At 44.9% G+C, this 72,089-nt stretch overlaps 3 protein-coding genes across 5 annotated transcripts in view; all 3 read right to left on the bottom strand.

The window, feature by feature from the left end:
• LOC142765491 (lysosomal aspartic protease-like) overlaps window positions 1-4,835 on the bottom strand; it is an 11,480-nt gene extending 6,645 nt beyond the window's left edge. Inside the window, exons 1-5 of the mRNA XM_075866544.1 lie at window positions 4,678-4,835; window positions 3,505-3,598; window positions 1,941-2,058; window positions 677-858; window positions 1-136 (exon numbers count right to left, since the gene is read on the bottom strand). The exon at window positions 1-136 is cut by the window's left edge and continues 121 nt beyond it. Of these exons, the coding sequence (XP_075722659.1) occupies window positions 1-136; window positions 677-858; window positions 1,941-2,058; window positions 3,505-3,598; window positions 4,678-4,736 (589 nt within the window). The 5' untranslated portion in view covers window positions 4,737-4,835. The remainder of the gene's footprint in view (window positions 137-676; window positions 859-1,940; window positions 2,059-3,504; window positions 3,599-4,677) is intronic.
• Window positions 4,836-17,456: 12,621 nt separating this feature from the next.
• LOC119167382 (sulfotransferase 1C2A-like) lies at window positions 17,457-46,586 on the bottom strand. 2 transcript variants are annotated; one of them, XM_075866551.1, is made up of 2 exons: window positions 46,434-46,586; window positions 17,457-18,646 (listed from the first exon to the last, which is right to left on the bottom strand). In XM_075866551.1, exons 1-2 carry the CDS (start codon window positions 46,502-46,504, stop codon window positions 17,647-17,649), a joined length of 1,071 nt encoding a protein of 356 aa, XP_075722666.1. In that variant the 5' UTR covers window positions 46,505-46,586; the 3' UTR covers window positions 17,457-17,646. The 2 variants fall into 2 exon arrangements, with proteins under 2 accessions (XP_075722666.1, XP_075722667.1); XM_075866552.1 differs by lacking the exon at window positions 46,434-46,586 and adding an exon at window positions 23,386-23,528.
• A 2,957-nt stretch (window positions 46,587-49,543) lies between these two features.
• LOC142765490 (sulfotransferase ssu-1-like) lies at window positions 49,544-52,907 on the bottom strand. 2 transcript variants are annotated; one of them, XM_075866542.1, is made up of 2 exons: window positions 52,754-52,907; window positions 49,544-50,729 (listed from the first exon to the last, which is right to left on the bottom strand). In XM_075866542.1, the coding sequence occupies exon 2, from the start codon at window positions 50,713-50,715 to the stop codon at window positions 49,750-49,752; it is 966 nt and encodes a 321-aa protein (XP_075722657.1). In that variant the 5' UTR covers window positions 50,716-50,729; window positions 52,754-52,907; the 3' UTR covers window positions 49,544-49,749. The 2 variants fall into 2 exon arrangements, with proteins under 2 accessions (XP_075722657.1, XP_075722658.1); XM_075866543.1 differs by having other exon boundaries at window positions 52,740-52,892.
• Window positions 52,908-72,089: the final 19,182 nt, after the last annotated feature.

Raw genomic sequence — 72,089 nt, 5'->3', positions numbered from 1 at the left:
GGAAGTAGAAGGCGAACACGGGCTCTGGGAGCAGGTGGTTGATGAACATGTTGTCGAAGATGGACCAGTGCTGGGACAGGTAGAGTGACTCGATGCTCAGACCGATGGAACCGTCAAACTGCACTCCGTTGTAGATCTGGGCAACGGCGAAGGCGGGATTATTAGGAAACCCATAATTTTTTTTAGAATTCCCCAATGAAAAAAAAAAGCCACTCTAAATCTTCTGCTCCTATTTCACTGCAAGCTTGCTTGATTGTGGAGGCATTGCTCGGTGAAAATATTATGATACGAAAGGCTGAGCAATCATGAGGACTCACATGGCTACTTTTGAAGGTGTAGGAATTTAGCAAAACACGTGGTCTGAAACTGCACCTATGTGACACCCAATAAGATTAGTGCTCTGTAGAAGTAGGGCTACGTAATATTAGGGCTATAGGCAATTTGAGCTAAGCTTTTCCAAAGTTCTCTTTTTTTGTGTTACAAGCGGGTAGGCGAGGATAAGCTTGACCTCGGCATGGTTGAGAGCTTCAGGTTGCTCGAATGGCTTTATTAAAAGACAAAGTTATAACGGGACTGAGTGAGAACTAAGCCGCGCCTAGTGTAAATATTGCAACCTTCAGCGCTACTGTTATGGTGATTATCCATTATCCCCTTGTTATGGGGATATTCAGCGCACCTTGGGGTCAATGACGGTAGCCTCCACAAAGAGCTGGTTGGTGACGTTGATGCCAGCAATGGTGATGGTCTCGTAGGCAGCCGTTCCCGTGATGGCGCCACCACCGATGTAGGGGGCGGTCACCCAGATGCCGTAAGCTCCGTACGTCGAGGAGTGGCGGTTGTCGTACAGGGGACGGTCCTCTGTGAATTTTGGCCACAAAGGTCATGCATGTGTGAACGCGCTTTAAAGCAATAATCTTGAGGTGCTCCTTTTTGTCGATGTGCTACAACAAGGAGTATGTGCGGTCATGTCGTGTTCATTTTAAGGCTGCGGAGAGATACTTGGAAACGTATCCACGAATACAGATATCGAAATACATTGGTGGAAAGCCTGAAACACAGATACTGAAATACAATGCCTGTTGACGTAATGGGATATTTTCGGAATACTTTTGAGAGAAGTCGCGAAAAGTGTTCCGGAATACAGATACAGTAATACAGATACAGGAATACTTTTTTTCTTCTGAAGCTAATATGCCACAAAAACATTAATTAGTGCAACATAATGTTTCAATGAAACTTGCAGTGGGCTTTTTGTTTATTACTGCACATAGAGAGGGGGGGGGACTTACAAAGTACATTACGAACAATCAGCTAATCGCAGGTTGAATTGCAATTACAAAACGCCTTGCTCATCCCTTGGTTTGATGCGATTATGTCTAATGAAAACAAGTGCTCCCACCATTTGCGCTTTTTTTTTAAGGAATGATGAATATGAAAATTTTTACGCCATAGACGCTCTCGAAGAGCATTGCCATAATGTAGGACTAAGTATTATACATATACTTTCGTTTTCAGCGCCTACTGTTTCTATTATTCGACCATAATTTTGTTTCAAACACTGACGCCTAAGTAAAAACTAAATTTAACGACTAGATTTGTAGCGATATAAGGTTGCCATTTAAAATAATTGCTCAAATCAGTCCCTAGATTAGAGATAACGAGTGTCGCGTTCTGATACGTGATAGCTGTGCCCTCCTGAACAGCATAATGTGACGTGGTATTATTGCCTAAGCTAACGTCTCTCACCTAGCAGGTTCAAATGAAAATTATCACTTCTACATGTTCACCAAATGTACGTGTAAAGCTGGAAAGCATCCTGAAAACTGGCACCCGTAGGTACTGTTGTACATATCATGCAACAGTACCCGTAGGTACTGTTGCATGATGTGTACGGGCATTTTTCGTTTCGTGCCTATTATAGTTCGTATGCTTGAACTTACGACACTGTTCCACGCTGCAGCCAACTGAGGGCACCCAGGTAAGGTTAGAGGCAGTGTCGAAGATGACCCTGAAGGTTTGGGGAGGAGTTCCGATGGTGATGTTGCCGAAGTATTGCAGCTGCGAGAGGAAGAATATCAAGATGGCTTTGCTAATCAACACTAGCGTTTAGTCATATCACAATTACCAAATAGCCAACAGAAATATGTTAGTTGACGTTAAAGAGAAACGCGTGATACAATTAAGAGAACTTATTTCAAGCAAAATCCTAAATTACCAATTTTCGCACTCAGGGTAGCCTACGCGATCCTCAATTTATCAATTAACCTTCACACACAACGTTTCTAGTATGCCAGTGCGGTGTCATTAGCTGCGAAGTGTTGTAAGCTCGAGAGTATTGATTTCTGTTCGATACGTCCTTTAGTGGGGTGAGGCATGGCTTCAAAACTACAATCTCGCCCTACCTCACTTTAGTCTGTATATCTATCTGCACCTGATACACGTGGTTAAAGATGAGCTTAGGTAGATTCTCCTCAAACTTTGGTGACATCGACTGAGCAAGTGTTCCTACAAGTTTGAATGGTAATTTTGTAGCTGCCTTTAGCACAGTGTAATATATTCTTAGCGATAAAAAACTATATAGGATTCAAGATACACAGTTAACTGCATTAAAGCGTCATGATCACTCTAGGGGGCCTTAATTGGATGCCGCCAGTCATATATCAATTTTGAAACCTTTCTTTTTATTTTGAGAAGGATGATCTCGGGAATAAAGTGGTGATCATTAAAAAGCGCAGCGAGTATGTGAAGATAAACAAATTATTTGCGCGCGTTGTTTGTGTTCACTAACGAAGAATAATCATTGCACATTGCGCGAAAGTTCGAATGTCAAGTTCAGTGTTCAGTATTTAATACTTGAACATCTGCAGCTGTATTTCTTCTGTGCAGAGTAAGAATCAAGAAATGGTGATCATGAAAGCACTCGAATATTTAATATGAACATACAAGAAGTTTTGAAGTGACTACGTTCTCCAAGTGGCATCGGAGTTAGAATAGTGTCTCTACATTAGTGCGGTATTTCCAGCTTTTGTCGAACTTCTCGCGCCGCCTATTCTGTGCATATTGTAATGCGGGCAGTTGCTCCCTCAACAGCAGTTTCTTTGTATTTAAAACACTGCAGAATATGTATTATTGCATAATAGTAGTTTAACGAGCTGCTAAGTCTACATTGTTTACCATCCATCTACAATGAGGCGAAATTTTACCAGAAAGTTCTATGAGAAAATGAAATGGTCCAGTTGATATGAGTGCTGCTTCCTTTCTGTGCAAGAATATGTTCTCACTGTACGGGAGTGTAAAACTTTCTATGGGATAAGCAATGCTGGCAAAGCCCTTGTCTATACATAGCTGCCATAATATTACGCAGCTTTCATTGCACGCCGTTGAATTAATTCTACACATATGACGTGAAAAAAATGTAAAAAAAGACAACAATACGAGCACCACATGATAGACAACCATATTAGGACCATATTGTAAATACACGGTGCACTTAATGTTTCTCACCTGAGTGTAGTTCAGCGGAATGGTTTGGCCCACCTCTTCTGAACTGCTGTGGAACAAGTTCGACATGATGATCCTGTCCTTCCTCAGCGGAATCCTGCAGACAGAACCACACATATTGTCGCCGAAAAGCACGCGTTTCAAGACTCTTTCATGCTGCAGCACAGCGAACACGCATGGGATATTTTTGCCATGCGTAATGCCCATTTTCACAGCCTGTGCACTAATTTCAGTAACTCTGATTCATGACTTGGGTTTACAAGCATTGTAATAAGAATAAGAGGCAAATATTTGACCTGGAACATATTCCCATGTAACAGTTGCAGAAACTTGAATATAAATTGCTGTAAACTACAAAATGCTGTAGTCTGGCGAGTCCTTGACATCTGTCTCTTTTGTTTTACATGAAAATGGCCTCTAATGTTCCTATTGGGTTGCTACTTTGTATCTTTAGTTTACATTATTATGCGAATCGAGAGAACTCAATGGCCTCAGCAAAACAACGCTTTTACGTTGTCTGAAAACCTAACCGTAGCAAGCACCATTTCGCAACTATGATTTAGAATATCTTCTTTTTTTATTTATATGGTACATGAAGAGATGTTAGTGCACAAGTATGGTGCCCGCTACTCCTTAGCATTTGAGTGAAAGTTGACGTGCCGTAAAGCTTACACTTAATCCGCAAGATTAGCTGCATGAAGCTGAACTAGCCTTTGCGAAAACCTGTCGTAGCTGAGCAACTTAGGTTGTAGACGTTGTAGAAAAGTGATAAGACATCAAAGAGTAATGATCTCTCCACAGACATTGAGCCTGCCATGCAATTATTTTCTTTCCGCTAATACCTGGTACCATTATCATGTTCTATAGGACACTTAGATCCTTAAAATACGACTCAACATTCTCTAAAAACAAAATGACCTTCCAGTAAAAATTTTTCCAAGAGAATATTTTAGCCGATGGCATTGCGTGGTGTTCTGTTAGCGAAGCCCGATGGTCATCCGAAAACTGCAATTACAAATGAGAGATTCCAACGATTTAGCCCCAGGTGCGTTTTTTTTTCTCATTACCTCGGCATCGAATCTTGATGAAACCTCTACCACTAATAATGAAAACTTTAGTTATGGTACTTTCTTTCGTTAGGCAACTGCAACGAACTCAGAGAAGCGTCAGTCATACCTGATCTTAGCGGCGGCCACACCGGCCAGCGCGATCAGCGCTATGCACACGATTCGCATGTTGGCGTCTGGGAACCCTTTGGCTGAAAAAAACGTTGGTGTGTCTCGGTGGACTGCGTTGAAGCGTGGGACTTACTGCTCTGGCTGAACATGCCCTTTTAAAGGGTGGCGCCACGCGTACGTGGCGTACTATCGCTGCCGAGCTGACGTCGCCGCGATGTCAGGCGTTGTGAAGCCGTGCGTCGCCATGAAAACAACCGAAAGCGAAGACAGCGGTAGCACCTTGTGACGTGTGCTTACGCCGAGCTCGCCGATGGCGCCAGTGCTGACTACTGCACACATACTCTCAAACAGTTGGTCGAGTGGCGGATGCTTGTGTATTGTGTTGAACAGTTTGCGAGGAAGCGATTGGCCGAACGGAGCGTAATTCGACAGAGGCAAAGCTTAGGCAAGGGGCAGGTGAAATCGTTCACTCCACCGCGTTGAAGGTGGTGGTACTTTCTGAAAAAGAAATGTTGCTGCATTGACCTGATTGAGTGACAAATAACTGGAGCTCTCAAGTTGCCGTAATCTCGGTTTCGTCTGCCACAATGGCCGTCTCTGTGTTTTGAGAATCAAGGAGGATAAAACTTTGTGGGGTTCACTCTTGGCGGCGCTAGACCTATTCAGTGACCCGATTACACGCCACGTAAACTAACTGCAAGACTTCATTCATGACATGATACCTGTAACTATGGACATGAAGGTTTTTACTGAAGTGGTAGACCACATTGGAAAGGTTGCTGAAAATCGCTCCACCTGGAAAGTATTGGATTTTCTGCGCAGGGTATGAAATTCTCACGTTCGAATTCCATAGGTTCTATTTATTTAGGTTGCGAATGGATTGGTATTCCTGTTCTCGATGACAACATCACATACTCGTTTTTTCAAGCTTCCGAGAGCTATCGTAGAGAATTAGCATTGATACAGTCTTTGACAAATATATTGAACGTTACAATATTAACAGGTTGAGAACTAACGTTTTTGGTGTAACTACAGCAGCATTGACAATGTACGACCGTCATATCACGTGTTCCGTCATGACCTGAAAACAGTCAGTCAGTGAGGGCGGAGAAATGTGGTTTCGTCAACGTAATTTATCTTTTATAGATTGTGCCTCGTATGAAACGCTCTCATAAAAATGATTTGTTTTATACGCTGCTGATCACTCAATATTTAACAGAACGCCCATGCGACACGGAGGCACTTTGTATTCAAGGCTGTTTGAGGAAATGGCAGAGGCACCTAATGCCGGCCGTTGTAGGACCCCCTTCCTGTTTTGCGCTTCGTGTTCTATGAGTTCATGAGCTCTACTGGTGGAGTTAGCTTTACACAAGCGCCTACGAGAGCTGAAGCTACAGTTAATTAGCGACAATTCTTATTGTATAGTGCCTCCCTTGTAGTTTGCTGTCTGTTTTCAAGGGCGAAATTGCGAATAGCAATACGGAGGTCATAATTTCTGCTGAAACACACGCAAACCATTATCATTGTGTTAGGTGAATATGTAATGAACACACCATGAGAACCATACCGCCAAGTCTTTTTCTCATTTTCATCTTGGAAGGCATACTACTTGTCAATGGGAACTACTGCGCGTGTTGTTCTTTCGCGTAAAACTAACACCTGCATTCACTGACGGACAGGAAAGATTCAAGCACAGCATATAAGCTTTTATCAATTACAGCAAAGGGTGCAAAATCCCATGAACAATAATTACACCACAAAAAAACATTTCCAAACATTATCAGTGACAGGGTTGAGTAATTGCAATGGCAACAAAAATGCTAATAGCTTCATAATTGTACAATGTACAAACAGACGTTAACATGAGAGCTTTTCTTTCATGTAGTGGAGGTTAGTTTTTCGTAAAAACAGCTGTATTCAGCATGGCGGCTTTCCATTTAGCATAACAAGAACACTTCGCCTCAGTTCAAGAACGAGCTGACCATGACTCCTTATCATTGCAAGCAGCGACTTTCTACGCTGTCAAATTAGGAATTCACGTATTAGACTTTGGCAAAATTATATAGTACGTTAGTGCTTCGTGTTTCGACAAGCCAGAAAAGCGTTTCGCACACATACATGAATATTTTATTATTCTGAAAAAAGAAACACATTGAGAAGAAAAAAACCGGCGATGTCGTTTTTTTTTTGCCTCACGGAAGAGGTGTCGTATGACGGCTTGCGGGATAATGTTATCTGGACGGCGTGGTGTTTACGCTGTCGACCGAGCGGATCGACAGTTTTCCTTGAGAACGGTGTCAAGAACCTGGCCATAAGTATAGCCGCGTTCGCTGGACAGCATTTTTAACCAATCATAGCGCCCTGAGTTCACGTTTTTTCTATGATGCTTTTGCTCACTATCTAAATTTTGAAAACCTGAATTTCACTAAAGCATGTCAGAACAACACTGTCATAGGGACAAGACCTAAACCGAAATATTGAAGTAACCTTGAAGCAACTTCCCCTTAACCCTTGGTAGTAGTGCGTCGTGCCACGGTTCAGTATACGGACATAATTAATTCTAGCTCTTCTAAAAACTAGTTGTGGAGACCTTAAGACTGAGCCGCCCCTCACGCTCGTATTCAGAACAACACCGACACTGCAACTACTAAATTCCATGCAAAATAAGGCTTCTTCCCATTCGCTGCCTTTACATCATTCTTGAGCACATAATAAAGCTCTGTGGTATTATGTCATCACGCCAGCTGCCATCCATCCTGCACCAGGCGCTTTCTTCTACCCATGGTTGCCATTGGTGCGTACATCACGCCAAATTGGCTGCTTTGAACTGTTTTGCGACCAAAATTGCCGGTCGTTGCCATGGGTATTTTCTTGCTACTTTTAAAGTTCTGCTTTTAGCTATTGACAATGGCATTATTTGTTCATCTATAGTAAAACCTCTGCTCGTAATACTGCTCTAGTTTTATTTGGCTACAAATTTTGCGATAGCATGAAATTGCATGGCTATTTTGACGACTATGGGCTGGTATTTCAGTACCTTTTTTTTAAGTCCACCCAACGGCATCCCTGCATCTACCACACAAGCGGTACTAGCTATTGCAAGGCCTGTGCCAGTCGAGTTGAACTTGCGGCCAACCGTGACACTGCTAGAAGGGATCAAGTGAACATCAGCCTCAGTTCAACGAACTTTCATAATCATTGTGGCCATCATTGTAGCTTACACCACGCGTTACGCCATTACACAATCTCTTCAAACAACCTGTGGCATAAATGTCGCCGACATTATCCTACATGACGAGGTTTTGCAACATGGAGTTCCACACCAGCTGCTTACAGACCATGGCCGCACCTTGCTATCGAAGGTCTTAGCCGATATCTTGCAGTCATGTGAAACGACGCACAAGCTTGCTATGCCATATCTTCAGCACACAAAAGAACTCACAGCGTCTCAATCGAACTCTTACAGTAATGCTAGCTGAGTATTTTTCTTCAAGAAAAAGCAAGATCCCACTCCGACTGGGATCTTGCTCTGCCGTACGTGCCATTTGCATACAATTCTCAGTGCCATCACACAGTCGCTTGCTCTGCATCTTTTGTGTTGTTCGGCCGAGAACCAGCATTGCCTATAGACACAGTCATACCGTCTCCCACAGTACTGACCACTGAATATGCCCTTGATGTTGTCACTCAGGCTGCTCATGGACGTAAAATTTCCCGTAATCACCTTCTGACCTCTCAAAAGAACGAACGGCGTTTGTACTATGCATGACACCGCAAAGTGCACTTTTTGTGCAGTTCATTGGTCTTGCTGTGGTCTCTAACCCATCAAGTCGGCTTGTCCGAAAAACTGCGTTCCCGCTCTTTAGGTATATATCGAGTCCTTCGGGTAGTTACTCCTGTAACAATGGGAATGCCCATGTCGCCTCATAGCCTTCATCTGCCCCACAGGTTACCGACATCCTACATGTGTTGCGCTTGAAGTTATACCACTCTCCCGGTGACATTGACATGCCTAGATGCATTGAGATGGCACTTCCGCCAATGGGAATTATGCGATATGCGCGTACATTGATGTTCTCATTCACTATGCGCGTATGTACCTGACGAAGAAGATGAGGGGTTGTCTTCGCTCGGTCGCTGGTTAGCCTTGACTGATTTCAACTGTCGGAACACTGGATCATTAGCATTTTTACGGGGCCAGTTGCGATCAGTGCTAGATCTTACGTTTTCGGGACCAGGGCTTTTGGTGTTGTCCTGGTTGACATTGGTTCGATTAGCGACCACATTCCCGTGATATTTGAGATCCGCGGGTCACAGTATAATGCAAAGTGTCTCGTTCATTTGTTTATAGATCACATTAGGTTTAAAATAAATTTGCGGGCAATTTTTACATCTTTGGCTCAAAATCCAAGCAGGGCAGGTAATGTTTGCAATATTCTTGACTCTGCTCGTAAGAGGTCAGAGCTCAAGATACAAGGAAGAAAAGACCCTACAGCTAATGACCCTACAGCTAATATTTGGTGGAATGACGACTGCTCGAGGGACTAAGAACGCCGGAACACGGCGTGGAAGCAACTCATGTATAACCAGTCTCCTAGTAGCTGGAACAACTACAAGTTTATTACAGCGAGCTTCAAGCGTACTGTCGCGAAAGCAAAAGATGAATGTAACGTTCTGCATTTTGAGTTCCTTTCAAAATCAAACAATTAAAGCGCATGGTTTCGGCATCTCAGCTTTATCAAATTAATTCCACGTCTCTCAAATACACAATCAATAGTGCATACTACCCAAGAAATAGAAGATTCACTAGGTGCAATTGCCAAGGGTTTGGAGGCTAGATTTTCTGCCTGTATTTATTCACCTCTCGTGAGACAAGACACTCTCGAAAATACTGAAGATATATCATTGTCGGTTCTCTCATTAGTTGTAGCACGTTTACTAGCGGCGGCACCAGGCACTGATGGTATCACTAAGTAGAAGCCGAAAACCTTCTTGGATGTTGCTCTGCGAACGTGTTATTGGATACCATAAATTATTCTACAGAACCCTCCTGGATTCCTTTCGTGTGGAGTAGCTTAGGTGGTGCCCCAGCCTAAAGATACGAACAAGGGACTTACCCTAGACAACAATTGACCCATTTTGTTAACATCCAATTTTGTAATATTGATTGAGAGACTGCTCATGTAACTAAATCTGTTACTCTTAATGAATTATTAATGTCCTGTCAAATTGGTTTTAGAACAGGAATGTGTATCTGGTGTGCTCACGTTGATTTGGAGAGCAGAATCTAGCTATCACGGCGACAGAAACAGTGTGCAGCATTAGTTACGCTAGATATCTCTGAAGCCTACGATATTGTTGGAAACCCTATTTTACTAAGAAGGATGAGAGAGCTTGGCTTGCCTCACTTCTTTATTGCGTGGACGACTGAGTTCTTGCTGGACCGAGAAATTCACTGTGTACAGCGTGAAATATCAACAGAGAAGTCCAGACAGACACAAGGAGCGGTTTTGTCCCCGCTACTATTTAATATCTTGCATAGCTCTATTCCTCGCCATCAAAGAGTGAACACGTATGTTTACGCGAATTACAAAGCATTTTTTGCATCTGTGAAAGATATTCATTAACTTTATACCCTTTTGCAAAGAACCTATCTATTTTGGAAGATTGGCTAGGCAGCATTTGTTTGACTCCTAATGTACAGAAATGTTCAGTTCTAGCGTTCTCCTCGCAAAACAATATAAATAAATCACTCTCCTTGCACCAATCAGATATTCCCCAAGTGCAAACACTAAAGTACCTCGGAAACATCTATGAAGGAAAGCACCACTGGCGGATGCATATTGAACATACAGTGACCAAAGCGTCACGTATGTTAAGCCTACTGAGAATAATAATTAACAGTCAATGGGGCATGCAGACAGATGCCTTAATATTGGTTTACCTAATGTAAATACGCCCTATACTGAAGTTTGGGTGTGCCTAATTTTCTGGTGTAAAAGCATGGAAGATACGTTTGTTAGTTCTAATTGAGCGCCAATCACTTCGCTGGTGCCTGGGGTAACCGAAATTTATAGCAAACTCTATATAAACTATATAAGGAATCACGAATCCCTTCTTTACCTGTTAGATTCAAATATTAACAGTTCAAACACTCTTAAGAGTCTACGACTCGCCGATAATACGAGAAGATTGTATCTTTATCAGTGATCCAGCTCTGTTTTTGTAATGTAACATGGCCCTGCTTTCATTACCCAGAAGCTGTTGGCCCCATTACAGATAAGACTTAATGATATAGTGCCTATGAGTGGCAGGTTAAGTGAATTAGCCATATCCTGTGATGATATATTATGCGAAATTACTACCTAGTAATCTTCTGAATGGCATTTTTCAAGAGCACTTAAATCTAATTGATTCTATATGGTTGTGATAGCAACTGATGCTTCGCAGTGGGAAGAAAAAGCCAGGGTGGACTTTTGTCTACACAACTAGACTGGTCGTTTTCTGTTAGGCTTCCTGATTACACCCAAATATTTTGGCCTAGTTCTTAGCTTTTATATTAGCCCTGCGTATAATTTCTTTAACTATAACTTTTGTGACTATAGTCACAGATTCATTGTTGTTGCGTTTAGCACTAACTGCTTCAACAGATTGTGATATTCTAAGATTATTGCGACTACTTGTTCCACATCAATTGCGAAACTTGCGATTAATTTGGGTGCCGAAACACAAAGAAATTATACTCAGTGAAGTTGCGGACTTTCTTGGGAAAGCTTTTCTGACAGGTCCAGTTTTCTTTCTCCTTCCTGTTACGGTGTTTGTTGCTGTGGCAAGGTTCACAAAGTATGCATTATCCGTGTTTACTCCATGTCTCGGTTCATCAACGAACATTCTGCATCAACAGTTTCATTGGAGCAGGAAACGGTGTGCAGCAAGACGAGCTCAAGTTGTAATAACCAGAATGCGTAGTAGAATTCCAAATCTAAGTTTTTACCAGCACAGAGTGGGTTTGGCAATCTCCTCTTTTTGCTCATATTGCAACGAACTCGAAACAATCAAACACTTCTTAATGAGCTGCCTACGTTTTTTTTTCTTACACAGAAAACATAGTATCAAAATTATATTGCGGCATTGTCGTCTACCGGTTACGCCGGCCATTCTGTTATCATTTGGTGGTTTTCTCGTGGACACTCGAACAGGAATATTTTCAAAGTTGTCGAAAAGTTTATATGCGACTTGAATAAGTTTTGTAGGTGTATCAACTACAAAAAATTATTTATTCAGCCTTCACAGACAAAATATTTTCAGTCTCTAGGAGGTTACACAAAATATTGCAACTGAAAATTACAATTATTTAAAATTAACAATACATTAAATAAATTTGCAGATCCCACGCACAGTGGGAATCGTTGATATGCGAAGCACGAATAAGAAATGTTGATATGTCACTTTGAAGTCAGCGCTAAAGTAAACGATGCCGTACATGACTTCCGTGACTTGATTATCATGTTTGGATGTGTCGTTTACCATCGGCATCTATTCATATCACGTGATACCAAACTTAGTATATGTGAAGCTTGCTAAACGGCCGCGAGTACGCTATGAGCGTGGTATGTTATGCTCTTACATGGCACGCGTGTCAGGATTATCATGTTTGCACCAGTCATATATTTTGTCATCCATTGACGCCACGTAACACCAAATTTCGTATATGCGGAGCTAGCGAAACGACCGCGAGCGCATCATGAAGGGCCCAATATACTCCAATGTAGCGTTGACGTGCACGTTTGCTGGGCACAGAGACGCTACGTTAGCAAAACGCGTGCACTCCATAGTCTGACGCCAGGCCCGAGCAGCGTCCGTGGGCGTGGCGCGACGGCAACCGGTGCGAAATGTGACATGCTGCATTTCGCGCCGATTCGTTTCCCCGACAACACCGCGTGTCTCTCTTTTCGTGAAGGAGTGACGCCGCACACGCCGAAGCGCACATGCGTCAAAGCAACGCTGCGCGGCGCGCGCCTGCGAGTATGTGGCAAGACCGGTGCCTCGCATTGCAACGCCGGCGTGACGCGACCAAATGAACGCCGGCGAGCACGCGCACCACGTCACGACGAAATGTATTGGCGCCAACTGACTGTGGGGTGTAGTCATGTTCTCACATGACACGCATCTTATGATTATCATGTTGGCACCAGTCACTTACCTTCGTCATCCGTTGGCGTCACGTAATACCAAATATAGCTTATGTGAAGCTGGCGAAACGCCCGAGAGTGCACCAGGAGTGTGGCATGTATTCATGTTGGTACTTGACAGACATGTCGTGATTATCATGTTTGAATGTGTCATTTACCTATGTCATCCATTCGCGTTGTGTAATACCCAATTTGGTACATGTGAAGCTAGCGAAACGGCCGCGAGCGCATCATGAGCGTAGCATGTAGTCATATTGTTACATGACACGCATCTCATGTTTATCATGTTTGCACCAGTATCATACCTTCGTCATCCATTCACGTCCCGTAATACCAAATTTGGTATAAGCGAAGCTAGCGAAACGCCCACCGGTGCATCATGAGCGTGGCATTTAGTCATGTTACATGACGCGCAACTCATAACTATTATGTTTGCACCAGTCACATACCTTCGTCATCCATCCACGTACCATAGTACCAAAACTAGTATATATGACGCTAGCGAAACGGCCGCGAGCGCATCATAAGCCTGGCATGTAGTCAAGTTGTTACATGACACGCATGTCATGATTTTCATGTTAGGGTCTGTTGCTTGTCTTCTCCATACAATCATGTCATACAATACCAGTTTTGCAACATGCCAAGTGACCAACACCACCGCAGCAGTTGCAGCACCATGACATGTAAATCATGACATTCATGACATGCATATCATGATTTTCATGTTTTGACTAGTCAAATATGTTCTTCATGCAGTCATGTTACGCCATATCAAATCATAAAGTCATACCAAGTTTGGTATCGATAGCTTTATCGAAATGGCCAGGAGAGCTAAAGGTCGTAGGCGGCTAGATAGATAGATAGATAGATAGATAGATAGATAGATAGATAGATAGATAGATAGATAGATAGATAGATAGATAGATAGATAGATAGATAGATAGATAGATAGATGCGCTCAATGTCGCCAAAGTTCGCTAACAAATGCTTCGCATTGAAAATTTACCTCAAAATAATTTAGCTGTTACAAATATTATACATAAATCCAGTATGTATGATCCGCCCGACTCATGGCCGATCCTCCATAGTGGGTAGGTGCCAACGATCCATGAAGCTTCATCATCATAATCATCACTAGCGTGCCACGTCGTGACTGCTGGTTTGAAATGCATCCAATAGGTGACCGGTAATATGGGCATTCACAGGAAACTGTGGGATAAGACGGCTTTCGGTTCGACCCACCACGCTGGTTAGCAGCGACACGCGCACATTTTGTGCCGCTCCGTTGACAAAAAAAAAAAAAACACCTCTCCGTGCAATGTCAGTGCTTTAGAAGTTGTTTTTTTTTTTTGCTTGGCCTGATTGTGACAATGACAATCTACGAAAGCCATGAACAGTAGGGAAACTTTTTATAGCACTAAGATGATCTGCAATGCATTTATGCTGCTCGGGGTACTGTCAGTTTGGCTAGCAGATCAGTCGATACAGAAAACAGTTTACGTTGTATGATACGTTACTGCAGATAAAAAAATCACTGTTTTAAAGATCTCAGGGGATGGGAATGACTGTACCAGTGTGCTAAAAGTTCATTTCGAGATCACCGCTTGGGCCATCATCGTCGGTGGATCGGCATGAAGCGCAGCACTTATTGAGCGACTTGAGATACCTTTTTTTTCTCGCCTTCTGCGCGCTATAAGATGCATTTATTAGTCGAAGCGAGATGCTTATATAAACGCTGATCTTGATTAAGCTGCGCGGCATGGCGGCACATAAACAATACAGTCAGGCTTAGACGGGGCCGAATAATTTAAACCCATCGCTTATTAACGCACTTCTTCCTTTGGGTGCCGTCCTGACGCGCCGTTTGACCAAGATAAACGCAAATGCACTCGTCCAGCGCTTCGTGTAAACTTACTCTTGAGGGAAGTCTTTGACATTTTTGTCGTATATATGGGTGCAATGCCCGGCGCTCATCTCGTATGGCAGGTAGATTTCACCCGCGCGTTCCCATAATATATTTGCTATATAGGCGCGCCTGCTGACAGTTTATTTCTCAATTTAATATTCACAGCAAATTTATACGTAAGCTTTCTTTTAGTGTGGAATACACCTGTATCTGTGATAAAATTCTTTTCGCACACTCTGGATATAGTATTCCGTGTATACTCAAAGGCTAGTTGCCACCGTGGCTCTTTTCACAGCCGCGGCCCACCTCAATTTTCTTTCTTCGTTTTGTGGCAATCGATTCATGCATTTGCCTTTCACGCTCGAGTTGGACCAGCCAACGGCTCAACAACCGACCATGGTTTATCAGGACGAAGATAAACGGACAACCGCGCGCGCTAATCCCCGATAATCTGGGGCTTGCGGCGAAGCAGTTCACCGTCGTCTACTCTTCTCGAACCGGAAACCGGTAGCAGAAGGTGCATCCCACAATCCCTCGCTCTTTTACTGGTCACCTATTCCACGCATGCTTCAGAAAGATATTATTACCAAGGTCTGTGCAATTGTGTCTCAAGAATTCATATTGCTCAATTGTCGAAGCCCGCTGCGTAGCAAATGCGGTACAGTGCACTAAAAGACGCTTAAGTGTTTCGCATGAACCAGAAGCTGCGCACAATGGGCTGTCACCACGCCCTCTACGATGTAACGATTCGCGCAGCAGAACAGAGGCTACTTTGAGTTTATGTAACAGCATGGTCAGGAACACGGGCAGGGAGGGATGCGTTCGCCACGCACTGGTCTGGGTGCTGCTTCAGGAGGCGTCTGTGTATAAGCAGACGGGTGTTGTCAATCGTGCGTGAAATTTTAATAGTCACAATCATCCTGGTTACAGAAAGAGGTCAGGCGATCCACTTCTTCATTGCCCGCAATGCCCACGTGCGAAGGTGCCCATTGTGCAGCTAGGGATACCTCACGTGAGAGTATTGGTGGATTCTGTGATGCTCAAGTTCTCCTCTGTCAGTCTCTTCGTGGGTGAGTCTGCTAAAGACACCAACAGAGTGGGTAAGTTGAAAACCTTCGATGCTGGTAAGTCTTCCTACACGTTTTTGAGGGCGGCATCAAACACTGCTAAAGCTCTGTGGTCAGCGACGATCAAGGGTGCGGTATTTTAAACAATCATTGATACTGCCTGAAGAGCAAAAAAGCTCCATAAGCACTCAGGCCATCACGGGGTACAGATGCGTCCATAAGTACTTTTTGCGTGTTCTTTAAGAATTTCAAATAAGTGTAAGTAGGCAAATTTTTATAGTTTCGAAACGCGCTGGCCGCACATTTCGTCTATTCCTGGAATTCGGAGATGGGTAGGGAAGATGCAATGGCCATGCTTTTGGTGTTGTCAACACTATAGTTTCATTCCCTCCCTTGTGCTTTGCTTATATATACTTAATAAAAGGTTTGTCTCGTCGAAATTGCCAGTAATGTCAGTGAAAAAAGTCGTAGTTTTACCCTTCCGAGAAAGCTGGCGCCGGAACAGCCTGTTAACGATTGCCTTGCCATCTGGGGCTAGGTGCATGTATACGCTCAGCTATATGTTTTACACTCACGTGCCATGCACTGGGCCCGGGTTCAAGAGCCATTGAATCCTCGGCTTTTTTTTTCTGGAAATCTTTGTCTATCGGTTATTTTTTGAGGTCTGTGGGTTACGCCGCCGACGGCAATGGCGAAGATGCTCACTGCAGCTACGCGTGCCCAGGAGCGGTGCTCGAAAATTGTCGAGCGGCTCAATATTAATTTTTCATCCAAAATCTGGTTAACGTTGAATTAAAGTTTTTGAACAGGTTCTCACTTTTAACAATGATTCTATGAAAATTCATTGAAACATGACGGGGCAAATGAGCCCCAGCAGTGTCATTTTTGCTTTGGGAGAACAGACAAAACGTAAGTACAGGCACATGTGTACTGCAGGACTAGGCAGAGACCCTTGGTCCTGCAGTACAGCAATGTATATTTTTTCATTTGCGCATTCTTTCAAATCACAAATATTCTAACTTAGGCTACGTGGCTTAAGGTTCCCGCCAGTTGCAATAAAACTTTTACCAACGTAGTTCACTAATGCACACTTCACTGCTTTTATACGGCATGAGGTACCGCAAGATAGCTGATGTTTGAAGCTCAGTGAAATGTTTGTATTATCTCTTCAAGCCCATCACAGCCAACAGTATGCATTAGTCTCCACTTCAAACAACATGCATTTTAGCATTGAACATGCCTATCTATATCCATTCGCATAATCTACGGAGGTTGCATGCACCTATGAGTAAACGACACCTATTTTGGTTGTTTAAGTTAGCGACACCAATGCAAGTGCAAAATAGTAACACAGTACCATTACTAATAACTCAAGTTCTCCTCTACTTGAAAAAGGCCAAAATATTCACTGCAAATGTCTATTTTCAGCGAGCGATTGGCCAGCTGCATTTCGTAAAACTTTGTCTCTAATGCAATAACGAGAGTACTTACAAGAAAGTCCAAATGTACCCCGCTGTGGTACGGTGCTGTTGCTTTGCCCATACAGTTTTACTGATATCGTGAACTTAAAAGAACAACACTAAATCTCTGGATAGAGCTAAGAAACACGCAGTTTTGAAATTTTATAAACCAAAACCTTCAAGAACATACTTTATTACGGTGAAATTCTTTCATCGCTTGTACAGACTAACAGATTATCTGCATAGCGCTTCAAATGAGAGGTGAACAAAAGAACAAGCTGCATTAAAAATTAGAATGAAATGCTTTACACAATGATAAGACTAGCAATTTCTAGAAATTCTCTAGTGTATGAAAATGTCTTGATGCGGAATATCCACGTCTTTCCACAAGTCCATTACGTTAGAGCCTCGCGTCTTTTCTTCGATCTTTTTCTGCAGTCGCTTGACCTGGTCTTCCGAGAAGTGGTTTCGCCAATCACCTACAACGCCTTTGCGAACAAAATCACCACACATTGGCTTTTCAGTGGCGTCGACCCCGATCGCTACTTTCAACTGTTCGACCCACTTTGGTACTTCTCCACTGAACGCGGTCTGAAGCACATTGAATGACGTTTGCATGGATTCATTTACACATTCTCTCATACTTTTGATGCTTATGTTCGCCAGCACGTTCTCTAACCGACCAGTCTCATCCCGCAGCTTTCGGCCGTACTCTTCCCCGACAAAGTCGGCAATTTTCGAGATCCATGCCCTCACGTCTTTCTTCAGCTGCTCGTAAGTCACAAACAGGACGTTCGCATCGTCTCGGTGTTCATACCACGACAGCAGGTGGTCGAAGTAGTCACCGAAGTCGACCTTCCCTTCCAGGAACATCTCGAAGAACTGATCGAATGTGCCTTCTTGAAAGTTGTATTCGGGCATGTCCCTGGTGTGGTAGAAGAAGGACACGCAGCAGTCAAAGGGGTTTCTCGCCACGTAAATATACTTGGCATCTTTCGAGTAAGGTTGGAACAGAAAGGACATGTGAGTCTTCATCGGCCCGGGTTTCTTCATGTCGTTTATGGATTCTGCTCCTTGTGCTTCGAGGAAAGGCATTTCCATCCAGCTGAGCAGCTGGTTTTTGGGGGGAGAGTGATTGTTTATAATATTGTATACAATGTGTTGCATCCATGTTGTGCCACATTTTGGGTAGCTAACGATGAACAGGTCACCCGGCTGCGCTTTGTATCGGAGTGCCGAACGGACACAGTCTACAGGAAAACTCTTGCTAATGTAAAAACCATCGACTTCGTGATACTGCTGATAGAACCGCTTCTTCCATTCCATGCTTGAGAAGCTTGAGCTGCACACACAAAAAAAAAAAATCTTTTAAATGCGAAACATTTTTTCGCGGACCAAAATATATTTCACCATTTCTATCTATCTATCTATCTATCTATCTATCTATCTATCTATCTATCTATCTATCTATCTATCTATCTATCTATCTATCTATCTATCTATCTATCTATCTGTCTATCTGTCTATCTGTCTGTCTGTCTGTCTGTCTGTCTGTCTGTCTGTCTGTCTCCGTACTCATAATAGAAAATAACAATCACCTAATATGAGAACAAACGTTTTTCTCTTTTGTGTCACTTTACGATACTTCACGAAAATCCATCACGTTATGCTAATTTCAAAGCCAAGGTTTCATTCGCATTGTGCGGCTTCTTGCGCAGTTAATAGTAAATATCCTGTCGTTTAAACATGTGAGATTGAGAGCCTTTCACCATACGACTGCATCGTAGAAGGAGCCCTAAAACAAATTTTCAAAGTAACGATGGGATGAAGTAAAAAAAAAAGTTGTTGTTGGGATAGTTGAGATGATTTCAAAAATTAATTTGAATGCAAACACACGACACGTTTACGCACGCACATTCTAGTGCGTGCGTAAACGTGTCGGCATTAAACACGCACCCAGGCATGTGCGTGTTTAATGCCTGGGTGCGTGTGTGCGTGAAAGTGTTGTGTGTTTGCGCTCAAACAATTTTTTGAAACCACCGAATGAATTTACAAAAAAGATTATTGCCTCCCGAATTCAACGCTGCAAAAATTTTAAGAATCCATGCAGGGGGAGCGGACAAATATTTGTCGCACGCTGCAATCACATTCTCTCTTCTTTGTACACGACGAACGTGCTTGGCCCCGCCGCGGTGGTCTAGTGGCTAAGGTACTCGGCTGCTGACCCGCAAGTCGTGGGTTCAAATCCCAGCTGCGGCGGCTGCATTTCCGATGGAGGCGGAAATGTTGTAGGCCCATGTGCTCAGATTTGGGTGCACGTTAAAGAACCCCAGGTGGTCGAAATTTCTGGAGCCCTCCACTACGGCGTCTCTCATAATCAAATGGTGGTTTTGGGACGTTAAACTCCACAAATCAATCAATCAACGAACGCGCTTGAATCTAAACAGGGAAGGGGGGGGGGGGGGAGTGGCATAGGCAAAGTTAAACGTTACGCGCACCTCATGACCTTGAGCCTTTTCTCTTTTTTCGATTCTTCGAAAACGCGACTATTCAGTGTGATCATGCACGCATGCGTGGACAAATAGTGGCGTTCCACGGCGTTCCCTGTAACGACCGAGCACGCCATGTTCAGATCATCTAATGGCTGATAGATGGCCTTCTACGAGTGATTTTTGAGCTTCCTCCGTCATTACTCGGGAGAAGAGAAAGCACTTTTAAGCCAACTATGATAGCTTATTGTGAAGTCCACGTCAAGTGAAGCACTCTAATATTTGGCCCACGCGTTCTGGAGAGCTTCTACTACCAGTTGGCAGAGTTTTCTGACGATGCTCGAAAAGTGTTGCCAAGCCTCTCAAAAGCCAAGAAACGATGGTCGTATCTATCTGCTGCTCACAAGGTTGTCCAGATGTGGCTCACAAGTGGCTCGCAAACTCGTCTTGTGATTGGGTTTTAGTAACGCTTCTCCAAAACCCTGGTTGGAAAAGAAACAAGCGCTAGAAAATCTGAACTTAGCACAGTTTTAAATTCATTGCATCACAAGCTCAGCGGACGGTGTTAAACGCAATGAAACGCCTGAGCAGTTCTACATCGAAACGGCAAAAAGAGGTGAGAAAGGTACGTCATAACATTATTCAGTATTCCTATGAGCTGCAAGTGTTCAACAAAATACAACATTAGCACAAAGAAAGACTGGTGGCGCTTGATCTGCAAAGAGTTTCGGAGGAACCCAACGCCGCGTTCTGTCTATAGATTGAATGCGTCGAGTCCGAGGACTGGGCTTGTTAAGACTGCGTGAGAGCCCATAGAGTGAATTTAAAGTTTTTTACTGCATAAAATGAAGGAATAAATTTTTAACAGTGTCTTGTTTTGCCCTTGCAGCCTTTTGTTTTGCCCCACAGCTGGAGAAAAATGAGACATCTGGAGCATTTTTTATTTGTTTTTCAAACAATGTTCTGGACAGTGGCATCATGGCAATATTTATGTAGCTCTAACCTTGTACCCAACGGAAAGTTTCTGCACTGATGTTTAATTGTAAGGAGCGAAATAAGAAGATATATTCACCATTTTGAAGTTTTTGTCGCATTTTAACCCCACCCTACGCTAAATGTACATTGCTCGTCTCATGTTTGCAAGCCGCGATTTTACGAAGATGCTAGTGCACCAGCTGCACCACTTTCTTTATTCGAATTATTCACGTACAGCTTGCTGGTCACAACTGACGTGTCATGAGCCAACTTAGATGTTTTATATGCATAGGTCAGCAAATGTTGTCCAGCTCACTCAGACTCAATCATGCAATAGGTTTTTGCCAAAGTATATTACTGACCCTAGACTCCCTGAGACTCAGACTTGTGGCTTGATCTGAGTCTGCGTGTATCCGAGTGAGTCGACTCAGGAATGAGTTCACGCATCTATGGTTGTATGTGTGAAGCAGCGGACGCATACCGATAACTCAGCCTAGATGTATTTCGCATTCATTTATACATATAACGTTGTAACGCGTAAATTCAATAGTGTGTCTTTTGCAGCACCGCATGTTTTTTTTCGCTCATTGAAGGCATTGTGATCTTTATTTTGGGGTAAAAACCAGCTGCAAAGGGTGTGATAACCGAGTGATTGCACAAGTCAACAAAGAGCAGCTGGTTGGAACGGAATGAAAAAAACTTTATTTGAGTCCTGCAGGACGCGCTTAGCGCGTAGCGGGCGTCTCCCACGTAGGGAACGACAGGGAGTACCTGGCGGCCGCTTCGTGGGCCTGCTGGACGGCCCATTGCTGGTCGGTGAGAAGTGAGCTCCTGAAGCAGCTGGTTCTCAAGAATTTATTCACGACAGTTATAACATGTAGCAAAGAAAATTGCTGCCCAGTTTTATCACAATTATTACAAGCTATAATAAAAGATTCTTAGGACGCAGAAGCCACTGCAGTCGACGGCGTGTGGAAGTTGTCACTTGGGACACCGTTTTACAATTTTCACTCGCGCTATGACAGTTCGTCGCGCCACATTTTGTCGTGTAAAAAAGGAGCTGCCGGTGTGTTGTGTCACAATGGTTCGATTGGGGTGCATGTTAAAGCATACCAGATGATCGAAATCATCCGCAGTCGTCCACTAGGACGTGCTTTTTTTTAGCGGCTTCGAGACGCTGAAATGCAAAACCAACAATTGCTTCTACATTGCACCAAATAATACACACCATAGAAGACATGTATCTCGACAAGCAGGACGAAACAGCAGCGAGAATAATAAAAGTGCTGATGTGCGATGTTAACACACTTTGACGGCCGGAACATGAAGCCTGTTGGCATTGTCAGCAAAGCGTCTGCTTCTCCGCATCACAGAGGAGCCACTTTTGACCACGTGATGGCGCTCGGCGAATAGTGACGCTGAGATACCTGGAGGCGTAGTGAGCAGCGCCCGCAATACATTGGCGCAAATCTGCTTCCTGTAGACTGTGTGTGCTCCCCGAGTGTGCTCGTGATTGTGTGTACCTTCTCATCTCTCTGCAACCTCTTTTCTCCCCTTTATCCCTTCCCCAGTGCAGGGTAGCAAACCGGATGTGCGTCTGGTTAACCTCCCTGCCTTTCCTTGCATCTTCATCTTTCTCTCTCTCTCTGCTTCCTAGAGGTAGCACATAGAGTAATTCTTTATAATGTTATTTAGCAGCGTCATCTCTTCATCCAACACTCGAGTTTACCGCGCCACCACTCCACTGACTTGTGTTGCAACGCAATGTCCTCTACTCAGGCTGGCTGTAGGCGTGCGGTAATTTTATCGGCTGGCTTCAGTAGCGGAAACTTGTTTTCAACATCCGTTACGGCTGCCTGCGTTGCCATGAGATCCTGTTACAAACGCTCGAGTTGCTCAACTCTTTGCTTTCCGCGGTTGTGCTATCTGACTGCCCCGAATACACGTACATCCTGCTGCAAGCGTCAGGATTAGAACGCCGCACTTCGCACTCTCTTCACCAGCATTGCAGCTCAGGCTGCTTGCTTCGGTGAAATTGCTGTTGCGGTGGTATAACACTTAATATATATTCTTGTCGATGCTTTGTTTTCTAAGAACAGTTCAAATTTATTTGTGTAGAACTCAACATACCGATGCCTATGGTACTTCATAATTTTCCTAAAGACAGACACAGAATAATTCATAAGCACCCTTAAGCGTAACCCATCTTATCTTAAGGCAAATGAACTAGCGCTGCTAAAAGGATGTGAATGAACAACTTATCATGATAAACACGTCAATTATCAAATATGCTGCAGGTAAATGTAGGCAAAAGTAATTATTCAAATCGTAGTTACAAAAACGTGTCAATAAGGTGATCAGGAATTATGGTTTGCACCGAGAGTGCTCCAGTAAGCTCCACTTTATTTATTTGAGCTGGGCGACAGAATGTCTGCCACAAGGCATTCCTCACAATTCTGTTGTCTTCCTTCCTCTTTGCGATAAATAAAACGCCAGGCGCATGTGTGCGCTTCCTTCGAAGCGAACCCTCGGATCTCGCACAATTTCTAGACTATGCTGCACTGCTAAGCAGCCAACGTTAGGTCACGTGTGTCCCGGTCGAGACAAAATGACTCACAGTGCAACAGTCGCCGGCACCTACTGGCACGGTTTCCTGTGAAAAGCGGCCTTCAGGAACACCCGTTGCACTGCAAGTAACTGCGTCGTCACTTCCCTTGCTGGCGTCGCGCCACGCAGAGGGGACGTGTACGGAGAGTGTGGATAGAGATGTGGCGCCAAGGCCAAATCCACTACGCCGCATAGAGGGGAGGCTGCCTCTGATGCCGCGTTGCCTGACGCGTTGCCTATGAGCTGTTCGGCATACAAAATGCACCCGAGCGAAAGGCGTGTCGCAAGCCTTTTGTATGCAGAGAAGAATGGATCAAGCGAACAGCCGCCACGGCGCGCGCAGTATTCGAACCCTCTCCGGCATTCCAAGAGCCCTCTCGGCATTTTCGCGCTATTGGTAGGGAAACGCTGCCTTTAATATCTCACGCACTTCCTACAAAGTCACGAATTCGCCTGCAGATTGCCTGCACATACAGATTCAGTGAGTGGTACGTGCGCCTACGAGAACACCAAGTCCAAGTCTTCAATAATTACAACAAAAAATAACAAAATGTCTGTGTTCGACTTTCACTGACCTGAAGTTGAAAGGTTGGATTTATACGGCATCAGAATTTATTTCCATTATACTACAGTGCAATGAAGAAGAAGAGGGAGGTAATCAAGAAATGAAACACGAAGCTCTTATATAAAACTGAAAAACATAAACTCACAAGGGTTTTTTTTTATGCACACGCGTGACACGACTGAAAGACGACACCGATTCACCTTACACATTTTCTTTTCTTAGTTGATGCATTGGTCTCCCCAGAGTCTGCTCCAAAAGTGTTCCACGGGCAACTTTGTTTTCGTTGCTATCAAGTAGCGTTGTCATATGATGTGAAGCCACCGTCATGTGGGATCCCGTTGTGTTTATTATGCTCCATCCCGTTATGTTCCGTCACGTCTTCTGGAAGCTTTTATTAAAGTCACCTTAGTGACATTATGAAATGGCGGTGATTTCTAGCGTCACTCGAGCTGACACGGACCATCTCTCAGTTTTCCAGATACCCTCTCCCCAAAAGTTGCAGGCAATTTGAAACATATTTTACTAGCATTGATGCTAACGTTGTTGATCAGTGTCGCTCGTTGATATCTGCTCTCTCTTTACCAAGGCTCATTGGCCATGATTTAAACCTTGCAGCAATCACCACAGATGAGATCGAATCTGTCGTGGCTAGTATTCCAGTAAACAAAGCGACTAGAGTTGACGTAATACCAGCTAAAGTTATTAAAGATAACATCAGCCTTCTTTGCACTCCGCTATGTCACTTTCTTAACAATGCATTTGCCAGTCGTATATCTATTCATTTACTTGAATGCACTGCAGCAACACTACAGGGCTAAACAGAAGTGGATAATTAACACAAGACGAAACAACAAAACAACAACAAAATAAATCTGAAATATATTAAAGCAATATGCAAGAAAACATCACTTTGGATATTAAAAACAAGAGCTTAGATATGTTCGGAGTCGTTACTAGCGGCACCAATCAAATCATTTAATGATAGAGATCGAGCCCTTCGCCGTAGTCAGTTGCTTCGCAGCTGCTGGGGACAGAGGGCCGTGAGTTATTTGGCGTTTGAATGTGGGAGGTAGTGGCCAGATACTGCACCAGGGTGGTCAATCCTTCTCTGGTGAGGGAGTGCGTTCCCGGCGGTGGTTACCGGTGAGGCCACACCCCAGGCCCCTTACTGCAGTTCCATCACCACGCGGATTTTTTTTTATCCGGTTGGGAACTGCGCGGCACCAGGATTTGAACCACGGACCTTTTGCATGCGAGGCGGATGCTCTAACCAATACGCCATCACCGCATTCTTTTTCGCAACGTTTAACGCTAGAACCTTATCTAGTGAGGGAAGTCAAGCTGTACTATTCTCGAAGCTAGAGGGTGTTAAATGAGGTATAATAGGGCTCAGTGAGGTTAGGAGGACAGTTGAGGCCTATACGGTGCTACAGAATGGGCACGTCCTTTGCTATCAGGGCTTGGCTGACAGAAGATAACTAAAAGTGGGGTTCCTAATTCACAGAAACATAGCTGGCAACATAGAAGAATACTATAGCATTAATGAAAGGGTGGTAGGTATCGTAATTAAACTGAATAAGAGATACAAGATGAAGGTGGTACAGGCTTACGCGCCTCCATCCAGCCATGATGACGCTTCAGTTGAAAGCTTCTATGAAGACGTGGAATCGGCAATGAGTAATGTAAAAACACAGTATACTGTACTGATGGGAGACTTTAATGCAAAGGAAGGGAAGAAGCAGGCTGGAGACAAGGCAGTAGGAGATTATGGCATCGGTACTAGAAGCGCCAGAGGAGAGCTACTAGTAGAATTCGCAGAATGCAATTATTTACGATTTTTAATACCTTCTACCGAAAACGAAAAAACCGCAAGTGAACATGGAGGAGCCCTAATGGCGAAAATACGAACGAAATAGACTTTATAATGAGTGCACACCCAGGCATCGTGCTGGATGTTGAAGTGCTTGCCAAGTGACCATAGATTGGTATGGTCTATAATTCGCCTAGACTTGAAGAAGGAACGACAGAAACTGATACGCAAGAAGCCAATCAGTGAGCTAGCACTGAGAGGAAAAGTACAGGAATTCAGAGTCTCGCTTCAGAACAGGTACTCCGCTCTTAGTGAGGAAACCAACCTTAGTGTAGATACAATGAATAATAATCTGACGAGTATCATTACGAAGTGTGCAGTGGAAGTTGGAGGCAGGGTAGTTAGACAGTACACTGGCAAGCTTTCCGAGGAAACGAAAAATCTCATTAAGAAGCGTCAAATCATGAAAGTCTCAAGTACAACAGACAAAATAGAACTGGCAGAGCTTTCGAAGTTGATTAATAGGCGTAAGGTATGCGATGTAAGAAGGTATAACATGGAGATAATTGAACACGCTCTGAAAAACAGAGAAAGCGTCAAAGCAGTGAAGAGGAAATTTGGGATAGGGAAAAATTGGATGTATGCACTAAAGGACAAAGAAGGCAAAATAACTACCAATATGGATAGGATAGTTAAAATAGCGGAGGCGTTTTATAGAGATCTGTACAGTAGCCGGGACAACCATGACGTTAATACTATAAGAACTAGCAGTAACCCAGATGACACCCCACTAGTAATGATACAAGAAGTCAGAAAAGCTTTGGAGAGCATGCAAAGAGCCAAAGCTGCTGGTGAGGATCAGGTAACATCCGATCTGTTGAAAGATGGAGGGCAGATTGTGTTAGAAAAACTAGCCACCCTATTTACGAGTTGTCTCCTGACGGGAAGAGTACAAGAGTCTTGGAAAAACAATGACATCATCTTAATACATAAGAAAGGAGATGACAAGGACTTGAAGAATTACAGGCTGATAGCTTGCTCTATTTAGTATACAGGCTATTTAAAAAGGTTTTATTTATTCTGCTAGCATAGCTAGCAGAATAAATAAAACATTAGAATTTAATAAACCAAGGAAACAAGCAGGATTTTGAACAGGCTACTCAACAATCGACCACATTCATACTATCAATCAGGTAATAGAGAAATGCTCAGAGTATCACCAACCACCATACATAGCCTTCATAGATTACGAGAAGGCGTTTGATTCAGTAGAAATATCAGCCGTCATGCAGACACTGCGGAATCAGGGTGTCGATGAAGCATATATATGATTGATTGATATGTGGGGTTTAACGTCCCAAAACCACTATATGATTATGAGAGACGCTGTAGTGGAGGGCTCCGGAAATTTAGACCACCTGGGGTTCTTTAACGTGCACCCAAATATGAGCACACGGGCCTACAACATTTCCGCCTCCATCGGAAATGCAGCCGCCGCAGCCGCGGTTCGAACCCGCGCCCTGCGGGTCAGCAGCCGAGTACCTTAGCCACTAGACCACCGCGGCGGGGCGAAGCATATATATACATCCTGGATGAAACCTAAAGGGGATCAACTGCTACCATATTGCTTCATAAAGAAAGCAACAGAATACCAATCAAGAAGGGTGTAAGGCAGGGGGACACAATCTCTCCCATGCTATTTAACGCGGGCTTACAGTAGGTTTTCAGAAGCCTAGAATTGGATGAGTTAGGAATATGAGTTAATGGAGAGTACCTTAGTAACCTGCGCTTCGCCTATGACATTGTATTGCTTCGTAACTCAGGGTACGAATTGCAACTCATGATTACGGAGTTAGACAAGAAGAGCAGAAAGGTGGGTCTTAAAATTAATCTGCAGAAAACGAAAGTAATGTACAACAACCTCGGAAAAGAGCAGCGCTTCGAAATAGGTAATAGTGCACTTCAAGTTCTAAAAGACTGTCTACTTAGGGCAGGTAATAACCGCGGAGCCGAACCACGAGATTGAAGTAACTTGAAGAATAAGAATGGGGTGAAGCACATTTCCAAGCACTCTCAAATTATGACAGGTAGATTGCCACTATCCCTCAGGAGGAAGGTATATAACAGCTGTATCTTGCCGGTACTTAGCTACGGAGCAGAAACCTGGAGACTTGCAAAGATGGTTCAGCTTAAATTGAGGACAACGCAGCGAGCAATAGAAAGAAAAATGGTAGGTGTAACCTTAAGAGACAAGAAGAGAGCAGAGTGGATTATGGAACAAACGGGGGTTGAGAATATCATAGTTGAAATTAAGAAGAGGAAATGGACATGGGTCAGGCATGTGGCACGTAGACAGGATAACCGCTGGTCAATAAGGGTACCTGACTAGATTCCCAGAGAAGGCAAGCGGGTTAGGGGGAGACAGAAGATTAGGTGGGAAGATGAGATTAAGAAGTTTGCGGGTATAAATTGGCAGCAGCAAGCACAGGACCGGGTTAACTGGCAGAACATGGGAGAGGCCTTTGTCCTGCAGTAGACGTAGTCAGGCTGATGTTGATGATGATGATAATGATGATGATGATGATGATAATTGAGTCCTGCTAAGTAGGCAATTCCAGAGCTCTATAGTACGTGAAAAAAAAAACTAAATATGACTGTGTTTTCCACGAGCAAAGAAAGGCTTTATGTTAAAGTTGTGGGAGCTGTGGGTGAAAGTTTCAGGTATAAATGCAATGTTGTCACCGCAAATCAGGCCAGTGGAGGAGTTGATAACAGTATATAACAGTTCAAAAGATTCAGTACGATAACAAGAATGCAATGGTACAATGTTCAGTGATTGCAGGGCCTGGGATGGTGTGACGTTGGGGCTGTAGTTACGGCATACCAGACAGATAGGTTTACGTTAGACGTTGTAAAGAAATTTGAGGTCACATAGTTTGGGAGGGTACTAAACAACAGCTGCGTATTCTAGCATAGAGCGAATTATCGTTCTATGCAGAGCAGTTCGGTATAGCGGGGGAATTCAGCCAAAGTACTGAGAAAAGAACCCAATTTATTTTAGAGCTTTCCCGTTGAAGTGCACATTTGGCTAGTCAAGGAAATATTTTTTGTTACAATCACACCTAGACATTTATATTGCGACACTCTTTTAAGTTGTGTACCACCCAGATGATAATCGAATGAAAACGAGTTCTGTCAATTGGTAAATGTTATAAGGACTGTTTTCCATCTATATATGCATCTAGATTAAATTTCACCAAAGTACTACCCAACAATATTGACATCTACAGACCCATCTCCATTCTAAGTTTTCTGACACACTTTTCAAGAAGCTAATTGTCCATTAACTAAAAAGCTTTCTTGATAAACATTGACATCATTTGCCCGGAGCAACGTGGGTTTATTCCTGAAAGGTCTACTTCATCAGCACTTCTAAAGGTCTCGCACAGTATAAACACCGCACTTCACAATGACGAAATTGCAGAGTAGTCTTTCTAGATATAAAAAAGCATTCGGTACCGTTTTCCACCATATACTGCTGCAGAAGCTTGAAAGTTGTGGTTTTATTGACAGTTCAGTGCAGTTATTTTCGAGCTACGTGTCCTCCCCACAGCAAAAAGTAGTGATTACCAACAAAGAATAGTCATACAGTACTATTGAGTATGGAGTACCCCATAGTTCCGTATTAGACCGGTGCATTTTTCATTTCAAATAAATGATCTTCCCAAAACACTAAAGTATTCCAAAACAATAATTTACGCTGATGATACAGCCGTAATTTCAACAGGCAATAGTCGGTCAATACTGCAAGTCAACATAATGTCAGAATTCATAAACGTAAGTAACTGGTTTATTCAAAACGAATATACACTACATTCAGAAAAAACGAAGTGTGTCGTCATCCGATCTAGGAGAGAGAGTATTGATACGCCATAAATGAAACTGTACCCGCATAGAAACAAGCTTTCTGAGCAAGTGATTTATTTTAAACATCCTGGAGAGACGTTTGACGAGCATCTTCACAGAGAACAAATCTATAGCGTTTGTAGTGACTAGATTATTGTTATTATACGTTAAATGAGCCCTGCAACACTTTTTGAGAATGGTCAGAAAACACTGCCGCTCAGTACTAGAGGCTTCCGACAACACGCGAACCAAATATTTTAGCGCAGCAGGTGGCCTGGAATTCACAATAAATTATCAAAATCATCAAAAAGTGGCTGTCTCTTCTCTCGACAAATCACAGAATATGCCCAAAAATCACATGCAACAAGCCCACCTACCAGGCATTGGCTGATTTGAACATGGCGTGCTCGCTCGTTAAAGAGATCACCGTGGAGGGCCGCTACTTGTCCACGCGTGCGCACGCGACTACACTGAAAAAGCCGTGTACGGGAAGAAAAAAAAGAAAAAGTGCTCAAGGTCACGAGGCACGCGTGACGTTTTTCTGTGACTGCCATCCCTCCCTGCTTAGCTTCCAACGTATTCGTCGGGACGAGAGAAGCTAGAATGCAAATGCAGCCTGCTACAAACCCAAGGAGGCTTGAAACCTCCTTGGACAAACCTTTGTAACTCCAGTCGCACTGGATGGATTCTTAAATTTCTTGCGACGTTGAATTCATGAGTCAATCAGCTCTTCCAGTGAACTCTTTATATGGTTACTTGAAAAAGTGTTTCAGGTCCCATTTAATCGAAGCATGCGATTGTTGCACCCTTGTGTGACTCCAATTATGTATTTTACTTTCTTCACTCTCATATAAGCTACAGTATAGAATCATGGGGTGTATGATACACAACATACCTTGAACCACTTCTACGACTACAAAAGAGAGCCCTAAACATAATACGTGGAAGCTACGGGAATCCAAATTATATATTTCAGGAGCAACCTATCCTGTCAGTTTCGGCAATTCGTGATTATAAGATGGCCCTTTCAGTTTACCAAATCATCGGCACTAGCGTTCCCTCTCCTCCAGTAAATTCACCATACCATCGCAAAACACTAGGCATGCATTCAACAGAAATTTAATTTTGATAGCAATTATATAGATACCCTCGGCTGGACTTTGCCGTTAACATCGCCGTCACTCGCTATGTATATATATATATATATATATATATATATATATATATATATATATATATATATATATATATATATATATATATATATATATATATATATATATATATGAAAATGCAAGAAAGCAAAAGACCCAGGAAAGACTCTGGCGCGCGGGATTGAACTTTTGTCCTTTCAATCGTGAGTGCTCAGCGTTAACAACTGCACCACCGGGGAGCACGCCGTTCAACGTTTCAACGGCAAGCTATTTATATCTACCACTTACCGCTGCTGACGAGCATCGATGGGGGAATTGTATCTACAGCTATACCAGCAAGACGAGGCAATGAGCAAGCGTCGCCACATCATGCGGCGGCGCGCACTCTTATCTCCCACGTGCACTTTACCCCGCTTAAAGGAAGGGAACGATGCTTCCTCGCGTGCTGTTATGTCACGGTGGAAAAGAGGGAGGATCGTACGTCTTGGCTGGCCTCGGGCTTTACCTGGAACAATTCTGTTGTACTTCACTGCAATCATCGCAGTCTCCATTTGTGAAAAAGCGTGCGCTTTTTAGACAGAACGATGTAATATCTGAGACGCTTATTCACGTGCATCTGTACCTGGGAATTAGTCTCGTGCGTCATTTCTGCGTACGAAACGCGGGGCACGTTTCAATGTGCTTTCTATTCTGCGCGTGATCTTCATATATCTTGATATTACATTCATTGCTTCGCCTTTTCGGCAAAGCAGTGACTATATAATTTACATACTAATTATATCTCATAAGAGAAACGTTTATTGAAATTTTTAACGCAAATTTGGGACAAAATACCGTTAGAAGTTAACGTAGCACGCAACTTTGGGCTCAGTGCAAAAATATTTTGTTTACAAGATCGACGCTTGTGAACACTTTCGTCTTAATCTTATCGCGTTCGGCGGTGTATTGAGTCTTTTACCGTTATATAAGTTGATTGATATGTGGGGTTAACGTCCCATAACTACCATATGATAATGAGAGACGCCGTAATGGAGGGCTCTGGAAATTTCGACCACCTGGGGTTCTTTAACGTGCACCCAAATCTGAGCACACGGGCCTACATTATTTCTGCCTCCATCAAAAATGCAGCCGCCGCAGCCGGGATTAGAACCCGCGACCTGCGGGTCAGCAGCCGAGTACCTTAGCTACTAGACCACCGTGGAGGGGCACCGTTATATAAGCTGTAGAGATGTGATTATGTACGTGACTCTTTGCATGCTGTGTGCTAAATCACTTCTTTTATTTTTTTAGTTCTGTAGATCTGTATGTGACCACATATGTGTATGTTTGCATAGGCATCTATGTATATGCATGTATATATATTATGTATAATTTCCTGTGTTCTTGTGCAAGGAATTCTTGTTTTTAATGTTTTCAATATTTTTAGATATTATTTTGTACATTTGTGTGAAACTTTTGTTTCTAGCAAATTTTTCTATTTTTTTTCGTACAAGTACCACATAAGCCTTGTAACAGACCATCCACCCAGTCAAGCTCTCTGACAACAGTGTTTAGCCCATAGTATTCGCAGGAATCTTTGTAGTTCTGAAAATAAAATAAATGAACAATAGTATATATATATATATATATATATATATATATATATATATATATATATATTTGTTGATTGATATGTGGGGTTTAACGTCCCAAAACCACTATATGATTATGAAAGACGCCGTAGTGGCGGGCTCCGGAAATTTAGACCACCTGGGGTTCTTTAACGTGCACCCAAATCTGAGAACACGGGCCTACAACATTTCCGCCTCCATCGGAAATGCAGCCGCCGCAGCCGGGATTCGAACCCGCACCCTGCGAGTCAGCAGCCGAGTACCTTAGCCACTAGACCACCGCGGCGGGGCAATATATATGTGTGTGTGTGTGTGTGTGTGTGTGTGTGTGTGTGTGTGTGTGTGTGTGTGTGTGTGTGTGTGTGTGTGTAAATACAGGGTGTCTCAATTATCACGCAGCATGCTTAAAATTTAGGAATGGTGTTAGGCTAAGCAAATCTTGCGCATTTTGTTCCATTGTGCCCAGTAAACTCATACAGCCGCTACTAACAGCTTTGGTTTTGACTAATAACTAATTAGTCATTATGACACTTGTAATTGAAGAAGTGCTCTCCTAATTATCAAAATGTCAATGAGTCGTGTGTGCGTGTTAAAACGACATCTGTCGTTGCTACTTTCAGCAACGCGATAATTGCGTGCTCATTTTTTCCTCTGAAAAAAGAAAGCTCACTAAATATGAAAAAAATAACACGCGACTGTGCTCACACTCGCAAAAGCAAGCAGCGCTCTTAGATAATTTTTCTTGAAGCAACGGCTTTTCCTCTTTTCCTTTGCCAGGGGCAGCGTTTTGTAGATTGGCAAGGGTCAGGTGCCAACATGTGTCGCAGTTTCGCAGGGATTGCTTCCGCTTGATTTTACGTCGCTATCACTATTCACATCTCACGGTCTACTGTTCTCGGTGCATGGTGACGCGGCTGGATCACTGTTCTGATGAGAGTGAATACAGCCTGAGTGTGTAACGTCAAGGCGACATGTTTTTTCGGACGGCAATTGGCAGATAGTGCGATCCGCATTTTTTAAGGGGCGAAGCTCTTTAAACTGTGGGTCGTGCATCCTCGACGTACGTATTAGGTAGCCACCACTTCTTTTGCTCTTAGAATGTCCGATAGATGGCGGTACTTATATATAATGAATATATGAGGCGTCCTTAAGGAGCCCGAATTTGCATATACAGGCCAAGCTGGCGGACTGGTCTGCTAGTGTTGCGGCCCCTTGCACAAACCTAGCCCCCGTCAAACTTGGTTTCCCATATTTCCCCTCGCCTTCCTGAATAATAAAGTTTATTCCTACTCCACGAAAAGATGCGAGATGGCGGTACTTGCATAGAGTGTTCACTAGATGGACGGATGGACGGACGAACGCTTAGCCTCACTCATCATCATTCACTCCGTAGATGTGCTATGACTGTTTTTATTTCCACATCTGCTTAATCGCTACTGGCTACCACAAAGTGTGTTTGTTTAAGGGCGCTTCATTCAGGTTCACGTAGCAGTGCAGCCACGTGTTATTTTTTGTATTCCGTGGGCTTCCATTAGTGACAGGTAAAAATGAGCACACAATTAGTGCAACGTAGAAAATAGCACCGATACATGTCGTTACAGCAGGAGCACGTCTGCCTTATTGATTTATTGACAATTAGGCAAGTACTTTTTTGAGTTACAAATATTATTATGAATAAATAAATAATTGCCATTAACAAAAAAATTGTAGCGGATACTACAGTACACTTTCAACAATATGCACTATCGCTTAACGCCACTCGTTTTTTTTTTTTCATTCGAGCTGCGCAATAATTGGGATGCCCTGTATATGTTCTGTTAATCTGTTATGTACGCTGGAGTGGAGGATACACTAAACAATGTAGGCTAACGGCCCAGGTATCTTTAGAGCAAAAGCTGTTATGACATCAAAACTCGGGTACCACGCTGCGTCGTATAGTTGTCCGCCGCCGCCGCCACCGGTGTCCGTAACCACTTTGCACGAAAACAGAAAAAAAAACCTAGTACCACGGACACAGTGGGACTTAAACCTGGGCTTGCTGCGTGCCGGCCCAGTATGCTACCACCAAGCTACGCCGATGTTTGGGGCTTCTTCGCAAACTTGCCTTAGGCCGGCTTGATGTCGGTAAGGGAATCGCGTTAATATTAGTGATATAATATAATATGAGTGAAGCGTTTTAGAACGTCAAAATAACAACGAGGTATCACACAATGCGAGTAGCGTAATGAGCAGGTCGATCTATGCTCCAACTTACTACAAAAGCTTGTTTTGCACCATACATTAACTGTGGCACATACCTCCTTCAGGTATCATTCCTCGTCAACGTTGGCACAAAATTCCTTGCAATTGTTTAGCAATTCCTTTAGCAATTCTTAGCAAGTGTTGCATGTGTTTGCAAGTGGCATGAAATTCCTTGCAAGTGTTTAGCGGATACAATGCTTCTGAGAATAATAACAAAAATACCATAGCGAGTTTCGGTCTACTACGGTAAAAATATTATTATTATTGCCGTAGTGGGTACCCACAAGTGTGCTTGCACAACTTATAAAAGGAGTGTTTAGAAAACGCACTGAATAAAGGCCGCTCTCCTAGCTTTTGCTGTGACTGTGCTGCGCCTTCCACGCAGACCTGGCGTTTTATAATAATTGCTTATTTTTTCTCAACAAAACTGAGCTTGAGATTGAAAACTACCATGGATCCCACACCTCAATATTGATATTGTAGCAAATAGTATAAATAGCTTCAATATCGCGAGCTGGAAGCCTTCAACTTACCTAGTTAAAACATGATAGTACCAACATTTTGCTGAATTGTTATTCACGTCTGAAGTCTCATGTTTCCATGACCTTCTCTTGCTTTTTCTGACATCTCCGGAAAACGTTGTTTAATTAAGTACCAAATTTTAAGCGCGTAAAGAAAAACAAACATTATGAACAGTACCATACAATACGACACAATAGGAGAGTTGCTACGAAATCTGCTGATGTGCTTGTAGTAAAGCGGATATGCATAAACGATGAAATCTTTTGACAGGATGCTGGCCATGACGAGTAGACAAGACGATGGCAATGGTATATAAATTCAAGAGTACAATGTGAAGAGAGAGTAACTTTTAACGCCATCTGAATGGGGTTATCAGTATTAGTGAAGAAAGGCAAGGTGGAGCGTTGAGGGTAGGGCAGTCCGTATACTAACGCAGGAAGCCAGCGAAATCAGTTTTCATATCGCGACTTCTTCGAGACATCGATTCTTTCTTTGTACTTGGGGTGTCATGATATGTTACCTGGCTACGCTCAACTCGCAGCACTTTTTTATTGCTGAAGGTTGTACTCCTAAATATTGTAGCACTTCGCGCAATAGCTCAGCTGCAGTGTCCATGGCCTTTCACAGCCTCCGCTAGCTGCCGCAGCGTTGTTTAGTGCATGCGATCAGGGCGAGATTCGTGTTCTGTAGCATCATGTACATGCTTTGTATGGCGTGCGTTAGATCGCATGAAAATTTCTAACTGGATGGTCCGATCCAAATCTGGGACATGTAGCCAACCTGAAACGGACGGCGCGGGACTTCGAACCCTGAATCAAAAGTCGGGACTTTCCGGAAAAAATACGAATGCGTTCGTATATATATATATATATATATATATTTATATATATATATATATATATATATATATATATATATATATATATATATATATATATATATATATATATATATATATATATATATATATATATATATATTGTGACGTCGCTCCAGGGGGTGTCGACAAGGTCTATTGATGTCCGAGCAACATGGCTCCAACCAAGCGCGTCGGTTGAGCTTCTTTTCTAGAGCGGGGGTTCACGCGCACTTCTTTGTTCTTCGTGGTGTGTGCCTTCACCTTGGCATACGACCCACTACTAGAAGTAGGTGGCAATATTCCTCCTCAACAAAAAAAAAAGAAAGAGCATCGTCCCGATGCTGTAAAGTTATTGAAAAAAAAAACCAAAACAAAGTGGGTTAAACAATGAAAAAGGGCACCAATAATCAAATGTTAGACGCGATAAGTTCACCAATGATGAAGTAATTGTCAGAGCACAAATAAAAAAAACACAGGAAAAGTGGTCTTTTAGGAACGCGCAAAATAGGGCTTCAGGCGCACCACGTGAGCTATGTCAGAGGTCGGTTGTTTTCGTTGTGCCCATCGTGACGACGTAGCGTCCGGAACCACTTCGTAGTTTACGTCGCTCACGCGGCGTATTACGTTATACGGACCGAAGTATCTGCTGAGCAACTTTTCGGAGAGGCCACGGCGTCGAACAGGGGTCCAAACCCAAACTTGGTCTCCCGGATTGTAAGATACGTCATTGTGACGCATATTGTAACGTCGTGCATCGACCTGTTGCTGCTGACCAATGTGTAGCCGGGCGAGCTGGCGAGTTTCCTCGGCACGCTCTGCAAATTCTTCTGCGTCAGTTGTTAATCGATCAGCGCCTTCATAAGGAAGCATCGCATCCAGCATCGTATGAACTTCGTGGCCGTAGAGAAGGCGAAACGGTGTAAATCGGGTTGTTTCTTGAACGGCGGTGTTATAAGCGAACGTCACATAAGGCAAAATGCGATCCCATGTTTTGTGTTGGACGTCGATGTACATGGAGATCATATTTGTGACTGTCTTATTTAGTCGCTCGGTTAAGCCATTGCTCTGCGGATGGTAAGCAGTCGTCGTTCGATGCCTAGTGTTACTTAGACGAAAAACTTCATCAATAAGCTGTGCAGTGAACGCTGTTCCTCTGTCGGTTATCACTGTAGCTGGAGCACCGTGGCGCAGAACAATGTGGCACATGAAGAACTGTGCTACCTCAGAAGCCGTGGCCCGTGGTATCGCCTGTGTCTCAGCATAGCGGGTCAAATAGTCAGTTGCAACAATGACCCATTTGTTGCCGTCGGACGATAAAGGAAATGGGCCGAGAATGTCCATGCCGACTTGGTCAAATGGCTTGTGGGGTGGATCAATTGGATGAAGTAATCCAGCCGACTTGCTTGGTGGCGACTTTCGACGCTGGCATTCCCGACAGCTTTTAACGTACTGCTTCACGCTTGCTGAAAGTCCGGGCCAGTAGTACGCCTCACTTACTCTGGCGAGCGTTCGCGAGTAACCTAGATGACCAGATGTGGGCTCGTCATGGCACGCGGAGAGGATCTCGTCCCGCATGTCCTTCGGAACGACGAGGAGGTAAGCGCGGCTCGTAGAACGGGCGTTTTTTTTTTGTAAAGGACATTACCTCGGAGGCAGAAAGACGTCATGACACGAAATAGATGTCGAGGTATAACGGCGCTATGACCCTCCAGATAGTCGATGAGCGGTCGAATCTCTTCATCCTCTCGCTGGCGTCTGCTCAAGTCAGATGAGCTAAGGGCGCCCAGGAAACCGTCATCGTCGTCTTCTTCTTGATTGACTAAAGGTATGGGTGCACGCGACAGCGTATCAGCGTCTTCATGCTTCCGTCCAGACTTATATACGATGGTAACATCAAATTCCTGTAGACGCAAGCTCCATCGGGCCAGTCGTCTAGAGGGATCACGAATGTTTACCAACCAGCAGAGGGCATGGTGGTCCGTCACCACTTTAAATGGACGACCATAGAGGTACGGGCGAAACTTGGTGATCGCCCACGCTACTGCGAGACACTCTTTCTCTGTGGTCGTGTAATTCAGCTCGGTATGGGACAGTGAGCGGCTGGCATAGGCAATGACTCGTTCTTTGCCGTGCTGATGCTGGACGAGCACTGCGCCGAGGCCGATGTTACTGGCGTCAGTGTGCACCTCTGTGTCAGCATCATCGTCAAAATGCGCAAGAACAGGGGCTGACTGCATCCGCTGTCGTAGCTCGGCAAAAGCAGCCTGTTGTTCGGTAGCCCATACAAACGGTGTGTCGTCGCGTGTAAGGCGAGTGAAGGGTTCCGCTATCTTCGAAAACCCTCTAATAAATCGTCGATAGTAGGGGCACAAGCCCAGAAAGCGCCGAACAGTCTTTTTGTCTGTAGGATGCGGAAACGCGGCTACAGCGGCAAGTTTGTCGGGGTCGGGTCGGACTTCTTTCGCATTGACTACATGGCCAAGGAATTTGAGCTCTTCATAACCAAAGTGACACTTCTGCGGTTTGAGTGTAAGATCTGCTGATTGAATAGCCTGTAGCACACTCCTGAGGCGATGAAGATGTTGCTGGAAGGTTTCAGAAAAAGCGACAACATCATCAAGGTATACGAGACAAGTTTGCCACTTCAGACCAGTAAGCACAGTGTCCATCATTCGCTGGAAGGTTGCGGGCGCTGAGCACAAACCAAAAGGAAGGACTCGAAATTCATACAGGCCATCAGGGGTAACAAAGGCCGTTTTCTCGCGATCTCGCTCGTCAACCTCGATCTGCCAGTACCCGCTTTTTAAATCCAAAGAGGAAAAATAGTGGGCGCGGCGTAATCTGTCTAACGAGTCGTCGGTGCGTGGCAGCGGGTACACGTCCTTTTTAGTCACGCTGTTCAGCTTGCGGTAATCGACGCGAAAACGTAGCGTTCCGTCTTTCTTCTTGACTAGGACGACCGGAGAGGACCACGCACTGTTGGAAAGCTCGATGATGCCGTCGTCAAGCATTTCTCGAACTTGCGTACGAATGGCTTCTCGTTCCTTCGCTGACACACGGTAAGGCTGTTGGTGTACTGGGCGGGCGTCGTCGTAAGTGATGATTCTGTGCCTAGTGATCGAAGTCTGGCGCACCTTAGAGGAAGCAGCGAAGCGTGACTTGAATTCAAGCAAGAGTTTTCGCAGTGCTGTCTGGTTTTCTGGTGTGAGGTTAGAATTAATATCGATATTGCTTAAAGACGTATCGGCGGCCTCCACTGCGTCCGACGAGAAGCAGATGGGAACAGTACCTAATTCATCTGCAAACGCTAACGAAGTGCCACGGAAAAGGTGTCGGTGTTCGTTGCTGAAATTTGTAACGAGCAGTTGAGATCGGCCATCACGTAGCTGTATGATACTCCTAGCCACACAAACACCTTGAGTCAGCAGGTGTTCAAAATTACTTTCTGCAATCGCTTCACCATTTTGCAATCCACAGCATGTGACGTCGACAATAACACTGGCTCTTGGAGGAAGCGTTATACTTTCAGCAGAAACACGAAGAATGTCGGCACGTTGTTGGTCGTCCTGCTTGTCGATTGCTCGGTCGGCTGAGAAGGTGATGCGATTCTCTTGAATGTCAATGACAGCTCCATACTCCTGCAGGAAGTCAACACCAAGAATAACGTCGCGTGAACATTCACGGAGCACAAGGAAAATTGCTACAAAAGTATAGCCGCAGACCCGAACTCTACTCGTGCAGGTTCCAAGCGGAGAGACGGTGTGGCCACCAGCCGTTCGAATCACAGAGCCATGCCAGGGCGTGATTACCTTCTTTAGTAGTCTGGTCATTTTCCCGCTTAGTATAGAATAGTCAGCCCCGGTATCAACTAAAGCACCTACTGCATAGCCGTCTATCAGCACCGGTATATCCAGAGAAAGCCGCACATATCGCTCAGTCGAATCCACACCCTTTACTGTTAGCGTTGATCGGAGGTCTTCAGCACGTCGACTGCCAGCGACCTCGCCTCCAAGGGTCGCTTGTGTTAGTTTTCCCGGCGGGGACTGGGGGACCGTGCGCCAGCATGGCGCTGTGGCGAAGATGAAAAGCGCCTCGGCGACGGTGAGCGCGGCTGCCGTCCAGAAGGCGGTGGCATACGCTGTTGAGCCAGGTAATCCTCAATGTCCCGGGGTCGCTGGCCATACCGAGGAGGCGCTGAATATACTGAAAAGCCGCGCAGCCCGAGGCGCCGGTATGGACACTGGCGGTACAAATGGTCCGCTTCCCCGCAGTGGAAGCACAAAGGTCGGCGATCAGGAGTGCGCCAAACATCAGATTTCCGAGGCGAAGCACGTCTGTCGTCAAGGTAGTGTGCTGGTTGTTCCGCAAGATGCACAGGGTTGGCGTAAACGAGGGGTGGGGGCGCGCGTGTGTTCTCGTAGTACCGTAGAGGCTGCGCCGACTGAAGTGAAACTGTAGGAGGTGCCTGAACAAACAGCGGGGAAGAGGAAGCTGGGCGCTTCAAGGCTTCCGCATAAGTCGCACGGTGGTAGTCAGCCGGGGCCGGTGTGGCATTATCCAGACTCACAGGGTCACGCAGGGCATGATGCAGCTCGTCCTTGACGATACTTGCAATAGAACTCACCGTAGGTAGTGGTGGTGTGGCAGCCTTTTGCAGCTCCTCGCGTACTATAGAGCGGATAAGGTCGCGCAGACACTCGGTGTTGTTCCCAAAAGTCGTGAGAACTTGAGCAGCGGACGTGTTCACTTGCCGCTCATACAGGGTGGATCGATGCTGAAGCATCTTTTCCATCGTGACGGCTTCAGACAAAAACTCGGCGACCGTGCTCGGAGGGCTCCGTACAAGGCCAGCAAAAAGCTGCTCCTTAACTCCCCGCATCAGGTGACGCAACTTCTTTTCTTCTGTCATATTTGGATCGGCCCGTCGGAACAAGCGCGTCATATCTTCCACATAGGTCGTGACAGTTTCGTTTGGCATCTGGATGCGGGCCTGGATCGCTCGCTCCGCTCGTTCGTGGCGATCAGCACTTCTGTAAGTGTCCAACAGCCGGTGGCGGAATTCGGGCCACGATGTCATCTGTTCCTCGTGATTCATGTACCAGGTACGTGCTCCATCCTCCAAATAGAAGTACACACGCCGTAGTTTGGCCGCGTCGTTCCAGTCGTTCAAAGCAGCCACGCGTTCGAAGTCGACCAACCAGTCCTCGACGTCTTCGAGCTCAGTGCCATGAAACGGTGTCGGAACCTGTCGACTTTCGAGGGTGTACCGAGTCACCGGAGGGTTTCCCGTTCCTGTTAAAGTGGTTTGAAAGGACGTGCTCATCATACTGCTGCGAACTGTAGGGTCAGCTTCGGGTGGCAATCCCCTGATCCTGCGGCTTGTCCGATGAACGGGAGTGTGAACTCGCACTGGGCTTGTGGTGCTGCTTCCAGGAGGGGTCTGAAACATCCGTGAGGGGCTACCCCGCACCTCCACCAATTGTCACGTCGCTCCAGGGGGTGTCGACAAAGTCTATTGATGTCCGAGCAACATGGCTCTAACCAAGCGCGTCGGTTGGGCTTCTTTTCTAGAGCGGGGGTTCACGCGCACTTCTTTCTTCTTCGTGGTGTGTGCCTTCACCTTGGCATACGACCCACTACTAGAAGTAGGTGGCAATATATATATATATATATATATATATATATATATATATATATATATATATATATATATATATATATATATATATATATTGTAATGACGAAAACCGAAACTGGAACTCTCTCTGGCACAGACTCGCATGCTAGGAGGACGAAGACGAAGCAGAATAAGAACAGCCGGCCTGCAGCAAAGGCGTTGTGTCTTATTTCTCGTCCTTACAATGGCGCAGTCGATGAAGAAGACGTCATACGTCCCGGCTTCGTCATCCAGGACGCCCGCCGACGTGCAGATGCGGTAAGCGTCGCTTGGGGACGGCGTCAAGGCCTCCTCAGCAGCTGTTCACCTGCCGCCACTGCCACCACCGTTCGGGGATGGCGCCAAGGCCTCCTCGGCGGCTTTAGTATACCCATCACCGGTATTTCTTCATGAAAAGGGACACCGTCTACGCGTCCTTCGCCACGGATTGTGCCGTGAGCACAGGTCGACAAGTGAACCCTGCGGCACAAGCCACCTGTCCGTACCCTCGTGGATCATCGGCAGCGTGGTTCTCTCATCGTAAAAACGCTGTTCACGCTTCCTCGATAATGGAGCCGACAGCCCTCCTGCAGCCGGGAGCACCTGTGCCGCCATTCGGGGACGGCGTCCAGGCCTTCTCGATGGCTCCTGGGCAGGCTTGCCCCGGCCCCACCACGACAGTACATGGCCTGTCGTTGACCGGGAATGCCGTTCACGCTTCCCACTGCGACAACGTCCTGCTCAGTGCTTCATCGGCACCTCAGCCGCTCAGGGGTGCTGTTCAAGCTCCCTCGGCCGAGGGTACCACAGCAGTGAGTACGCTGATCGGGGAACACGTCCCCACTGGCTCCGCATGTGGGCCGCCCGAGAGTGCCACCGAGCTTTCGCGCACCATTGCGCGACTCCGCCTCGAGGTCGGCGCCCTGACAGCGTCGAGTTCTGCGATATTCCCTGCTGCCTTGCCGGGACTTCACATTATCGATGAGGCGTTGGCCGCGGCCGCCTCGCAAGACCATTCAACAACTTCCCCCGAGAGCCGCAGCAAGCTCCAGTATACTCTCGCGGCTCTTTCACACCAACTTGGCTGTGTGGCGTCGCTATTTTCTGGAGCTTCGCCTGCCGTGACACCACCACCGGCTGCCTCCGAGCTACCCGAGTTTCGCGGCTTCCAGGACGATGCCGTCGATTGGGTGGCTACCATCAATGCTCTCGGAGCTCGCAAGGGATGGAGCGACAATCAGAAGTGGTGCGTGGCCTTAGACCGCCTTCAAAATCCTGCTGCTGCGTGGCACAGGTACGAAGGCGTGCGGCAGCAGTCCTGGGCGGACTGGAGCGCCAAGCTCATTGCTGCGTTTGGAAGAATTGAGTCTGACCTCACTGCTACCTCTCATTCTACCCTCGCCACTACCGAGCAAGGGGCTATTGAGAAGCACAACGACGAGGCAGCTGCACCCTCTGCCAACCTGCCCTACCTCGGAGATCAACCTCACGAGGCGCCGCGCCCCCCTACAGCTGTGCCGCGTGCCCCCTCCCCGGACAGCTTCCCAGAGTACCCTGCGGCAATCATCGAGACAAGCTGGACGGTGTACTCCTCCGGGCAGATCTCTGACTCCGCGTCGACACCTGACACACAATTACCCTTGACCCAACTTAGGACCGCCTATAAAGCACAGAAGCCAGTGAGCCAGCCTCCAAGCTGGTCAGCCCCAAATGGCCTGGATCCATTGACCTGCTGCGTGACGACGGCGGCTCTTTCACAACCAGCCGGAGACCAAGCACACGTCACAACGGCCAGTTTGACCCATAGTAAGGAGCCGCACCATCCCCTGCCACCTTTGCCGTCATTGGCCGAGTGCGTGGACGCTCGTAACTTGCCAAATGCCGTCTCCCCTAACGAGCCACAAGTGCCTACTCCACCTGAGGAGGATGCCATCGAAGTCATTCCGGTGCAGTTCACGGTTGCTCCGGATGGCGAGGCAACTGGCCATGTCGACATGAACGCACGTGACGGATTGGCAAAAACCTCCACTTCGACCAGCAGTGCATCAGCGAAGACGCTAGAGCACGACTTGCGTCGCAAGTCTACGCGCAAAGTCTACACAGCGATGTCGCTGATATCTATCGATATAGCCCATCGTACCTTCCCTCGCTCTGAACAACGCAGGCGTCCCCGCTCAGTGTGGGCCGCAGTACTGCATACTGGTGTCCCTGCAATGTCATCCAAGCAGCGAAGGGGTAGTCATCGCGATGGTCCGCCACCAATGCGATCACTCCGCACCAGCCAGTATCACCTGCTGGGTTTACATTCTCCAGGTGACTACATTAACTTGCCGCGCGGACGCGACCTGCAGCGACCACCTCGACACAGCCAGGGTCGTCCACCAGAGTACAGGACAGTTCCACAGGACAGCTCGAGGCGTGCACATGACAGACTACCACGGCACTCCCAGTGCCGCCCTCCAGAGAAAATTGCCCTTTGCGCGCTAGCAGTCATGGCCGAGTGTAATGACGAAAACCGAAACTGGAACTCTCTCTGGCACAGACTCGCATGCTAGGAGGAAGCCGAGGAAGACGAAGCAGAATAAGAACAGCCGGCCTGCAGCAAAGGCGTTGTCTCTTATTTCTCGTCCTTACAATATATATATATATATATATATATATATATATATATATATATATATATGTATATATCCAGCGCAGAGTCATGCGATCTGGCTAATTTGTCCGGCAAACCGAAACTTACACTACAACCCCAACATCTACCGACCACTTCTAGAATGCGCTCGATGACGATGATTCATTATCAAACGTTAATCTGGGAACTTTTTTTGCATCGCCATTTATCGAAGCTTGCTTATCCTCCACCCCCAATGCATGGGCGACAGGGTCGTCCTTGAAAGTGGTTTGGATGTGAATGGTACATGCGCTGTTTAGATCATTGGTTTCGGTTTCGCCTGCTTAAGTAGCCAGATTTCATCACTCAGCGCTGATTACCAAGTACGAGACTAGGAAGGATTCGCAAGAAAGACTTGACTGCCCATTTAACTTGGCCGCTTATTTTCACAGGTAAAACCTTATCGTTATAAACGCCATAACTACTGACGCAATTAACGATTGTTCTCGTCTGAAGATTCCTTCTGCCAAAGTAAAGAGAACGCGACAGGTCGCACGTACATACATCATTCTGTAATTTTTCAATAATATTGGACACATTTCTCGAAAGACCCCGTTTAGATATCAAATATCAGATTGAAGACAAGGTGAGGGTACCCATTCCCGATTGGGATGAAATATACTATAGACCTGTGCATTAAAGCCAGAACAATATTTACAAAGTTGGATTTGTGAAAATAAACTTTGTTTGCCTGATAATAAATCTATAAATTATGATGGAGAAAGACAATTTTGAGCCGATTTCGCGATTTATAAGCTTTCCGTGCTCACAAGAAAACAATGTTGAACGTCCTAATCACAGTACTTATTCCACTGAAAAAAAAAACAGCTGAGACAGACGTACAATTATTTCCTTCATTGATAGATAAGGTCTCGTTCTGGGCGACTTGATGTCTTCAGGAAGTATGCGAGGGATTATTCGTCAGCTGCCAGTTCGTAATGAAATCACGTGAGACGTGACGCCGGCAGTCAAATAAGGATGTTCCACAATCACTGTAGTGGCAACTGGTGGCGCTGAGTCAAGCTGCCATGTTTAATGCACTTATCTACTTTATGAAACTAACATGCGGACGAACGCCGCCGAAGCTTAGTGCCAGAGAATCAGACGTGTTATTCGAAAGTTCGGTACTTGCCGGCTATAAGTAATCATTTCGTCCACTTTTCCTTCTTCACATTTGCACTGTAATTACTTCTAATAACATCCCCTGTAGTACTGTCATCGGCATCATGGTCTGTTAGTTCTTGTTATTATTCTGCCTAACGAAAAAAAAGAAGCCACTAAATGTACACTTCTTTCCTATTCAGAAGAATACTTTAATACTTTGACGCTTCCGGTAAACCATTCTGGTTTTGTCACCGTCAAGAAGTAAAAGAAAGCGCGATAAAACCTTGCAACTTATTTCTTCAAAAAAGAAAATTCAAAATTTATACTTACCGAGATTCATTACCCTCAGTTTAAGTTGTCTGAAGCATTCAATTCCTGAATTAAAGACATTGCGTGTAGTTTGCCATGTCTGTGATTTTGTTCTTTCAAATTTTTAAACAAGTAAAAAAGAAAATGAACTCATCAGATTCTCTATCACTTGCTATTTGAGGGGAATATATAAGTGATTGGGAAGCTCTTTGTTTTTTATAAGGTAGCACTCCAACTTCTAAAATCTCACAAATCACAGAAAAGCGTCCTTCGTCACCAAAATTTAATACTTTTTTTTTCTGGCACTTATTACCTTTCACACGACTAAGTTCGAAACAACTGTTCTAGTTGTGATGGCGAGGCCCTAACTAAAACTAATCGAAATCAGGAATGCGGACCCAGAATTCGTGTTCGATAATTTTGAGCACACCTTAGTCGCAGTGATGGTAACACTTCAGTGTGGATGACAAAATAAAAACCCCAGAGAATTCACGCAGACGGAGAAGAAATTGCGGTAGTTAACCTCGATTGTGAGAGCCCTGCCACAATATCACTCATAGTAGCGTCGTGGTTTTTGCACAGCAAAACACCGAAATATCCACTAATGTGGGTTAGTGCAAAAAAGCATCAGGGCACTTGCACAGTTACCTGAGTTTGGTTGGAGGCGTTGGGGCTTGGCGAGTCGCAAACGCTGGCACACGATGTTCTAGGGACAACATTTTAGTCCGCTCTTCAGTGTGCAACAGGAACGGTTCGTAACAGTGTGTCGAGATTTCTACCGTTGCCTGCTGCTAATACCATGTATCAATTGTTGTGCGCCCGCATGTTATCTCAAGTCTTGATGGCGTCATAAGCGCCACGAACACCACTGCGTTGAAATGACAGATCAAGTACAGGGGCGTCCACACGTCCGCCTTTCTTGTCGCACAAAGAGCGCTCTTGATTATTTTTCTACAATTCGGTATTGTTGCATGTTTCCCATTGTCGCCTTAAATGCTTTGGGAAGCAAGTTCCTGGGAGGCTACTAACATTAAGCAATCAGGAGTCGCGTGCGAAAACAGTGATATGGATATCAGGTACACCGGAGTGGGTCATTGCACGAATCTAATCTGCACCATTAGGGGTTCTTTAAACGGGATCAATGACCAAGCACACAGATGTCGGCTGCATTTCGCCTATTGAAATGAAGTAGCCGTGACCCGGAACCGAAGCAGTATTCTCTTGTACAGCCGAGCGGCACTTTTGCCCCCGGCGTAGAAAGAAACGGTTTTGTCCGTCACCAACCATCACAGTATAGAGAGTGCTAGGGCAGTGTGTGCAGCGATGCTTTGTGCGTACATTATTTGGGGTGCGTTCAAGTGAGCACTGATGTTGTAGAGTTGAGAGCTGGCTCTAGCATGTGGGACACTCGTCATTTATGAAGCGTACTTATAGCATACTTGCTGTAATAAATAAGAATTAGTTTTCTGGCGAACTGCACATACTTTGAGCGTATCGAAAAGTATGTGTAGCACTCACACAGCACGACCAAGCACTCACATTGCACGAAACCACATCATACTACCTGGTGCAAAGACACACCTTCCAAGCACCGCACCCAAAACTTAACAAAGCACAAGCTCCAAATCAAAGAAAACTGCAAACACGCACGTACATAACACCATCCACGTTACACACAGTCGACCTCAAGGAACCACCCGCACGCTCGCTTTGCAACCATCTTTTCTGCAACGTCGAACACATGCTCTGGCTGAGCCCTTCCCACAGAGCAGTGCAGCTAAACACCCAAGAGGCTCGGCAGGAAGTCCTCAAGAGCAACGGCTACAAGCAGCGCTGACAGGCGCTCCAGGGGGCCGTGGACATCGCTACAAGCCTTCGGCTGCCAGCAACATCCTGGGTGGAAACCCACATGTTGACTTAAGGGGCGGAATGGCTCCTACTCGACCTCTTATGGATATTTTGTATAAGGTCTATCTAAATCACTCATTCCTTGTAAAGGTCGTTTGACCTTCGTTAAGTGCAGATTTTTCCATACGTGGCATCAAAGTTCAAAAGAAGTGTAAACGTGGCTTTGCGCACTTGCGCACAGTGTATACTGTCTGGTTATGTCTGGTGCGGTCCTTTTTAGTATGTGCACTTATGCATAGAGGCACATAAGAAAAATGCCGTGGTATCTCAGACGTCTATCGATCATATCGCAATACTGTGCAGGACCCGACATGTCAGTGCTTTTGTTGTCGATATGAACTTACCTGTTTCTAAAGGCGGCATACATTTAGGTGCCAAAGCAGCTTATGACGAGGGCTGTACCCGGCCGTCATTCCTTCCATCACACGGCGTCCACACTCCCACAGCCTATTCACTTCCGCTACTCCTATCTCTCTCCTATGCTCCCCTCTCTCTCTCTCCTTTGGGAACCCTCTCCTCTACGGAGTGCCGCGAAGGACAGATAGGGCGGAAGCTGGTTACTCCGCTGCAACCACCACGGTAGTTACACAATATAAAATGGCGGCGTGTGCGTGCCCCATTCTCTCCTGCGCAACGCGGCGATGCACGCCAGCGTCAACGCCGCCGGCAGTGTTAGCGTTAGCCCCAGCACAAGCTCTCAATAAAGTACACCATCTCTCGCTCGCGCCAACCATCTCTCCACTGCTTCGTATTCACACATGGCTAGCTTTAGTGGCAAATGGTGTAATTTTTTTTTCTGCTTAGCCAAGCAAAAGCATGCCACCGGGCACGTTCACAGTATCGCGGAGGCAATACTGCCATGCTATGGCGACGAATGTTGCAGTCTTTCAAGGCCAGTGCCACAGCAGAAACTTATTCGTCCCACGGCAAGCCACTTCTCGATTCTTGTGTTGAAAGCGTAGTGACCTCTAAACTGCTGTTTATCGGAGAAGCTTCGGTTGTTCAAGTCCTGTTAACGCTACAATCGTCTCGGCAATATAGATGTTGGGTCTAGAATAAATGTATACTATTTCCTAATTCAGCGGTGTTCTTTGGTGGTTCCAGTGATATGCTTGACGTGAAAGTTTCAATGCGGTAAATCATTGTTTACAATTTGATACTGTACCAAATTAATACTCCAGTCTCAGCATTCTCCAAAAAAATATTCCAAGTATTTGTTTTGCTGTATTTATATTTCTGTATCTATATTCTCTAATACGTTTGTCGAGTTCTTGCAAAATAATTCTCAAAATATCCTGCTAATAAAGACAAATCTACTAGTGTATCAGTGCTTTAGGCTTATAGCCCATATATTTCAATATCTTTATTCGGAAACAATTAGGTGAATATTTGTGACGAGTGTTGGAGACGCCGTCGGAATTCGCTCCGTAAATGGCGGCCGTCTCACGTTATTTAACGTGAACTAACATCTCACAGTGATTGAACAACTACAATTTCGCCTTCATCAGATTTCAATGGCCGTGAGAGCCAGCGACCTTCAGCTCAGCAATTGAACACCATAGTTAACTACTTGACTTCTACGGCTGACCAAAGATTTACTCCACCAGAAAATGCATCTAGCATTCATTTTTTCCTAACCGTATTGGCTTAGAAACATATGCACTCACTGAAAGTGAGGTAGATAAGGGACTTGCGAGGAGGTGTGAGTGCGCCACAGTATCTTTTTGTGCGGTCACTTTGTAGTAGTAGCATGACTGTACTTAGGTTCATTGATTGGAACAAAACGTTATTTTCTGCTGAGAACTTTCGTCAAAGTAGTTAACAGAATAAGAAACAATAAGTCTGTGGAATTGTATATATATTTGCGTGTCACTTTTATTGTTTCACCATGCTGTTGTTTACTCACCATACATCTCGCATGGCCATTTCTCTAATATAGGTGATCTCACGGAGCACGAGTGCGCTTACTTACACGATGCTTAACGTGCATAAATCAGCTCAGCCACACGAGTTCCAACTAATCCAGGATGACCAAGTATGAAACAGTAATAAAGAGTTAGTGTGGAATGTCTGTGTCCTTCCACAATTTCATCACGTCACTTCCTCGGGTCTTCTCGTGAATCTTCTTCTGAAGTCGTTTTACCTGCTCTTCCGAAAAGTGATTCTGCCAATCGCCGACGATGCCTTTGCGAACGAAATCACCAGACATAGGCTTTTCACAAGACTCAGCACCTGCTGTTCCTTTCATAAGAACGATCCACTTGGGCACTTTCCCACCGAGGGCGGCCTCGAGTGTCCTCATCGAAGTCTGCATGGATTCGTTCACACTTTCCTTCATGCTTTCGACTGTTATGTTTGTCAGGACGCTCTCGAACCGGCTTTTGTCATTTCGCAGTTTTTGGCCGTACTGTTCCCCGATAAATTCGGCAATCTTCAAAACCGATGTCTTGGCGTCCTTCTTCAGCTGCTCGTAGGTAACAAAGAAGACGTTGGGATCGTCGCAGTGTTCGTACCAAGACAGCAAATGATCGAAGTAGTCGCCGAAGTCAACCTTCCCTTCCAGAAACATTTCGAAGAACTGATCGAACGTGCCGTCTTGAAATTTGTAATCGGGAATGTTTCTGGTGTGGTAGAAGTAAGAAACGCAGCAATCGTAGGGGTTTCTCGCTACGTAAATGTACTTGGCTTCTTTCGAGTAAGGCTGGAACTGAAAGGGCATGTGCGTCTTTATTACACCCGGTTTCTTCATGTCCGAGACAGACTCGGCCCCTTGCAGTTCTAGAAAAGGCATCTCTGTAAAGGCGAGCAGCATGTTATTTGGTGGTGGGTGGTCGTTTATGATGTTATAGACAATGTGCTGCATCCATGTTGTGCCACACTTTGGGTAGCTGACGATAAATAGGTCACCCGGTTGCGCCTGGTAGCGAAGAGCTGAACGGACGCATTCGACCGGGAACGCCTTGCTCAGGTAGAAGCCGTCAACTTCGTGATATTGCTCATAAAAGCGCGTCTTCCACACCATTCTCGGTGCTTGAGCTGCATGTACAAAAAAAAACAAATATGCTTATGAAATTGTTGTAACTTAAAAAAAACTCCTAGTGATCTTTCTAGAAAACCAATCAGATTCCATTCAGAATGAGACAAGAGGCTGCAAGCTGTGGGGAAAAAAATGGGCTCAATAATATTTTAAAGCATAGTACTGTTGGATGATAAGAAAAATTAAATCGTTACGTGCATACGACACAAGTAGCTTACTATTTGTAGTAGAAATCACCGAAAAATCGTGCCACTAAGGCACTGGAAGCCGTTAGTAGAAAGGAAAATGTAGTAGTGAAAAGGGGGCCTTCAAGCGAAACTATGTAGTATGTTGAGCACTGTGACAAAGAACGAAATGCGAGAGGAGAATCGTTAAACCTCGCCTACCAAGTTTGAACAATGCCAAGCAGTAATTCAGCCACAGCTGCACAGGCACACCTTTCTTATAGTATGATGCGAATGAGGCAGACTTTCTATTTGGAAATTGTTCTATTTAAAAATTGTGTCCCGTAACTGAAGCTACACTCTGACACATGTGTGAATTCCCTGTTGCAACAGCTCTTGCGTCGAAGTGACTCACGCTGTGAGTTAGTCCAACTTCTAGACGCAAGGGTAAGCAGACCAGTGGGCCAGAGAGGAGGCGATGAGGTAAGGTCCCGAATCCCCCTTTTGGGAGACCTGAGCCCCGCCTGTTAAGCATCACTGGACTTTCAATATAGTTGTTTTCATTCACCCATCAAATCAGCACGCACTCTGGTGAGAATGTCAAAAATAGGAAAAGTTGACGCCTTCATGCGAACCATCGTCGCGTTATTCGAAGGTCGCAGGATTAGTCCTTACCCACGGCAAGTTATCTTTTCACCCACTTTTCTTTCTTCACATTTACAATATAATTCGGTTTGATAGCTCCCCCTATACTTTCTGTCGTTATAATCTGCTAGTCTCATTACTATTGTGTCAAAACACGAAAAAAATGAGCCCTAAGTATACAATTTTTTTAGTCATTAACGACGGTTTTGTAGCGACTGAATTGGTGGCATTAGGTTGTATACGAAGGACTATTGGTCAGCTGCCAGATTGTAATAGGTTTACGTGCTACGTGACGCCAAACAGGCTCATGAAGAGTGTGCCACACTCGCCGCCATGGCTACTAGTGACGCTGACTGGCACTTCCACGTTTAAAACTCACATATATACCCAATAAAGTGGCTGGTGCAATAGCCGCCGTGGTATTTCAGTGGTAGAGCATCGAACGCGTTATTCGAAGGTCGCAGGCTTGGTTCCTGCTCATGGCAAGTCATCTTTTCACCCACATTTTTTTCTTCAAATTTACATTACAATTCGGTCTGATAGCTTCCCCTTTACTGTCCTTGGCATTATTGTCGATCAATCTCAATAACATTGTGTCGAAAACACGAGAAAACGAGCCCTTAAGTATACATTTATTTCCTTTATCTATCTATCTATCCATATATATATATATATATATATATATATATATATATATATATATATATATATATATATATATATATATATATATATATATATATATATATATATATATATATATATATATATATATATATGGCTAACAAGAGTGAAGTAAGTTTGCCTGCCCTTATGACACCATTCATGCTGACAAATGACCATGTTTTTCTCAAAGATTGCGGTAAACCGCTAGTGGTGACTTTTCAATACGTCTCACGTCAATCTTTCCAGTGCTTTCATGAACCTGTTCACCTTGGGGGCAGCATGACAGGTGCGAATGAACAGGCGCGCGGCACAATGGAGCGCAGTACAATGTACATCTTCCCTTCTCATTCCTTAGGGTGCGGTACCATCGACAGGGTTGCTGTATCCACACTATGACATTTCAGTCTAATTTACTGCGTGAGCTTCCTTATTATGGATAGAAGTAACCAAACTAGCTGTGATCGCTAAATCACCCCTTTTTGAAGAAAGAAAACAATGATGAAAAAAATCCAAATTAACAGAGCAAGTGCGTACATAGCCAAAATTACCTGAACCGATGTCGAAAGCTTCAGTTCTTTCACTGCTTCAAATTATGAGCTTCGGGCATACAGAGAACCTTCCCGTTTGAGTCGAACAATCCTCAAGAAGGATCCCTCTACGACGCACAAGGCAGTGTGCTGACTGCTGTTTTCGATGCCGATAAGCAGGCGTTATCGTAGAAGGCATGCCTGGGCACAATATAAGAGGCCTAATGTATAGATATGGGGCGGATTTACCGCGCACTCCGAGCTCTATTTTCAACGTTGACTTAGAGTGCGAGTGGTGAGGCATACTTCCATAAGTTTTTCCCACTCTCCTGCACGGTCTCATCTGAAAGTAAGCAGAGAAATCGTGCTTTCTCTCCCACGTGTGACGGACTTCGAAAGCGATGTAGAGACAAAACCGCGTAACATTCACCTGCCAACCGCCGCGAGCTAGTTTGTGCTCGAACGAAAAAGTCGGGCGAATGTGCTTGAGTGTGTATCCAAGTTTCACCGTTGCGTTAAGGCATGAATGAAAGGAACGACGGAAGAGAGGTGCGAAGCGTATTTCACCATTAGACTGAGCGAGTTTTCCCCAAACACTTTCAAAGTTGGAGTCCCTGAGCAAGTTAGGGCAATGTGGTAGGTAAATATCGTAAGTGAGTACTGAAACACTGAAAGCGTTGAGGATTGCTTCAAAAGAAAAGGCTGCTAGAAGAAATAAGAAACAAATAGTGCGGCATGTAATTACGCACCTCAGGGACTTCCTAAAGCGCTCTCCCTTTCCCGCTCATTGTGCTTAAGCGGCCACTGCCATTTTCAGTAGCAGTGCGTCCCTTGAAAGGCGGGTTCTTTTTTAATAATGCGTACGCCCACGGGCAACAATGAGGCTTGACCACCCTGCAGTAATTTTTTTTTTAGAAAAAGTGTCCGTGGCTTTTGAATACTTTCACTGGCAAAAACAACACGACCGGGAGAGAAGGAGCGGTAGCGTAATACCATATGGTATTTTCATACCGTAATTCTGGAACAAGCTCACAGGCTGTTTACAAGAGAGCACAAAGAAGGGACGTAATGATCAGAGAGCCAGGGTTCAAGTGGAACAAACTATCCAAGGCCTGTACGGAAGATGACCACACCAAGCAAAGCAAATTGCTAGACGATGACGGTTGGGTATGATAAGGTATAAGATTTCAGCTGAGGTTTAATCTTTGCTGAAATCCTTGGATGGCTCAGTCAACAAGAAAAGATACTGTTGGCAATAACACGGATTGATGAAAAAAATGTGATGACGTAATATTGTGACGTTCATTACGCCAGAGAGCGTTAGAACTTGTGAGGTCTTTAAATGTGGCAAATCCGCGCCATGTGGGGACACCACCCATTGCTGAAAGTCTCTTCACTGTGGCGCCAGATATATTTCGTGGAAAGGTGGAAAACAGAAAACATGAAAGTGAAGTGCCGTACTTCTGCTTGCACTTCTGAGACTGTGGTTAAACAGTTGGTATTTCGGAACTTCCGTTCCTGCTATTCTGCTCCCCTCCTTTCACGAAGTGTATATTGCGCCACAGACAAATGTACTTCGGCAATGTAAGCACCAACTAGCCCCCAAAGAAGTCCTTTTAAAACACAATCATATGACATTGTTCGTTAGTCAGAAGCGGACGTAACCTCGGGCCACTGGAATACCACCCCGTGGGGCGAAAGCTTTGATGGGGAGGGGGGAGGCAATAAAATACAATGACAATGGCAAGAAGGGGGGCGGAAAACCGGCCGCATACATTGATATTATAGAAAAGAGGACGAAGGTCAGCCCCGTACATTGACAGAACAGGGCGGGGGGCTGCGATGAACCTCCGTCCTGCCCCGCCCCCTTGGGGAAACCTGCGACGACAGTAACACTTGCGAACAATTTTAAGGACTATTCTTGGGGACCTTTGAGACAAAAACTTTAGTCTGTCTGTATGTATTTTTGTCTGTTTGTCCACTCTTAACGGTACTCTAAACGGCACCAAAGTGACCAAACAATACTCCAAACGGTCGACCCCATCCGCAGCGCCCACCAATATTGCTCGAGGTTCAGCGTTCATACTTGTGCGATTGTCAATTAAAAAGCAATTATTGTGCATATCTGAGGCACCATAGCCACACGTCAATATTGGCACGTTATAATTTCTTGGTTTCGCTCTAGCGCGACATGCAATCAGTATGACTACAATCCAGCGGTTGCCATCACGAGACTGGCGAAAAGGTCCGAGAGCGTTCAGGACGTTCGACGCCACCTTGCCACTGGACGACGACTGCACCAAGGCCGATGTTACTGGCGTCTGTGTGTAGTTCAGTGTCGGCATCTTCGTCGAAGTGTCCGAGACGCTGCTCCGAGAACACCCCACACTTTACCACGTGACATAGGCCTGCCAACACACACAGGTAGTGCCAAGAAGGTGTACACCAACACCGGAGCAGTGAGAGGCTTCGCTGTTTTGCTCTAAGCCTGAAGAGCAGCTCAAGCTGAGCGACAAAGCTTGCAAGATAGCAAAGGCCGCAGGTGCCCTGGACTGAGGGCTCCACCTTCACCGGAAAAAATATTTGTAACAAAGTTTTGGATTCGAGCTCGGAGAAAGCGGGTCTTTGCTCTGGGCCTCACGCGAAGGGAACATTTTTATTTGTCAGACGAGTGAGGGGTTTAACAATGTTTGCAAAATTTTGCACAAAACGTCTGTATTATGCACAGAAGCTAAAAATCGACGCACATCACGTGTGTTCACAGGTGATGGAAAATCTGCGACCACCAACGTTTTGTCTGGGGCCGGCCAAATACCATCGTGGCAAGCAAGGTGGCCGAGGAACTTTAATTTGTTGCAACCGAAATGACATTTTTCTGGTTTGAGTGATAGGCCTGCCGTGCGAATCGCAGCAAACACATATCTAAGTCGCTGCAAGTGCTGCTCAAATGGTTGTGAGAAGACAACGACGTAGGCCAAGTAAACAAGGCGTGCTTCCCGCTTGAGACCGGGCAGCGCTGTATCCATCATCCTCTGGAATGTCGCAGTAGTAGAACACAGATGAAAGGGTGGCACCTTGAATTCGTACAGACCATCAGGCGTTATTAATGCTGTTTTCTCTCGGTCGCGGTCATCAACTTCGCTGCGTAAATTCATGGAGGAGAAGTATTGGTCGCGTCAGAGGCGGTCTAGTGAGTCGTCGCCGACTGACCCGAAGGTCGCGGGATCGAATCCCGGCTGTGGCGGCTGCATTTTCGATGGAGGCGTAAATGTTGTAGGCGCGTGTGCTCAGATTTGGGTGCACGTTAAAGAACCCCAGGTGGTCAAAATTTCCGGAGCCATCTACTACGGCGTCTCTCATAATCATATGGTGGTTTCGGGACGTTAAACCCCACAATCAATCAATCAATCAATCAATCAATCAATGCGGTGCTTTACGGTTGGTGTTTGCTTATCTTGGAGGTAGACGCCACACAGTCGCTAAACATGCGGAGAATACCGCGGACTTGATTTTTCTGCGCACATTACTGCTTCGGACTGACATCGGCTGTGTCGGCTACCGCGGTGTCATTTCCAATGGCTGCAGAAATTGGGACAATCGTCGTACACGCTTCATTATCAATGGTTTCGAAATTAGCGATAGTTGTTTGCTTGGCCAAATGTTGGTATGTTCCAATAAAATTGGTGACCACCAACTTGGTCATCCCACGTTTAAATTGGATTATGCCACTGGCAACCAGAATTGCTGAGACAAGAGTACCGAAAGGTTGACTTAAGCGATACCACTATTGTCATGATCTATGTCGCCCTGTACAGTAACGAACATACTGGTTCGTGGCGGAAGTGTGACGGTGTCGTCGGCAATGCGAAGCACAGCCCTCTGCGCATCAGTATCTCTAGGCTTCGGAGCATAGTCGTCAGAAAACGTTATGAGGCAGTCTCGAAGATCTATAACAGGACCGTGATCGCGAAGGAAATCCATGCCAAAAATAACTTTCCGGGAGCATTCGGGAAGCGCAACAAAAGAAGCAATGAACGTCGACTCATATATTTGCAGCCTTGCAGTGCATCTCCCGATTGATGTCAAGTGATGACCACCCTGTGTCCGAACGTTTGGTCTATGCCCCCAAGGAGTCGTAACCTTCCTGAGTTCAGTCACAAGTTCAGCGCTGATAACTCAGTAGTCGGCGCCGGTGTCGACCAGAGCAGTTACCGGATGGTTGTCGACAAGAACGGTAGAAACGAGTTAGTCGGCGACGAGAGGTGTCGGCTGAAAGGAATCATCGAAGGTCGGTGGATGGGTCGAAGGAGGCTGTTATGACGATAGCTTAACAGCGGTCCCAACCCCGGAGGCCACTGATCCTAGTTTTTTCGGTGGGGACTTCGAGACCTATCGGATCGTCCCGCAATAACATCGGCGAAAGAAGATTATTGATTCGAGGACGTAGAGAGTCGAAGAGACGGAGAGCGTGATTGACGTCGCTGAAGATTCGAATACGGTAGGCTTGCCAAGTGTTGTGCAATAGCGCGGGGTCTTTCCCCTTCATGGGGCCGACGAGCGTCTGGTCAAAATCCAGACAGGCCCATCTGTCTGTGCGAGCACTCCCGGTAAAAGTGACCTGGCTCACCACAGTTGTAGCAAAGTCGCCGATTGTCGGAAGCGCGCCACACGCTCGATTTCCGCACATTAGGTCACGAATTCTCATAGTGTGGCGGGCCCGAGAAGTGCGGCGGCATCCGCAAGCAAGTCGGTCATGGGTTTTCATAGCACGGCAGGCCCGAGAAGTGTTGCGGCGTCTGCAGGCTGGTCGGCCAGGGTAAATAGCTGGCTGCCGGGGCAGGAGTGTGTGCCGCTTGCGCATGCGTTAGCAGAGGAGCTTCGGCTGGAGACGCCCCTAATGGTCGCACCAACTGCCGCACCTCTTCACGGACGACGTCTGTCAGAGCAGCCACTTGAGGCTGTGAAGGCACTGCGCGAAACTTTTGCAGCTCGTCGCGTACAATGCCATGGACTAGCTCAGCAAGATCTCTCACGCTCGTGACGTCGGGTGTTGCCAAGGGTGCTGACAAGCATGCAAGGTTTCCGACCAATCATACTGTGAAGAACGCTGTCTTAGCGTTCGCTCCATTGTTTTCGCTTCACGGAGGGATTCCACCACGGTAGCTGGTGGGTTTCGCACAAGTCCAGCAAACAGCTGCTCCTTGGCACCCTGCATCAAAAAGCGTACCTTTTTGTCTTCCGTCATTGCGGAATCAGCTCGACGGAACAGACTAGACAGCTCCGCAACGAACATGACCACGCTTTCATTTGGCCTGTTATTGCGAGAATCTAGGAGACGTTCTGCTTGTTCCTTTCGGTCGGCGCTACCATACGTGTTTCGCAGCTGAGTGCCAAACACAGGCCGGGTTTTCAGGGCAGCCGCGTGGTTCACAAAATAAATACGCACTGAACCCTCTAGGTAAAAATACACATACCTGAGATTTCGGTGCTTGTCCCACTCGTTGGCGACGGCGACCCGATCGTATTGGTCCAGCCAATCTTCAACATCATCGTAGGGCTCCCCACGGAAGGGCTCTGGGGTTTGAGGGGCTGGTGGCCATGGAGCTGGCGGAGTCGTGGTTTGTTCAGTCTGGCTTGCAGTTGTCGCCCTTGCCATGGTTCTGGAGCGTTCTGAAAGTGGGCCGAATCGGGGTGGTAGGCCTAGTTGACGCCGACTGTGCCGAAGGTTGGCTGTTTCTACCAAGGCGTTGATGTCCGGGCCGAGACCTTCCTCGTGGTAACAGTGCATAGACTGTTGCCCCAGCACCTCCATCATTGTAACGTTACACCGTAACTGCAACCGGTAGATAAGACCACACAATGACGTCAGACTGATTCGATCAACAGTAATACAACTGGATTCACACCATTCCGGTTGCTTCATGGCAGGGAGGTCCCCACAATGCTGAATGCCATGCGTCTACCGGCTGCCACCAGATTAGTGTCAAGACGAACCAATTTATCTTACTAGAGGACGCAGCTCATGAGCTTGCAGTACAACAAATCCATAAGCAACAACGCATCGACTCGCTGCGGTACAACGCTCGTCGTCACGATGTCTCTTACCAACACAAAAAGCGAGTACGGTTGTGGACTCCCAATCGACAACGGGGCCGTTCGTAAAAGTTGTTACACCATTATTTTGGTCCCTATAGAGTTCTCCGTCATCTCAGCGAAGTGAACTACGAAAATCTTGACGAGGACATGGCTCGTAAGTCCCGTCGTTTGCAACAGCCACACGTCATCTATATTTTCAGAATGAAATTTTTTTAGCAACCCTGAATATTCATGAAATTCCCTTGAGTAGACTCAAGGCTGGTGCACACCAGTGATTAGCAGCGGTTGCGTGACCACTTGCGGCTGGTCGCAAACAGTGGCGAATGGTCACAAATGGTCGCAAAGCGACTGCTTTGGCTGGTCGCATCCTGACCGATTTTTCAGTCACGCGACTGCAGTCGCAAAGTTGCTGAAACCAATCAGCGATGCTCAATTTTTGTTTTGTTTTTTCGTTTTTTTTTCATTGCGCTGGTCTTCTGCCGTCAGATAGAAACGAGTGCGTCCTTTTGGGTCTGTGGCACCATGGCCACCACGGCTTGGAGATGTCGGGGCGCAGCCGCTCAAGCAAAGGGTCGAATTAACGTGGCGGCATTCAGGAAAAGCTGAAACCGTCAAAGTATCGAGAAAATTATTTGCGCACTATCCTTCCCCCGTATTCAAAATTGTCATTTGTCTTGAAGTTAACTTGTCACCGCATTCAATGCAGCGCATTAGAGACGCGTTTGTCCTTCATTGTAAGCTGCGGCAAGTCAAAATAAATTCAAGAGCGTTTATGAATACGTACGACTCTCGGAAATACTCCTCGACGTCTCAGCGCAGCCTAGGAGATAGGTGGCCTGCATGGCCGGCAAACTTTCGTGATCGAAGGGACGGTCGCACCCACCTGTGTTTTTTTTTTGAGGCATTTGTGCTGCCAGCGCTAACACCATGGCTCAGCGCACCAACCAGCACCATGACAATCTCTTGTTGTTCGCTTAAATTGAACTCTTTGACGCTTTTGCGGCGGCTGCATTTCCGATGGAGGCGGAAATGTTGTATACCCGTGTGCTCAGATTTGGGTGCACGTTAAAGAACCCCAGGTGGTCGAAATTACAGGAGCCCTCCACTGCGGCGTCTCTCATAATCATATGGTGGTTTTGGGACGTTAAACTCCACATATCAATCAAATCGACTCTTTGACGCTTTTGAGAACGCTGTGCGAGAATGAACGAAAATAATAAATGCGGCGTGCTTGGTTTGCTCCACTTACTCTGCTGGCGGCGATCAGATGATCGGCGCCGGTCTCCGGAGTTCTCACTGATAACGAGATCCGAACGTGACTCTCCGGTTTTGTGACTTCCGGTCGCTCGCATGCAGCCTCTGCCGGTGTGAACATCAGTCGTTTTTTGGTCGCAAGTCGCGAATGGTCGCGCGACCGCTGCTAGTCGCCAGTGTGCACCAGCCTTTGCAGTGATTGTGAACACCACTTTATGCACTGCTTATTGTGTTTTCTTTTCATCGGGTAATTATGCTGTGACATCAAGACGATATTCTTTAGGAAGGGGGGGGGGGTAATGCCACTCGTACAAGCTGTGCAAGTATTGTTTCCATAGATGCTGGCAGGCTTGTATATGACGCTGTTCAAAAGAGGACGAAGATGCCATTGTGAAGAAGACCATGAAGTTGAATTGCCGTTGATCAAATCAGTCCGACGTCCTTGTGTTGTGTTATTAACAGGTTGTAGTTACGGTGTAACGTCACTATATAGTGTATGTGTATTTTTTACTAGAAAAAGCATACATAAATATTCTTAAGAATCGTAGCCTTTATAACGCTGCGCTGGCAATGCAACACTTGCACAAAACAGCAAGTATTTCCAACGCTTTGCTAAGACGACACTGTGAGGCACCTACCCGTCGCCTTGCGTTCTTCGCCTTATCACCTCAAAGATGGGCGTGAACAGCACGTGCCCCGTTTTCCAGGATAACTGCCAGATAGCGCTCATATCTCACTTGTGACGTGACTTGATGCGCTCGTTCGCCTGTGCCGCACACTCGAGGCAGTCTAACACAGCGCCTCCAGAATACCATTCTCGGAATTTCTTTCGCAGAACATCAAATAAACGTTTTGTACACTCTCTTCACACACAAGACTATCGCCTTTCGACGACATTTGCGGTGTAACATGCAGATACGGGGCAATTTTCTTTACAACATTATCACAACGAAGTTTCTACTCGTAACAATTATGATCATACAACATGTGTGCCAAACACTAGGTGAAAGCTTTGACTGCAGTCCTGAAAGAAGAGAGAGAAAGAACTTCTCTTGAGTATGGCAAATATGAGGGAAATGGAGATCGGAGACAATATTCACGAAGAAGTACCAATAGAAATAAACATTATGGCAGCCGCTTGTTGTCAATAAATCTTTCCAAAATATGTATGAAATGCAGCTGCACTTCCCTTTCGAAACTTGTAAATGCCGGTCCTTATGGTCCCGTTCTGGTCTTCTTTTCCAAGTTCTACAGCAGCAATACATAACGTTGTCGCAAGAGGTCTATATTCACTCATAATAGCACAGGTCCTTTTTATTGCAAGGCAAGATAGGACCAATGATCTCGCGATAGGACCTACGAGTTAAGCTACACTGCACCAATGGGCGAAGTGCACAGGCGCTAATATACGCTCGTGACAAGCTGCGTGTGATGAGATGAGACCGTGGTTTTCTATCCGACAATAAATATAATTACATGTTTACTTTTGCTGTACTATATGCTCTCATGAGGCCAAGAGAGAGAAATAAATAAAAGGAAGAGATAGGGAGGTTAACCTGGACGAACTGGTTTGCTACCCTGTACGGGGGTGGGGAAAAGGGTCGGAAAGAGGATATATATAGAGAGACAAAAAATAAATTAGAAAAAAAAACCACATGCGTACACATTCAGGGAGTACCGATCACAGTCGTTTGGACAGGCTGGTCGAACGCAAGAAGCGCAGGAGCCCCTTCACAGCCTTCTTTTGCGACATTAAGTCCTGTCGGCAACGCAGGATTCTTTATTCCGAAACAGTTCATCTAGTGCAATGCAGAGTGACTGTCTCTGCTAGCAGTATTGTGGGCATTCACACAGAATGTGCCAAGTTGTTTCATCACTGCCACAATGGTCCCATGCAGCAGTGTCAGCCATTCCTATGCGGAACGCGTACGCATTGGTAAATGCGACGCCCAACCATAATCTGCACCGCATAGTAGCGTCTTGTCGGCGTAATTCCGGAGGAATTCGAAGAGAAGAAATTCCTCGGTGGCTAATAGCAGTCACAAACTCTTCTAATTGAGTCCCACGGGCGAAAGCGCGTGAAAGGACGCGACGAGTAGAGGCATACACGCTTTCAGTCATCTTCCCTCTCACACTTCAGTTCACTTGCATTCACTTCAGTTCATTGGAACAGTACAATGTAAGACCACTATATGCGTTAAAAAGTTTTAAGGTATATCAGGCATCATTTCTGCCTGCATTTAACCATAAGTGTTTTGTGAACCGCAACACGCTGTTTCATAGACACGATATATGTTACTTGTTTGTGTTTTTGGACATGAAGAAATATGTTCGTATAGATGCTTTATTACAATGTGAGGTTCTACAAGTAAAGTGTACGTGATCATGTTAACTTGTTTCCGGGTGCTATAACGTTCTTTGTTTAACTGCTCAGTTTTTAGATTGGGCAACCGTAATTTTAGATTTTTTTATTTATTGTTACTGTGCAATTTATGGAAACATTGTATTAGAGGTAATATAAACCTAAAACTCTTCACAGCAAGTGAGTACTAGACATAGCTGGCACACAAAAGTGAGTATAGCAAGTTCAGCCGAGGAAAACATCGCCTCAGGGCTCTGTATTGTGCCAGCTCGGCTTATTACAAGTGTTACACTGGCGAAGGCTTTTGTTTGCTAGTATTTGATAGCCGTTTTTGCTACCTACGTGGTCGGCAGACGATCTGTTGAAATTTCATAATACAACACTTTTAGCGAAATACAACTTTTTAAATAAAGCCACTGTATATTGGGACAAGTTAGACAGCACACGCATATGTGTGGGCATGTGTTATTTTGTCCCCAAGAACATTTTGCTGAGAAAGCACGCGTTATAGTAACAAGAAACCTGCACTTTAATCGGACTGTTGAAATACAAGAGCTAGGACACACAATATTCGCACTCATGCTATCCAAACGCACTGCGTTGTTTTGGCACCGCAGTAAAGCGTGCTCCAGCGTTAGTCTTCGAAATTTCTTTGTTTCACGAATGGAAATATAAAAGAATGATCTTTTTCTTCTAACAAAGAGAGACAGTGTTATGACAGAGTATTTACCGCAAACTAAATTAGAATTAGACCTCCTTAGAGTAGACTTGAAGGGGTATGATACGGTAAAATGGCTGTCTTCGTTACAGCTCATCAATTCTGCCACATTTATTGTGAACAGTGCTGGTGGCAACGCGTTACAAGTAACACCGATACCAGTAAGATGTTACTTTTTTCAGTAGCTTAGTAATGTACTAGTTACAATTTGAGAAATGCAAAGGTTAACGTACTTACATTAACGTTTTTCAGTAACGTATGTTGTCACGACACTCTTTACATTTTCATCTTGTAGGTGTCAATCTTCCAGAGCTCACTCGATTGAATTCTTATGACGCAGCGTCGTACAGCTGCTGGCTTTGCCCCACCGCTGCTGTCTAGTAGCTAAGGTATTCGAGTTCTGACCCGCAGGTCACGGGATGGAATCCGGCTGCGGTGGCTGCATTTTCGATTTAGGCGAAAGTGCTGTAGACCCGTGGGCTCAGATTTTGGCGCATGTTAAAGAACCCCGGGAGGTCGAAATTTCCGGAGCCCTTCACTATGGCGTCTCTCATAATCATATGGTGGTTTTTTCGGGACTTTGAACCCCTCATATAGTATTTACAGCTGTTGGCGTACCAGGCATGGACAAATATTGCGCGGATGGAATCGGTTTTGTTAGTGTGAATCGTGGGTAGAAGTTTTGAAGACACGCTGTGTCCCTGTGGGGAAGGTTGTGTCATCGCCACACAAAGCTTAAAGAGAGTCGCAGAATCCACCTAGAGAAACTGTACGGACATGCTTTTCGTGGAAGTGTATTGTAACAGGTGGATTGCTAGCCCATGGCCTTTTTGCGGCAAGAAGATAGGCTGCCCTAAAGAGAAAGCTCATGGGCCGGTGTACTCTATGTCATGTGCCGATTTGACGCTTAGTTAGGGGGGGGGGGGGAGAGAGGGTGAGCAACCAACTTTTCAAAAAGACTGCGTCAAGATAAAAAGATGTGTGCACATTCCAGTGGAAAAGAAGCATCGTGAACTTTAACAGCGCAACACTTGAAACACAGGACAGGGAAAGAGCAAAACAGAAAGACGGCTCTGTTTTGCTGCTTCCCCGTCCTGTGTTTCAAGTGTTGCGCTGTTGACAAGTTCACGGTGGATCCCAACCAACTGGCCCAACTTAACATCTTACGGAAAAAGGAGCACACTCGCTGAGCACAATGAAGTGAATGACCATCACATCAAACTTGACAAGTCCCGCGTCTACGCCTTGGTGATCAATCACTATGGGCGGCTTTTTGTGGAATCCTGGCTCACCTTGAAGGAGACAGCTACTAACATCCACCGGCCCACAGGTCTGTTGCCGATCGAGAGCCCGCCCTAACAGAATATTGCGCATCATGAAGAATACGCGTATTGCCAAGGCAGTAAAAAGAAGCCTCGAAGAAAAAAATAAGGAATGAGAATAAAGCGAAGAGAATTGAACTTTATTACCTCATAGATGCATCATAGTAAGATGCGAAACCTCATCCTTTTTTCATCCAGCACAAAAAAATATATTCGTTACCTTCATTGGCTTTCCTGTTTCAACTAAAGCCCATTTATGCCGATGTTTACGAAACCAACCACGGTTACCGATAGCTACATAGAATGCATAACAACAGTTAGAGTCCTAACCATGATTGTCGCAAATATATGATTCCACGGGAGATTGACACGGATCTAAAGATTGATATTTTATGTTTCATTGAGTATGTTTATGTTTCATTTCCAGACAGTTTATGTTTCTTTTCATGCACCTATATCACACGGCAGCCCGAAAAAGAAGTTAGTTTTCATAGTACTCAACTCAGGAGGCAAAAAAGACCGAGCATACTCAGAAAGGCGGGAGAAAATTTTTTCCCCATCAATCTCGAAAGTTCTCGAATTTTTAACATATCAATATTACCATTACAAAGAAAAACAGTCGTGTATAAATTGTTTGCGCAAAAAAATTTAAAATGAAATTTCTGAAGCTTGTGGAGTGAGGAAAAGCACTTTAAGAAACTATACAAGTATTGAACGTTGTAACATAGCTTCATACGAGTAAAATAAACTCTCCGGTGAATTTACTGGAGTTTGCTGGAGAGACTATTTTATTTGTAAAAATTTTCCCCCAGCCAACCAAATCTTTGCTAGATAAAGTCAGTATTATAGTTTCTATATAATAGTTGTGACCAAGTTTACAAGCGACTTATGAACTTTGTTTTGAAAATATATTAAGTTTTTTTTCCTTCTGCAATGTGCGTTACGTTTCTGGTTATAGATCTCCTGAGTCAGTGGGTCTCATCGTGAACACACTGACATAAACGCTCGCAAACCTTTAACGCGATAGTGTTGAAGAGCTCGTGTCGTAGAAAACCCGCTGCCGGCATCGACCTCGTTGGTTGTGAGCGAAAAATTGTGTGTCTAAGACGGAAAAATTCAGATACTGAGATAGCCATGGGAGGCGCTACTTGTTTACGCGTGCGCGCGCGATCACACTGAAAAAGCTGCGCATTCGAAGAAAAAAAGTGTTCAAAGTGACGAGGCGCGGTGGTTTCTTGGCCCTGCCACCCCTTCTTGCTTAGCTTCCAGCGCTTTCATCGGGACGAGAGAAGAGAGAAGACATATTGAAATTGTAGCACGCGACAAACCTTTGTAACTCCACTCGCACTGGATGTATTCTTAATTTTATTGCGGCGTTAAATTCGTGAGGCAATAAGCTCTTCTAGTAAATTCTTTCCCTGGTTACTTGAGTACGTGTTTTAGGGCCTCTTTAACGCTTTGACAGGTGTCATGACGAAAACGAGCCCATTCTGCAATAATAGCGAGCGCTGGTCCAATCTATTGTGTGTGTGTTTGTGTGCGTGCGTGTATATGTAACAAAACATATGAGTAAGCGTGCACTTAGCGATTTAAGGGTGCTCTAGGGGCCAGATTTTGCTATCGTGTTCAATTATTAAAGGTGAAGCTTGAGGGTCTCCCAATTTTTTGCTAATTATGAAGAATAAACTGAACAAGATATGTATATGCTCAGAAAATTGTTTTTGACTAAGCCGTTAAAGCATTTCTTTACTACTACATATTTTCGTATATGTTTTGCTAGTACAAGCACTCTGTCAAACGGGTCTTTCTCGAGTAAGTATAGTATGCACATGCGCAAGGATTTTGGTGGCCGAAACGCAAGGACAGGTGCGGACTAAGGGATATCTGCTATCACAAACTTACAAACACAGAAACGTTCACAAACGTTGAAACGTTCAAAAACGTTCAAACATTCAGATATATACAGCAGTCAGACTTAGAAACTTAGCCATTTACACTGTTAGGGTGGAAGCCATAACAATATCGACAGATAATCAGCATCTAAAATTTCCGTGTAAGGCTCAATGGACTCAGTCTCGGCAAGCACAAGATACGATCACCAGATTTCGATGCCGTGTGTTATTCAATTTTTATTTACACCGGACTCGTCTGTCATTATCTCCCCCTACCAATTCTGCGGGACATAGATAATAGTAATAAACATTACTTTTACGCGTTTATTAGAACAAGACTACATGTTACTTCGCTTTCAAAACTATGACTAAATTTAACTGCAGAAATTAAGCTAAGTTTCGGTGTCTCAGGTTTGGGACATTGCCAAATGGATGTTTTTTCATGGGGCTTGCCGTTACATTCAGGCTTCTAAACGTACCTAATTGTAATATTTACCTAAAAAATATTCGATAAAGAATATATACACATATTTAAAAAAAACATTACAGTCCAACGCAACTGATATTGCTATGATCAGGTTAATTATTCCGCAGTCTGGTGTACTAGCAATAACACAGTAAAATCTGAATTGTTTTTAGATATTACCCAGACTTCTTTTTTACTTATTTCTTTTTTAATAGTTAAACATTGTTTACATTGTCAAACGAATTTAAAACCATGACATTCTGGCCAATCCTCCAGAGTGTGTATGTGCCGCCTTGTGTCAGAGACAAACAAAACAAAATAAATAAAGCCTACTGTCACAAAAGTGCATTGGTTAACCATGTTGACTCAGGTCACTGTTAGTATTCAATAAATCTTGTTTATACACTAGAAACATCGTACCAACGTTGATTGTTGATACGTCTCAATCTACCACACGTATCTTGACCGTCTTCACGATTGCACTCAACTCCGCTTTTCAGGTCTGAGATGTACACAGTACTGGAGAAGATAACGTTGTTGTGTCGTGAGACTTTGATCGCATGCGTTGGCACTTCTACATAATTGTTACTCATGGATACAAGGAGAAAAAGGAGTCCCACCTTGCTATGTTTTTTTTAACTTGTCGATGCACAAGTAATAAACATAGATAAGACATAAAGCCGAATTCCTAAATGTGCCTTTTCTCCTGCAAGTGGTTCATGTTTAGAATACATTTATTTACTTTATTTTGATTTACATACTGCAGCCTTGCTAGAGGGGCTATTGCTGGAGAAAGATTTAACAGTGCTGAAAAAAATTGGTACAGAAAAGATACCTGAGAAGTAACTACAAAACAACAAAAAAAAACACGAAAAACATTATCATCACAGAATACCAGGTTTCTCTCTATACCTGTAACTATTACAGCGAAGCTGTTGTGGTAGAGAATTGCCGTGTGTTGTAGATAAAAAATGAGTATCACTTGGACCCGCCCGCACTTTGTCGTTTTCATCGTCAACGTTTCGTTCTATTTTTGCTTCGCTCCCTGAACACGTGGGTCGGTTTGTCTGGAATGAAATGGAATGAAAAAAACTTTATTTCAGTCCTGCAGGACGCACTTAGCGCGTAGCGGGCGTCTCCCACGTAGGGACTGACAGTAGACTGTAATAAATTTGATGGGCACGACAAAGGGTACATAAATAAGAAGAAAAAGAGAAAAAGTAGAAACAAAGAGAAAGTAGAGAATTATTAGAAGTTATTGGCTAAAACTTTTTTTGGCCAGGAAGCCCTCGAACCCACGTTCATACTATACAAAGGGCACCGTCGTAACCACTCGACTTTCCAGACACCTTATTATCACATAACATAGCTTTGTATAGTGCAGTAGAGCAGAGAGATGGGAGAGAGAAAGAGAGTGAGGAGAAGTAAAAAGGAAGCGAAGAGTAGGCGCAGAAAGGGAGAGGAAGGAACAAGCACATATAAAGAAACAGAAAGAAATAAGAGAAATGGAGAGAAAAATGACAACACAATACAGAATTACAGACGAACAAGCTGACGTATCAAGAGATATAAAAATCACGCACTAAAATACGGACAAAAAAAACCACAGCATATTCACGGAGTGAATGATGATTCGTGGGGCGAAGCGTTGGTCAGTCTGTCTGTGCTTTCGTCCACCCATTCGTTCTTGCTTCCGTTCGTCCATTCGTACGTCCGTACGTCCGTCCATGTGTCCGTCCATCTTTGTGACCATCGGTGCATCCGTGCTTCCGTGACTTCTTCCATGCGTCCACCCGTGCGTCCATTATTCCGTCTATGCGTCGATACGTCCGTGCGTCTGTTCGTGCGGCCGTCCCTCTGCCTGTCTGTCCGTCCGTCCATGCGTCCGCCTCTCTGTCTGTCTGTTCATCCGTCAGTCCTTCTGTCCATCTGTATGTCTGTACGTCAGTCCGTCTATCTAGTGAACACTCTAAGTACAGCCATCTCACATCTTGTCACCATGTATTCATCACATACAATGCCGCCATTCAGCGGGAATTTTAAGGACTGCGCTTTGGGGTATGTGCCACCACTGGCTGCATAAACCATCGAAGGATAGGCAGACCCACGCCCCAAGGAGCTTCACCCCTAAAAATACAGCAAGAATAGCAGTGTATAACATACATCAGGGGGTGGCAAAGAGCAGAGTGAGAGTGTAAAAGCCAAACCAAGGCAGCACCAGTTAGGTGCCCGCCAGCCCTTTCGCATCCCAGCCTTGCGTGAATTACTGCAAGACGAGTAGTTATTTTTGTGTGCGTGTGAGAGAGTATTAGTCTTATGAAATAAGTGCGCAACCCTAGACAACTGCCTTTTTCTGAGCGGTTTTGCTTCCCGACGCGACCAGGTCCACCAAGCTTCCTTACATTTATGAACCAAACGAACCTGGCCACCTGTTTGAAGACGGTCTTTTTATTATTATTATCAATATTTTTTCTCATTTTCTTCGAAGACTTCGTCTTTTTTTTTCTTCCTTGTCTTCTTTTCTCTGTCTCCCCTCTAATCTTTGTTTCCTTCTTTTTCTTCCCTCTTACTGAAAGAGTGAGCAAGCGTTGTGCCCCTCCCGGCGGCAGTTACCAGCTTGCTCTCTTCCTCTTTCCTCTATGTCCTTGTGTATCTGTGTGTGTGAATCAAATAAAATTAATATATTGTGCACTGCCAAGCAGCAGGTTATTCAATATTTCTAAAGTGGTGAATGATTTATATGCATATACGTTGAATTTCATGTGTGCGTGCTAGCTGTACGTATAGCCTGTAGATTTTTTTCAACACAAAGCCTGCGGCCCCCAATCTCACACTGCAATGCCTTTGACTGATGTACATAACGTATTTCAAAAGTACATAAATGAATATTATATAAGCCGTCAGCAGTCTTGCTCAGTAATGATATCAGACTTTCGCACATATCCCGGCTTCCTTTTTCTGGCTCATCTAGCATCGAATCATTATAAGGGCGAAGCACTTAAGATTGTCCGCCTGTCAGTGCCTCATGTGGTCGTCACGGTCCATCATAAACGGACGCATGCACCACAAAAATTGCGTAAATACCACTTTTTTCCAATGGTTTATGTATGCCACAATATGAATTAAAGGCGTCTTTTGCGTCTTTTAGGTCTTCCACGTATTGAGTCTTCCGGTTTAACGTCTTTTGAGTCATCCCGACGACAGTTCCATCTCTTTGGAGTCTTCGCGATTTTTTGGAGACTTTCAAGCGTTGAAATATGCCTTTCTAGCATTAGGTTATTAGGCATTCAAAGTGTGATCACCATTATAGAAAGAGTCGGAATCTCTGTTCAAGTTGAAAAGCTGGTAGCTTCCTGTGGTATGCGAAAAATGAAAGCACAATGTGCCTATTGTAGGAGCAAATGTTATGCACAATTTTTCACTATGAAGAAGAATCCCATCACCAAGCAGAAAAACATTATTGGAACCATACTGCAGTTATCAACCAATGAAAATCCCCTTTTCAGCGGCGACCACGCTTTCCTGTACCAAATTTAAGCTGGTTTTTGCCTGTGCATATGGAAAGAACGCAACCTTCCTTATCCCTGACCAACTCGGTAGGCTCCTGGGTAAATTTCCTGTACCTTCATGAAGCTGCAGAAATTTGCCCACACCGCACATTCATTGGAGTCGCAATAGAGCGTAGGACTATAGAAAGTGTTTTCCTATTGAGATTTTTCTTCTCACTCACTACCACAGAAAGTGATTCAAGATATTGTTTTCAAAATAGTTATTTATTACATAAAAAATAAAACCAAAAATGATGAGCAAAGTAGTCATGAGTATCATATTCAGCATCAAGTGGTGGCTTTTCGCTAAAACTGACGACTTTGAGGACGTGTCCATTGCCCCCCCCCCCCCCCCCAAAAAAAAAAGTTGACCACACTGTTTATTGAACCAGTGGAAAGTAAAGCAGTAAAGTAATAATTTTTGTGGTGAAAGGTACGTCGTCAGTGCAGCTGGAACACCCTTTCTTTCTCGGTGCGTAGTGCTTCCTCGTAACTTTCTTTGCTATTTACAAGCCTGTAAAAAACAGGGCAGGTTGATACTTTACTGCAACTTTAGCAAGGCGTTTCTCGTAGTCAGCCACTCAACCATTGTCATAAACTTAAGCATTTCAATGTTGACACTTGAGTTGCCGATTTTCGTCTTTTTTCTATCATCTCGTTGTTAATTCTATCGGCGGTAATTTGGATATATCATGCAACCTCAAAACACTAGTCTCAGACCAAGGGTTTGTTTAGTAGAAGGAATATTCGCGAACGAGGCGCAGCAATGCAGGCAGTACGCAACCGATCCGAAAGATACTTTCTGGCTTTATTTCTTTCCGGTGAGCGTATTGCTTGGGTAATACACATGCACAAACATCGTATCCAGGTATTTCAACTCGAAGACTCGGACACACTGCATTCCCATCAACTGCATCGCAAGGGACTTTGCTGTTTCGGCATCACGACATACGTCGATGGCTCATTAGGCTCTTGGTGTTCTTCGTCCTACGAAAGGGACGATGAACGGAGACCCACTGTCACCTGAAAGACCAAAACGGGAAACGTTGATGCCTGCCAGTCAGCACGAGTCACATCAGGACTAAGCCCTCAAAGCACGCTAAACGTAAAGAATATCAAGGTTCACATATACAGTCGTAGTTTATACGAATAATAATACAACGTATAGGGAACCATAACGTTTGATAACTAGCTGCCCAAACGTAGCCAAATAGTCACGTGAGTATGACTGTCAAGTAGACCACCCTGAGGCTTTCAAATACAAAACTGTTCATAGTGCGAACTTGTGACCAGCCGGCGAAAATGTTGTCAGTCCCGACAGTTTGCAGCATCAGCTGCGCGTGGAGAAGCAGTGGAAAACTACTGATTTTGTGTCATGCACCTACCATCACCCGGAATGTTGTTCAGGGTATTGGTATTGTCTTTCAAAAGTAGATTTATCAATGTCTCATTGCCGGAACTTATCATGGAGGCCAAGGGCCGATAGCGTCAGCGCCACACCATGTGACGGCAAGTGGCGCAGAGAGCTAGTTTTTCTGTTGTTCTGCCACCCGCTGCAGGTTCTGCAAAACATTTGTGGCACACACTACAAAAAATACACGCTGAACAGTACTTACGAATTGAAACAAAAGTATTTAGGGCTACGTAACACACATATGTTCATTCCCCTTCGCAGGTCTGTTGATAATGGCTTAATTTT

The sequence above is a fragment of the Rhipicephalus microplus genome, chromosome 6 (genome assembly GCF_043290135.1).
Source record: "Rhipicephalus microplus isolate Deutch F79 chromosome 6, USDA_Rmic, whole genome shotgun sequence".
NCBI classification, from domain to species: Eukaryota; Metazoa; Arthropoda; class Arachnida; order Ixodida; family Ixodidae; genus Rhipicephalus; species Rhipicephalus microplus.
Note: the sequence above shows the minus strand (reverse complement) of the source record. Positions and strands in the feature narration are given on the sequence as shown.

Excerpts from the sequence above, each read along its gene's own strand:
- LOC119167382 (XM_075866551.1), bottom strand. The coding sequence starts at position 46,504 with ATGTTGTCCCTAGAACATCGTGTGCCAGCGTTTGCGACTCGCCAAGCC. Across the intron at positions 18,647-46,433 it reads ACGCCTCCAACCAAACTCAG|CTCAAGCTTCTCAAGCATGG; the intron begins GTAACTGTGCAA and ends TTGTGTGTGCAG.
- LOC142765490 (XM_075866542.1), bottom strand. The coding sequence starts at position 50,715 with ATGGTGTGGAAGACGCGCTTTTATGAGCAATATCACGAAGTTGACGGC.